A 53,416-nucleotide genomic window follows, 5' to 3' on the forward strand; every position below is an offset into this window, starting at 1 on the left:
GTTAAAAAGAAAAAGGAGGCTTATGTTCGGATGAGATTGGAGGGCTCAGATAGTGCACTAGAAAGCTTTAGATTGGCTAGGAGGGAGTTGAAGAGTGAGTTGAGAAGGGCTAAAAGAGGACATGAGAAGACTTTGGCTGATAGGATTAAGGAGAATCCTAAGGCGTTCTATAGGTATGTCAAGAACAGAAGGTTGGTCAGGGCAAGATTAGGGCCAGTTACAGACAGCAGGGGGAAGTTGTGTGTGGAACCGGAGGAGATTGGAGAAGTATTGAACCAATATTTCTCTTCGGTGTTCACGCAGGGGGACATGAATATAGCTGAGGAGGACATTGGGTTGCAGGGGTGTAAAATAGACAGTATTACGGTTGATAAAGGGGATGTGCTGGAAATTCTTGAGGGGCTGAAAATAGATAAGTCCCCTGGTCCGGATGGGATCTACCCTAGGATTCTCTGGGAGGCTAGAGAGGTGATTGCAGAGCCTCTGGCTCAGATCTTCAGGTCGTCATTGGTCTCTGGTGTAGTCCCGGAGGATTGGAGGATAGCGAATGTTGTCCCATTGTTTAAGAAGGGGAACAGAGACTTTGCCGGGAATTATAGACCGGTGAGTCTTACTTCTGTTGTGGGCAAGGTTTTAGAAAAAATTATTAGGGATAGGATTTATAGTTATTTGGAGTGTAATGAATTGATTAGAAATAGTCAGCATGGTTTTGTAGCGGGTAGGTTGTGCCTTACTAACCTTATTGAGTTTTTTGAGAAGGTGACCAAAGAGGTGGATGGGGGCAAGGCAGTTGACGTGGTATACATGGATTTTAGTAAGGCGTTCGATAAGGTTCACCATGGTAGGCTTCGGCAGAAAATGCAGATGTATGGGATTGTGGGTAATCTAGGAAGTTGGATCAGGAATTGGCTATCAGATAGGAGACAGAGGGTGGTGGTGGATGGTAAATATTCATCATGGAGTACAGTTACGAGTGGTGTGCCTCAGGGATCTGTTTTGGGGCCACTGTTGTTTGTAATTTTTATTAATGATCTGGATGAGGGTATAGTTGGGTGGATTAGTAAATTTGCTGATGACACCAAAGTTGGAGGTTAGATTGTGAGGAAGGGTGTCATAGTCTGCAGGGAGACTTAGATAGGTTGCAGAGCTGGGCCGAGAGGTGGCGGATGGAATTTAATGCGGAGAAGTGTGAGGTAATTCACTTTGGTAGGAGCAACAGATGTGTCGAGTATAGGGCTAACGGGAGGACTTTGAATAGTGTGGATGAACAGAGGGATCTAGGTGTGTGTGTACATAGATCCCTGAAAGTTGGGAATCAAGTAGATAAGGTTGTTAAGAAGGCGTACGGTGTCTTGGCGTTTATTGGTAGGGGGATTGAATTTAGGAGTCGCAGTGTAATGTTGCAACTGTACACTACTCTAGTGCGGCCGCACTTGGAGTACTGTGTGCAGTTCTGGTCCCCGCATTACAAGAAGGATGTGGAGGCGTTGGAGAGGGTGCAGAGGAGGTTTACTAGGATGTTGCCTGGTATGGTGGGGAGGTCCTATGAGGAGAGACTGAGGGATTTAGGGTTGTTTTCGTTGGAAAGAAGGCGGCTAAGAGGGGATCTTATTGAAACATATAAGATGATTAGAGGTTTAGATAGGGTGGATAGTGATAGCCTTTTTCCTCAGATGGAGAAAGCTAGCACGAGGGGGCATGGCTTTAAATTAAGGGGGGGTAGCTACAGGACGGATGTCAGGGGTAGGTTCTTTACCCAGCGGGTGGTGAGGGATTGGAATGCCCTGCCTGCTGCAGTTGTAAATGCGTCTAGTTTGGGGGCGTTTAAGAGATCTCTGGATAGGTTTATGGACGAAAAGGGATTGGTATAGGCTAGTGGGTCATTGTTTTTGTAACTGGTCGGCGCAACATCGTGGGCCGAAGGGCCTGTTCTGCGCTGTAATGTTCTATGTTCTATGTTCTATGAACAAATCTCCCTGCTGACTCTCCCATCCTTGCAATACGTTACCTTATAGTTTACCTTTGCAGGTGCTCTTATTTATTTAAAGATACTTATTTATGTTTTTAAAATTATCTTAAGTGTGCAATAGATGATTAATTTATACTAGAAATCCCAACTTGAAAGGAATCACAGCTGCTGGGCCATCAAGAAAGGAAAGCTGATAGAAACCAAATTGTTATATAGGTAGTGTCTCTCAAACCTTCAGCATCAAGGTCTTTGTTGGATTTCAGGTCCACCGTTTCAGTGGGAGGTACGGGCCAAGATGAATAGGGTGAGATCAAGGGTTGCACGGGGTGTGGTACTCCAGTGCCAATGCACTGCCTAGCCAAATTGCCCAGGTAAGAATTTTTAGATTCTGCTCAATTGAAATTGATGCAAGGCACATTCTAAAAATGTCCACTTTCAGACAACTCCAGTTTTTTGACAGTCAGGTTTGAGACACTGGTTGGAATTTTACCGGCCCACCTGCAATGGGAATTGCAGTGGGCGAAAGGTGGAGCATGGGAAGATCTGTTGATCTCAGGCAGGACTTATGGTTTTGGGACGAGTGAGGCTGAAAAATCCTGCCCACTGTACCTGTAATAATGATTTCACTAAACTATCTTTATGTATTGCTTTGTAATTCTTTTTATTATCCTATAGGTGGCAGGTTCTCAAGACTAAAGCAAGATGAAAGTGAAATTCTGATCAGTTTGCACCCAAATATCTGAAGAACAGAATATTGTAGCAGCTGTATGGACCATGTGATCACAGAAGTGCCATCGTGGGCAATATCCCCTTCGTATTTATATATATACATGGATCTGTGCACTGCACTTTTTACAGAAATGTGTTACATCCCAGAGGTCTCATTTGTATATGCATGTTGATGGTGCAAGTAGAAGCAAGGTGTGCTGTTGTGAAATGTACTTATAAAATTTAACTTTCAACTCTATTATCAGAAACATCTTTTAAACATGAGCAAATAAATGATTTGGCAATTATGCTAAATCCTGGAATTTGGGTGGCTGCCAGTTTTTTGTGGACATTTTTAAAAGCAAAGGGAATCTTCAATAGACCAAAGGAGTAGAATAATAAGTTACTAACAGCAAACTCCAATTATGATGACGTGTTTTATAGTCATGCAGAATAACGTACATGGAGAAAAAATGGTCACTATGCAACAAAATTGTAGACAATGTTTTTACTGGATTTATCATGTCACTAAACGGCTTCCTGTTGGGAAATGTGATTACAGTCTTATTTTTGAGCTTGTATTTGTACCGAGGCAAGTGGTTTTAACTGCTTCTAAACTCAATCCTATACTGATAGATATACTATCTTTGTTCAAACTGTGCTTTCCCCATGATCAGACGGTGCAGAGGGACCTCGGGGTCCTTGTGCATGAGTCGCAAAAACCCAGCTTGCAGGTGCAGCAGGTGGTCAGGAAGGCGAATGGGATGCTGGCCTTCATAGCGAGGGGGATTGAATATAAAAGTAGGGAGGTCTTGCTGCAGCTGTATAGGGCATTCGTGAGGCCGCAGCTGGAGTATTGTGTGCAGTTTTGGGCGCCGCACCTGCGCAAAGATAGATATACCCAGTAGCCAATTGATATTTCAGACAGGCTCTGCGTAATCACTGTAATTCAAAAACTCATCTCATTCTCTCACTGGGTCCTCTGCTACTGATCCAAATGCAAAAATATTACAAGGGCAGAATTTTAACTTTGTTTAATGTAAACATTGTGAATTTTCTTCATCCCGCTTTCCAATTGAGAAAACATCACAAGTGGCTGTGGGGTAGAAATTGACACTAGGAATCCATTACACACAATCATTGGAATATAATATTGGAAAGTTTCTACCACAGGTTCCTAATCCAAAATACCATTTTTATCTTGAGATGGTAAATTGAAAATCACCCATCCCCTATGAGCTCCAATCCAGTGGACAGTCTGTATTCATGATCCTGAGCCAATACATTAATCCTGTTCAAACTGTGCTTTCCTCATGATCAGACGGTGCAGAGGGACCTCGGGGTCCTTGTGCATGAGTCGCAAAAACCCAGCTTGCAGGTGCAGCAGGTGGTCAGGAAGGCGAATGGGATACTGGCCTTCATAGCGAGGGGGATTGAATATAAAAGTAGGGAGGTCTTGCTGCAGCTGTATAGGGCATTCGTGAGGCTGCAGCTGGAGTACTGTGTGCAGTTTTGGGCGCCGCACCTGCGCAAAGATATTTTGGCCTTGGAGGGAGTGCAGAGGAGGTTTACATAAGAACATAAGAACATAAGAAATAGGAGCAGGAGTAGGCCATCTGGCCCTTCGAGCCTGCCCCGCCATTCAATAAGATCATGGCTGATCTGTCGTGGCTCAGTTCCACTTTCCCGCCCTCTCCCCATAACCCTTAATCCCCTCTCTTATCAAAAACCCATCAACCCGCTTCTTAAAAATATTTAGCGAGGCAGCCTCCACCACTTCAACGGGCAGAGAATTCCAGAGATTCACCACCCTTTGAGTGAAGAAGTTCCTCCTCAACTCCGTTCTGAACCGCCCCCCCTTTATCTTGAGGCTGTGCCCCCTAGTCCTACTGTCTTTTTTGAGCGGGAAGAGTCTTTCCACCTCTATCCTATCCATCCCATTCATCATCTTATACGTCTCAATGAGATCTCCCCTCATTCTTCTAAACTCTAACGAGTACAAGCCTAGTTTATTCAGCCTCTCCTCATAGCTCAACCCCCTCAACTCCGGCTGATACTAGGCTGATACCGGAGTTGAGGGGGTTGAGCTATGAGGAGAGGCTGAATAAACTAGGCTTGTACTCGTTACAGTTTAGAAGAATGAGGGGAGATCTCATTGAGACGTATAAGATGATGAATGGGATGGATAGGATAGAGGTGGAGAGACTCTTCCCACTCAAAAAAGACAGTAGGACTAGGGGGCACAGCCTCAAGATAAAGGGGGGACGGTTTAGAACGGAGTTGAGGAGGAACTTCTTCACTCAAAGAGTGGTGAATCTCTGGAATTCTCTGCCCGTTGAAGTGGTGGAGGCTGCCTCGCTAAATATTTTTAAGAAGCGGGTTGATGGGTTTTTGATAAGAGAGGGGATTAAGGGTTATGGGGAGAGGGCGGGAAAGTGGAACTGAGCCACGACAGATCAGCCATGATCTTATTGAATGGCGGGGCAGGCTCGAAGGGCTAGATGGCCTACTCCTGCTCCTATTTCTTATGTTCTTATGTTCTAATACTTTCTTTAGTACTCTGATTATCCCACTTTCTGCTGCTATCTGTTTTGAACAAAAGAACATCAGCATACAAATACATTTTCCTTTTCTGGAAAAAAACTCAGCATAAACCAGGGAGTGTCTCTGAAAATAAACAGCCTGCGTTCCCTGCAATTTCAATTTTACTATTCCTTATCATATGCTAGCCTCAATGTAGGGCTGCTTTTTTCTGGGGGCCTCACAATTGGCTAAGTATGCACTCTTTGGGCTCTGTTGCTGCAACCAAGGAGGGAAGCTTGGCCCAAAATGAGGACAGAAAATGCTGGAAAATCTCAGGAGGTCTGACAGCATCTGTGGAGAGAGAGTTGAGCCAATGGGCACAATTTTTCCAATAAAAACTAAGTGCCCAATGTCTGGGAAAACAGGAGATTTTCCCACCTGTTTTTTGGGCGAGTTTAGTGAAATGAATTTATGGTACTGTGTACAACACAGAGGCCATCAGGCAATTCTTGTCAGTGTTGGGGGAGAGCCTTATCACACGCAAGAAGCCGGCACCAGACTGCTGAGGAGGCCACTGCGCATGTGCTGATCTCCCATTTTACTGGCAGGTTGGTCGACATGCCTTCCCCCTCACCTACCAGCCTCCTGATTGTGAGCCCCAACCAACCCCCGATGGCTAGCCCCAGCCTCTGAATGCTTGCCCCACCACTCCATGCAGGGTTCCCTCCTTCCCAGCCCTTCTACCCCCCCAATTGTCTGGCTCCACCCCTGTCTGACCCCAGTCCCATGAGGCCCCACCCCCTTGTCACTGCCCTGTGACCGCTGGGCACTGCCAATGTGCCAGGTTGGCAGTGCTAGAGTGCCCAATGGGCAGTGCCAGAATGCCAGGCTGGCACTGCCCAAGGGGCACACCCCCACCCCAGGCCTCCTGAGGGCATCAATGACCTCCAATCACATCAGCAAGGCCATCATGCCTGGCCCCCATTGCTGGAGACCATAAGTGATCTCCACTGGTGTGGACATCCTCCGGCGGTGTTGGAAGCATTAATGAGCTTGGACGATATTGATCGTAGTGGTTTTTAAGCTAATCTACAAGTTCATTGAAAGTCTTTGATTCAGGGATACTGGGTAAGTCAGCCTTTTTTATTATGCTGAACATCAGTGTCTCATATGATGGCAGTAAGGTACTTACAGTCATTCATCTCCCTCAATATTATTTGCCCTGAAGAAGTAGCATGTGCACTCTATGGGTGGTATTTTCTTGCCCACCACTGACCATACAAAGGTCCGCTGACCTCAGCAGAACTTTCTGGCACTGGGCAAGTGCGGCCGGAAAACCCCGCCCTACGCATTGAGCCCAGTCTTCTCTATTTGTGTTATAAGGTTTGGGTTTTTTTTAATCAGAGAGGAAATGCTGCTTTCTGCTCGATGATAAGTGTTACCAGGAGTAGAAGAAGAAAAGAAAGTCTTGTACACCTTTGTGCCAATGTAATAACCTTGCCAGGGCAAGTTCTCCAGTACAACGCTGTATATTAAAACAAAGGAGGAGCCATATCTGTGGTTTACAACAAATCAAGGTCTGTGCTCTTGGACCTACATAACCCATGGTCCCAGCGGGTTTTAAAGTTCTGCCTCTTGTTTCTCATTGGGTGACCTCCCACTTGCTCAATAAGGAACTCATATTCCACAAAGCCCACAGGGAGATATATTAGTGATGACCCATGTCCTTCATGACTACTATAACGCTAGGTCATTGCAGGGAATAGTTAGAAGTCAACAATATTGCTATGGGTCTGCTGCTATATATAGGTCAGACAGCAGAATTCCTTCCTGGAAGACATTAGTGAAGCAAATAGGTTTTTATGACAACCCAAAATTATCTGGTCCCCATTACTGACACTGGCTTTTATTTATTTAATTAACTGAATTTAAATTCTTGAGCTGCTGAGATGGGATTTGAAATCTGGACCATTTGTCCAGATTTATGGGTTTCCAGTCCAGTAACACAATCACACTACTGTTCCCATTGGAGTTCTTTTGCCATAACTTACATGAGGCAGAAACCTAGTACTTATTGCTTTCATCCCAAATTTTGTTACCTTATGAGTGATCTGTATGTTCTTTGTCCTTTCAGGCCATTTAAAATTCAGCCCCAGTATGAACTGAGAGAGAGAGAGAGTAACATTGGCACTGGTTTAAGTTCTTATCACATTTAGCAGAGGAGGTACAAAGATGGTCAAAAATACTTGAGTAATTCTACACTGTTTAGTTATAGCAGCATAGTATTAACAAAAAAAAAACAAATTTCACCAGACAGGCTCAGAATGAGAAATTTCCATACTTCATAAGTTGCATTATGTTTCAAATAGTATGATTGAGATAGAACAGAGACATTCTGGAGAGTGTTCTCTATATGCAGCTGATTTGCAAGCTAGTTTTGTTATAGACCATATTTGTTACTTCACAAGCCACATACTCTTTCATTAGTAAGCCATTACATTCTGGACCGTCTTGTAGTTCATGCTGTTAACCACCCTGCAAAAAAAAATGAATGAGAAATCTTAGTTCTGCAAGAGTTTCCCATAAAGCATACAAATAATGAATAACATTTCAAGGCAAAGCTTCTTATACTTAACTCTTGTTTTGATGGACCCACTTTGATTAAATTAACTGGTATGTTTGGTGGTTTAAACTATTCACCAGCCATGATGAATTATTCTCTATATTTCTTCCCAAGCCATTTTAAGAGATGTGAAAGAACAGCACCTCCGTCCTCACATTTGCACCCCGTATGTTGCATGTGTGTGTTTTTCTATTTGTACCTCATTATTTTGCGTGGGAATTTATAGCATAGGAACAGCTCATTTGACCAGCTGTTTCTCTGCATCTTACATGGAATATGCAGTGTGTAATCAGACCATTTGGTCCAAGCAGACCTTGTAGCATTCAAGTCTATTCCTATATTCCCCTCCTCACTCTGTCAGTGTAATCCTCTATTCCTTTTTCTCATGCGTGCATCAATAACATTCTCCTCAATTGATCATTGTGGTAGTGAGTTCCACATTCTCACCACTCTCTGTGTGAAGGAGTTTCTTCTGAATTCTCTATTTGATAACTTAAAATTGATAGCTTCTAATTGTGCTCTTCTCCACAATGGAAAGACTCTGGGTGGAATTTTACCATCCCCAGCCAGTGGGTTTGAAGGCAAGGAGGATTGTCAAATATAGCGTGTGGATTGCCAATCCCCTACCTGCCTGCCCCAACCTATCTCCCAATTTCACTGGAACAAAACCCTGTAACTAGTGAGCATTGGAAGATTGTGGCCAGTACCTGCACAGGTTCAAACTTTCCTCAGAATCCTCACATGAGGGTGACACTGTGGCACTGCTACCTCACAGTGTCAGGGATCCGGGTTCAATTCCTGGCTTGAGTAACTGTGTGGAATCTGCATGTTCCTCCTGTGTCTGTGTGGGTTCCCTCTGGGTGTTCCAGTTTCATCCCACAGTCCAAAGCAAGTGCTGGTCAGGTGGATTGGCTATGCTAAATTCTCCCTCAGTGTACCTGAACAGGTGCCACAATGTGGTGACTAGGGGATTTTCACAGTAACTTCATTGTACTGTTAATGTCAGCCTACTTGTGACAATAATAAGTAAATAAAATATCATTCAGTCCAGGAAGTTGTTGCATTGTTTGCCCTACCTTTCCTCCTCCTGGGAATGCACCTTGACTTTGCATACAACATGCCCCACTTAAAGGCATGTGATTGTTCAATTTGTGTTTGTCTGCCAATATTTGATTCCAAATTGACCCAGGAGATACCTGTTCTAACCCCATTGAAATTGTCCATCCAGTTTGCTCTACATTACTCCTTGTCTTTTTTCATTGCTGATATAAACATTATGATACAATGGTCTCTCTTTCCTAAATTGTCCCTTACTGACGCTGGTCTACTTGACCCATCTCATTCCCCAGAACCAATTCTAGCAATGCCTTCTTCTTTATTGGGCCAGAAGCATACAGCTCAAAAAGATCCATTGAGCACAGATCAGAAACTCTTCCCCCTCTCTGTCTTTTATATTATTATTATTCCGATCTATATTAGAGATAATGAAGTCTCGCAATATCACCACTCTACAATTCTCTGTAACTTCCCTGAAATTTGCTCCTTGATAATATTCTTACCACGTGCTGGCCTTCAGAATATACCCAGGAAATGTAGTGACACATTTGACGGGATTTTCTGCCCTCCTCCTGCCCCCATTTCTCAGCAGCAGGATCATCTGGTCCCACCACTCTCAGTGGAATTTCCCACTGGATCCACCCTGCCCCCCATTGCCAGGAAACCCGTAGCAGGGATGCACTATCAGTGGGACCAGAATATCCAGCCAGTGTGAGCAGCCAGAGAATCTCATCCATTGACTGTTTCTTAAACAAGGGATAGGCCATTGTAATCCAAAGCCAACTCTTGACACAACTTCCTGAATTAGTCTGGATGAAAGCATTGTTGACAGCATTTTCACACACATGGTTACACATAATCTGTACATACAAGGCAAGGAGTGGGTGTGTTGCTATAGCAGGTCACAAAGCTACGTAGGTGCTATCAATTACACCTTGGAAAAGCCACAAATGATTTAAAGCTGGATTGCCCTACCCACTGTTGTCTTAATGGTGCTGAATTCTCCAGCTGGTCAGTAAAGTGTCCCACTAATCTGGCCAACGCGTTCCTTTATTGCACTCTACTGGTGTTAGAGTTTACTTTGTAGCTGCCTAAAATGTGTGTGCCATAAAGTTGAATGCATTCGTCACTTTGACAGTCACAAGAAAGTCAGTACAGACAGATGACTGTGACTGCAGATCTTCATCCAATAACTGGTACTTATATCTCTTTGGTGAACTTCCTGCTTTTTATACATGTCTAAGGTCTCCATATAATTTAACTGACCGTCCGGGCGGTATTTCTACAAGGTTTGATCCCTTTACAACCAAATCTCTTCTGCAAAAAGTCAGCAAGACCTAGTAATTTGTTTTAGAATCACAGAATCCCTCCAGCGCAGAAAGCGGCCATTCGGCTAATTGAGTCCGCATCAACAACAACCCCACCCAGGCCCTATCACTGTAACCCCGCATATTTATCTCCCTGATACTACAGGGCAATTTAGTATGGCCAATCAACCTAACCCACACATCTTTGGAATGTGTGTGAAAACCGGAGGAAACCCATGCAGGCACAGGGAGAATGTGCAAATTCCACACAGTCACTTGAGGCCAGAATTGAATCTGGGTCCCTGGAGCTGTGAAGCAGCAGTGCTAACCACTATGTCACCATGCTGTTCTAATACCCTTTTTGAAAAAATCAACCGGCTAACATCTCCCCTAATCTTACTCTCAGGCAAGTTAAACACCTCTGGTCTTCAATTGAAATAATTTATCAATGCAACACAGTCTAGTTCATCAATTATTTTGTATACCTCTATCTGATAACTCCAAAGTATATGCATTTCCAAAGTAAAAACCCCAAGCTTTCCAAGCCAGTTTGAGGTTGTTAAAGTTGGAAATAATTCGTGTCGCATTTCTCTGAGACTCTATTTCATTCACCTTCCAAACCCTTCAAATTCACCTTTGCCATCAAGAAGAACAAGGGCATGAGATCCACACCACTCACTACCTAAAATCTCCCTTCTGACCTTCACAGTCACTGGTTCAATATCCTGGCACTCCCTTCCTAACAGCACTATTGGGGTACGGATGGAATGCATCCCAGGGTACTGAAAGAAATGGCAGAAGTAATAGCAGATGCGTTAGTAGTAATTTATCAAAGTTCGCTGGACTCTGGGGAAGTGCCGGCTGATTGGAAAACAGCTAATGTGACACCGCTGTTTAAAAAACGAAGTAAACAAAGGGCAGGTAACTACAGGCCGGTTAGCTTAACGTCCGTAGTTGGAAAAATGCTGGTATCCATCATTAACAAAGAAATAGCAGGACATCTGGAAAAGAATGGTTTGATCAAGCAGACACAGCATGGATTCATGAAGGGAAAGCGTATTGATGAATTTACTGATTTTTATGAAAATGTAATGAGTGTGGTTGACAGAGGGGAACTGGTGGATGTGGTGTTTTTAGGTTTCCGGAAGTTGTTCGATAAGGTGCCTCACAAAAAGTTGCTGCAGAAGATAAAGGTACACGGAGTTGGGGGTAAAGTGTTAGCGTGGATTAAGGATTGGCTATCTAACAGGAAGCAGAGTGTTGGAATAAATGGATGCTTTTCTGGTTGGCAGTTGGTGACTAGTGGCATACAGCAGGGATCGGTGCTGGGGCCTCAACTGTTTACCATTTACAGAGACGATCTGGAGGAGGGGACCGAGTGTAGGGTAACAAAGTTTGTGGATGACACAAAGATGAGTGGGAAAGTAAATTGCGTGGAGGACCCGGAAAGTCTGCAGAGAGATTTGGGTAAGCTGAGTGAGTGGGTAAGGATCTGGCAGATGGAGTACAACGTTAGTAACTGTGAGGTTATCCACTTTGGAAGGAATAACAGTAAAATGGACTATTATTTAAATGGTGATAAATTACAACATGCTACTGTGCAGAGGGACCTGGGGGTCCTTGTGCATGAATTGTAAAAACTCAGTTTGCAGGTGTAGCAGGTGATCAAGAAGGCAAATGGAATGTCAGCCGTTATTGTGAGGGGGGTGGAGTATAAAAGCAGGGAGGTCTTGCTGCAATTGTACAAGGTATTGGTGAGGCCACAACTAGAGTACTGTGTGTAATTTTGGTCCCCTTATTTGTGAAAGGATATATTGACATTGGAGGGAGTGCAGAGAAGGTTCACCAGGTTAATACTGGAGATGAGGGGGTTAGCTCATGGGGAGAGATTGAGTAGACTGGGCCTGTACTTGTTGGAGTTTAGAAGGCTGAAGGGTGATCTTATAGAGACATATAAGATAATGAAGGGGATAGATAGGGTAGAGGCAGAGAGATTCTTTCCACTTAGAAAGGAAACAAGAACTAGAGGACACAGCCTCAAAATAAGGGGGAATCAGTTTAGAACAGAGTTGAGGAGGAACTTCTCCCAGAGGGTAGTGAATCTCCAGAACTCTCTGCCCATTGAAGTGGTGGAGGCTACCTCATTGAACATGTTTAAGTCACAGGTAGATAGATTCCTGATCAATAAGGGAATTAAGTGTTATGGGGAGCAGTCGGGTAAGTGGAACTCAACCACTTTCAGATCAGCCATGTCTCATTGAATGGCGCGGCAGGCTCAAGGGGCTAGATGGCCTACTCCTGCTCCTATTTCTTCTGTTCTTATGTACCTACACCACATGGTCTGCAATTGTTTAAGGATCTGGCTCACCACCAGCTTCTTAAGGTCAATCAGAAATGGACAGTAAGTGAAAGCTATGTAGAGATCAAAGCTATTATTTTCTATCAGTGCCGCAAGTTGGCTTATATTAACACTGCAATGAAGTTATTGTGAAAATCTCCAAGTTGCAATACTCTGGTGCCTATTTGGGTACACTGAGGGAGAATTTAGCATGAACAATGCACCAACCAGCATGTCTTTCAGACTGTGGGAGGAAACCAGAGGAAACCCTTGCAGACTCTGCGCACACAGACAGGGACCCGAGGCCAGAATCAGACCTGGGTCCCTAGTGCTGTGAGGCAGTAGTGCTAACCACTGTGCCATGGTGCCAGCCAAACACAATATTCTCAGTGTGACCTGACCAAAAGTCTTGAACAAACACAATCTGTGTATAAGCTGGTCAATAGGATTTCTTATTAGCATTACCAAAACTTGTAGGTTTTGCTGCTGATGAGATTCCTCAAAGTGATACTAATAACTGGAAATCACGTGGACCTGGATTTCACGCTCCGCGCCAGCAGGTTTTCATGCAGGTGAGAGGGGGCAAATGGCATGAATGGGCTTCTACTGGATTCCTGCCCACCCTGACTTTTCAGTGATTTTACAAAGATGTAGGCGAGGCGTCAAATAGGCTTGGCCTGCCCTTTCCCCAATAAGATGTGACCAATTATTGACAATTTAAGGGCCTTTTCCTGCCTAGCCTCAATTTTTATACCAGTGGGAGGACTTCCCAGGTGTGGAGGAAGAATGTTTAGGCCATAGGTGGGAAGTCCATTAAAGCTCTCTTCTAACTTCAGACAACCCCCCTGCTTTAAAGTCTGGTGGCCACAAGACCATCTCTACCTCCAGACTCTCCCCGACATCATAAACCCCAAATATCCCCCACATATCCTCTGGATTTTCCTACCTTCCCTGGCCCGAAATCCCAAAAACTCATCTTTATGTGCATTTGTGGGACTTAAGCTTAGTCATCTTCACGGACTTCCACTTGTGTCCACTGCAGTTTCTGCCATCGCAGGGACTAGTGAGCTACAGCTGATCAGACTGGCCAGCTGCTCTCTAAGGCGAGACTTCCTCCTGAGTGAGAGGCGGAAGTCCTGCATTCAGGATGGGATTTACCCTAGGATTCTCTGGGAGGCTAGAGAGGTGATTGCAGAGCCTCTGGCTCTGATCTTCAGGTCATCGTTGGTCTCTGGTATAGTACTGGAAGATTGGAGGACAGCGAATGTTGTCCCATTGTTTAAGAAGGGGAACAGAGACTTCCCCGGGAATTATAGACCGGTGAGTCTTACTTCTGTTGTGGGCAAGGTTTTAGAAAGAATTATTAGGGATAGGATTTATAGTTATTTGGAGAGTAATGAATTGATTAGAGACAGTCAGCATGGTTTTGTAGCAGGTAGGTCGTGCCTTACTAACCTTATTGAGTTCTTTGAGAAAGTGACCAAAGAGGTGGATAGGGGTAAGGCAGTTGACGTGGTATATATGGATTTTAGTAAGGCGTTTGATAAGGTTCACCATGGTAGGCTTCTGCAGAAAATGCAGATGTATGGGATTGGGGGTAATCTAGGTACTTGGATCAGGAATTGGCTGGCAGATAGGAGACAGAGGGTGGTGGTTGATGGTGAATATTCGTCATGGAGTTCGGTTACGAGCGGTGTGCCTCAGGGATCTGTTTTGGGGCCACTGCTGTTTGTAATTTTTATTAATGATCTGGATGAGGGTATAGTTGGGTGGATTAGTAAGTTTGCTGATGACACCAAAGTCGGTGGTGTGGTAGATTGTGAGGAAGGGTGTCATAGTTTGCAGGGTGACTTAGACAGGTTGTAGAGCTGGGCCGCGAGGTGGCGGATGGAGTTTAATGCGGAGAAGTGTGAGGTAATTCATTTCGGTAGGAGTAACAGATGTGTTCAGTATAGGGCTAACGGGAGGACTTTGAATAGTGTGGAGGAGCAGAGGGATCTAGGTGTATGTGTACATAGATCCCTGAAGGTTGGGAATCATGTAGATAAGGTAGTTAAGAAGGCATACGGTGTCTTGGCGTTTATTGGTAGGGGGATTGAATTTAGGAGTCGCAGCGTCATGTTGCAACTGTACACAACTCTGGTGCGGCCGCACTTGGAGTACTGTGTGCAGTTCTGGTCCCCACATTACAGGAAGGACATGGAGGCTTTGGAGAGGGTGCAGAGGAGGTTTACCAGGATGTTGCCTGGTATGGAGGGGAGGTCCTATGAGGAGAGACTGAGGGATTTGGGGTTGTTTTCGCTGGAAAGAAGGAGGCTAAGAGGGGATCTTATTGAAACATATAAGATGATTAGAGGTTTAGATAGGGTGGATAGTGATAGCCTTTTTCCTCGGATGGAGAATGCTAGCACGAGGGGGCATGGCTTTAAATTAAGGGGTGGTAGTTATAGGACGGATGTCAGGGGTAGGTTCTTTACCCAGAGGGTGGTGAGGGATTGGAATGCCCTGCCTGCTGCGGTTGTAAATGCGCCTAGTTTGGGGGCGTTTAAGAGATCCGTGGATAGGTTTATGGATGGAAAGGGTTTGGTTTAGGTTAGAGGGTCAGTGTTTTTTTTTAAAAAAGTTGGTCGGCGCAACATCGTGGGCCGAAGGGCCTGTTCTGTGCTGTAATGTTCTATGTTCTATGCATTCAGGCAATTAACACTGACTGGAGTGTGAAACCGCTAAGAGGCAGATAAGGTGGGATTTTATGGCCGTGTTCAACACAAAACCATAAAATCCCACCCGAGGTCAACAGACCTTTCCACAGTCTGCCCCACATCTGCTCCGATTCCTGTGGCAGGCAGAATGGTAAAATTCTCCCCATCCTGTCGGTGTGGATGTATTCCCCACTGACTCTGGGGATGGCAAGGTGAGAAATCTCGGCATCCAAAATAGCCTGGCCATGGTTATTATTTTTCTTAGTTAATTCACAGGCTGTAAGTATTGCTGGCTAAGCCAGTATTTATTGCCCATCCCTAATTGCCCTTGGTGGTGAGCTGCTTTCTTGAACCGCAGCAGTCCCTGAGGTGTAGTTACATCCACATTGCAGTTAGGAGGAATAGGGAGAGACAGCAGTTGAACATGTGGCTACAGGGATGGTGCAGGAGGGAGTGATTCAAATACCTGGATAATTGGGGGTCATTCTGGGGTAGGTGGGACCTCAAAAATGGGATGGTCTACACCTTAACCAGAAGGGTACCAATATCCTGGGGGGGAAATTCGCTCATGCTCTTCGGGAAGCTTTAAACTAATTCAGCAGGGGAATGGGAACCTGAATTGTAGCTCCAGTGTGCAGGAGGTTGAGAGTAGTGAGGTCATGAATAAAGTTTCAAGGTTGCAGGAGTGTACTAGCAGGCAGGAAGTTGGTTCGAAGTGTGTCCACTTCAATGCCAGGAGCATCCAGAATAAGGTGGGTGAACTTGCAGCATGGGTTGGTACCTGGGACTTTGATGTTGTGGCCATTTCGGAGACATGGATAGAGTAGGGACAGGAATGGCTGTTGCAGGTCCCAGGGTTTAGATGTTTCAGTAAGATCAGGAAAGGTGGTAAAAGAGGTGGAGGTGTGGCATTGTTAGTCAGGGACAGTATTATGGTGGCAGAAAGGACGTTTGATAAGGACTCATCTACTGAGGTAGTATAGGCTGAGGTTAGAAACAAGAAAGGAGAGGTCTTCCTGTTGGGAGTTCCCTATAGGCCTCCGAAAAGTTCCAGAGATGTAGAGGAAAGGATTGCAAAGATGACTCTGGTTAGGAGCGAAAGTAACAGCGTAGTTGTTATGGGGGACTTTAACTTTACAAATATTGATAGAAAAGCTGTAGTTCGAGTACTTTAGGTGGGTCAGTTTTTGTCCAATGTGTGCAGGAGGGTTTCCTGACACAGTATGTAGATAGGCCAACAAGAGGCGAGGCCATATTGGATTTGGTACTGGGTAATGAACCAGGCCAGGTGTTAGGCTTGGAGCTGGGTGAACACTTTGGTGATAGTGACCACAATTCAGTTACGTTTACTTTAGCGATGGAAAGGGATCGGTATATATCACAGGGCAAGAGTTATAGCTGGGGGAAAGGAAATCATGATACGAACAGGCAAGATTTAGGATGCATAGGATGTGGAAGGAAACTGGAGGGGATGGGCACATTTGAAATGTGAAGCTTGTTCATGGAACAGCTACTGCGTGTCCTTGATAAGCATGTACCTGTCAGGTGGGGAGGAAGTGGTCGAGCGAGGGAACTGTGGTTTACTAAAGAAGCTGAATCTCTTGTGAAGAGAAAGAAGGAGACTTATGTCAAGATGAGACATGAAGGCTCAGTTAGGGCAATTGAGAGTTACAAGTTAGCCAGAAAGCACCTAAAGAGAGAGCTAAGGACAGCCAGAAGAGGACATGAGAAATCTTTAGCAGATAGGATCAAGGAAAACCCTAAAGCTTTCTATAGGAATGTCAAGAATAAAAGAATGACTAGGGTAAGATTAGAGCCAGTCAAGGACAGTAGTGGGAAGTTGTGCATGGAGTCCAAAGAGATAGGAGAGGCGCTAAATGAATATTTTTCATCAGTTTTCACACAGGAAAAAGATAACGTTATTGAGGATAATACTGAGATACTGGCTATTAGACTAGACGGGATTGAGGTTCATAAGGAGGAGGCATTAGCAATTCTGGAAAGTATGAAAATAAATAAGTCCCCTGGGCTGGATGGTAATTTTCCTAGGATTCTCTGGGAGGCTAGGGACGAGATTGCAGAGCCTTTGGCTTTGATCTTTAGGTCGTCATTGTCTACAGGAATAGTGCCAGAAGACTGGAGGATAGCAAATGTTGTCCCCTTGTTCAAGAAGGGGAGTAGAGACAACCCTGGTAATTATAGACCAGTGGGCCTTACTTCTGTTGTGGGCAAAGTTTTGGAAAGGATTATAAGGGATAGGATTTATAATCATCGAGAAAGGAATAATGTGATTAGGGATAGTCGATACGGTTTTGTGAAGAGTAGGTCGTACCTCACAAACCTTATTGAGTTCTTTGAGAAGGTGGCCAAAGAGGTGTTTGAGGGTAAAACAGTTGGTGTGGTATATGTGGATGTCACTAAAGCGTTTGATAAGGTTCCCCACAGTAAGCTATTGTAGAAGATACAGAGGCATGGGATTGAGGGTGATTTAGCGGTTTGGATCAGAAATTGGCTAGCTGTAAGAAGACAGAGGGTGGTGGTTGATGGGAAATGTTCATCCTGAAGTTCAGTTACTAGTGGTGTACCGCAAGGATCTGTTTTGAAGCCACTGCTGTTTGTCATTTTTATAAATTACCTGGATGAGGGCATAGAAGGATGGGTTAGTAAATTTACGAATGGCACTAAAGTCGGTGGGGTTGTGGACAGCGTGGAAAGATGTTGCAGGTTACAGAGGGACATAGATAAGCTGCAGAGCTGGGCTGAGCAGTGGCAAATGGAGTTTAATGCGGAGAAGTGTGAAGTGATTCACTTTGGAAGGAATACAGAGTGCTAGGCTAATGTAAGTTACCTGGTAATGTGGATGAGCAGAGAGATCTCGGTGTCCATGTGCATAGATCCCTGAAAGTCGGCACCCAGGTTGACAGGGTTGTTAAGAAGGCATATGGGGCGTTAGCTTTTGTTGGTAGAGGGATTGAGTTTCGGAGCCATGAGGTCATGTTGCAGTTGTACAAAACTGTGGTGCAGCCGCATTTGGAGTATTGCATACAGTTCTGGTCACTGCATCATAGGAAGGATGTGGAAGCATTGGAAAGGGTGCAGAGGAGACTTAACAGGATGTTGCCTGGTATGGTGGGAAGGTTTATGAGGAAAGGCTGAGGGACTTGAGGCTGTTTTCATTAGAGAGAAGAAGGTTAAGAGGTGACTTAATAGAGGCATATAAGATGATCAGAGGATTAGATAGGATGGACAGTAAGAGCCTTTTCCCTTGGATGAAATTGGCTAACACGAGGGGACACAGCTTTAAATTGAGGGGTGATAGATATAGGACAGATGTCAGAGGTAGGTTTTTTACTCAGAGAGTAGTAAGGGTGTGGAATGCCCTGCCTGCAACAGTAGTGGACTTGCCAACATTAAGGGCATTTAAATGGTCATTGGATAAACATATGGATGATATTGGAACAGAGTAGGTTAGATGGGCTTTAGATTGGTTTCACAGCTCGACGCAACTTCGAGGGCTGAAGGGCCTGTACTGTGCTGTAATATTCTATGTTCTATGTTTAGGAAGGGAGTTCTAGGATTTTGACCCAGCTACAATGAAGGAACGGTGACACCCAAAGCAAGGTGATGAGTGACTTGGTGGGGATCCTGCAGGTGGTGATGTTCTTACAGCTCATTATTTATCTGACACATACACAATTGACCAAAGAGTGACATTGTTTACCTGCGGATATTTGTTGCAAGGATACTTTGAACTGGCCGGCTCTTAAGTCCGGCATTGGGTCGGAAAACTAGACCAGTTGTCGGAACCTCTTTCACTTCTTTCTTTAGGGTACTGAAATGGGCTGGATAAGTATCAAATGCACCTGCTTTCATTCCACCTTGCTGAAACAATGGGAGAAAGAACATGAAGGAACTCAGTATTTACTTTACTGAGACAGGAGAATAATAATGAAGACATTATTAAAGATGGAATAGTAAATTGAAGGTGAAATTGTCAACAGGGATTAGTAACCTTTGTTATAAAGACCATCAAACAATCAGAAGTAATTGTGCATTAATGTAACAACCACATTACATTATTGTTACGGTATCCTGTCTGAGCCACACAGCAAGGAAATATAACAGGTGGATGAAATCAACTGGCTTCATTGGATTAGCTCCCTGGAAATTTAAACCAAAATATTTTTGGTACCTTTGCACAAAACACTCATTAAACACAGGACCTTTGTATGGAATTAACAGTTCACAGATAAAAATAAATTAAAACTGCACAGATAAATAAGTAGTACCTTTTTCAAGCACAGATCTACAATATGCCTAAAACTTGTTCAGGGCATGTGTTTCCTGTCATAAATTTTGGACACACTTTTTCATCAACATTTCCCTTTGTATTCACAAGAGAGACATTGTAACGTTATCAGGTGCATAGTCCATGACCACCCATTTTAGTACAACAAGGTGGAAAGTTCAAAATTATCTGTTCAATTTTCTATGCCAGTTATCATGTTACAGCTGCATACTTAGGCCATTATTCGACAATGTGACATGGTTTTCACAGTCAAGTTCTCAAACTTTGTCCAACATTTTATTTCTAACTGATCTTTCCCATTAATCAAATTTTCTCAGGTATATTAAGTTTGGATTTACAAATTTAAATTCACTCTCTTGTACAACCACTGAACACATAACCTGCTGCTTTACAGATTGTACATAGAATTTGATTCTTGAGGTCTACTGTTATAATTTCTATCTTTGCCCTTTTTGCAAGGTCACTTTGAATTCTGAAAGCACTTGTCTATTTATTTAAAATAAAAACAGAAAATGTTGGATAAATTCAGCTGGTTAGGCAACATCTGTGCAGAGATTCATGGTGTCATAGAGGTTTACAACATGGAAACAGGCCCTTCGGACCAACTTGTCCATGCCACCCCTTTCTTCACCACTAAGCTAGTCTGAATTGCCCATGTTTGGCCCATATCCCTCTATACCCAGCTTACCCATGTAACTGTCTAAACGCTTTTTAAAAGACAAAATTGTACCTGCCTCTACTACCACCTCTTTTGTTCCAGACACTCACCACCCTCTGAATGAAAAAATTGCCCCTCTGGACCTCATTAATTTATAGAAATCAGTCCTAAGCCTCCTGTGCTCCAGAGCAAAAAGTCCCAGTCTACCCAGCCTTGCCTTATAACTGAAACCATCAAGTCCCAGTAGCATCTTAGTAAATCTTTCCTACACTTCTTCTAGTTTAATAATATCCTTTCTATAATAATGATGAGAACTGTACACAGTATTCCAAGTGTGGCCTTACCAATGTCTTGTACAACTTCAACAAGACCTCCCAACTCCTATATTCAATGTTCTGACCAATGAAACCAAGCATGCTGAATGCCACCTTCACCACTCTGTCCACCTGTGACTCCACTTTCAAGGAGCTATGAACCTGTACCCCTAGATCTCTTTATTCTATAACCCTCCCCAACATCTTACCATTAACTGATTAAGTTCTACCCTGGCTTGATCTACCAAAATGCATCACCTCGCATTTAACTAAATTAACCTTCATTTGCCATTCGTCAGCCCACTGGCTCAATTGATCAAGATCCTGTTGCAATCCTAGATAATCTTCTTCACTATCCACTATGTCACCTATCTTGGTGTCATCTGCAAACTTACTAACCATACCTCCAAAATTCTCATCCAACTCATGAATATAAGTGACAAATAACAGTGGACCCAGCACCGATCCCTAAGGCACACCACTGGTCACAGGTATCCAGTTTGAAAACAACGCCCTACACCAACTCTCTGTCTTCTGTCATCAACACAGTAAAAAGTCTGACAACACCAGGTTTTAGTCCAACCTATTTATTTGATAATATACTCACAAGCTTTCGAGGGGACTGCCTCTTCGTCTGACGAAGAGGCAGTCCCCTCGAAAGCTTGTGAGTATATTATCAAATAAATAGGTTGGACTAAAACCTGGTGTTGTCAGACTTTTTACTGTGTTTATGCCAGTCCAACGCCGGCATACCCACATTCTGTCATCAAGCCAGTTTTGTATCTTATCCTGGATCCTGTGAGATTTAACCTTATGCAACAACCTACCATGTTGGTACCTTGTCAAAAGGCCTTGCTAAAGTCCATGTAGACAACATCTGCCTTCATCTACCTTCTTAGTTACCCTTTCAAAAAAAGAGTTCATGTTCTGAATCCATACGGTCACTCAATAGAGGATCATATGGACTCTCCAAAGTCCTTGAATATCTTGACACCTCACTAGCCTGCGTACATTTTCCCTACAACTTCCTGTTGGACGTTCTCCCAGCAGATTTCTGTCCTTGTCATATCACAATGATCCTGACCAAAGCTGTAAAATCACATACGTACCAATTTTCCAGGAGAAGGAGGCTTGAAAGGCGTTTCTATTTTTTTGACTGGTGGAGCCCGCTTTACTGGAGGTAAAATCCTTTCAGTCCGATATGGGTTACTATCAAAGTATTCCTTTGGGTAAAGGTTCAACCGAAATGGTCCGTCGAGGATTTGACCTTTCTGTAAAAGTATCACAGTTTATAGAAATGGAACTGAAGAGTTAACATTCAGCTCCAACATGAGTGCAGAGAGTTCAGTGAAATGAAAGCAGTTGAAGTGCTTTAAAATAGATTTTATTAAGTGGGTAAGGCTTTGAACCTTGTAATTGAATGTTGTGATATGGGGCGGGGTAGGTGGGGCAGAATCATGTCATGGCCAGACAGCATTCCCAAAGAGGGAAACAGCAGCAATGATGTATGGCAATGTTAGAAAGGAGGTGGCAGTAGTAAAAGACTGAAAAATGGATTCTTATGGGAGCATCAGGCTTCAAGACAGGTATCACAATCTCCTAGGTAGATGATGATGTCGACAAGTGCCACAGTACCACCTATTTTAGAGGGATGAAGGTCAGGGCTTTAAGGATGAGGAAGCAGCTGAAGCCATTGGTTTTCAAACTAAGACTGAACCAGAAGTTAATGATATGATGAAAATTAATCTGCCTTCAATTACAAAGAATCACAGTCTATTAGTTGGTTGAAATGTTTTATCAGCGGAGGTGAATAGGTGACAGTCACGTGGCCATTCTGCCCAATTTTACGTTCTGTCAACCCACCCCCAGTTTTAGGGAGAGACATAAAATTCTGAACACTGATTCTTTTCCATTTGTAGGTTCTCCTGTCACATCATTCAGAATGGTTATTTTCAGAAGTTTGCAGTTTTCCAGCCACTTTTCCTGCTTTTGATTTTTATAGTTCTTTTCAGTTCTGATTTTGCTAATGTTTTTATCAATGCATCAGTCAACAGGTACTGGGTTTCCTCTGTGTGCTTTGGTTTCCTGCCACAGTCTGAAAGATGTGCTGGTTAGGTGCATTGACCCAAACAGATGCTAGCGTGTGATGAACAGGGGAATTTCACAGTAACTTCACTGCATTGTTAATGTTAGCCTTACTTGTGACTAACAAATAAACCTTATTTTTACCATTATGGGTGGCACAGTGGTTCGGCACTACTGTCTAATAGTGCCTGGGACCCAGGTTCGATTCTGGCCTTGGGTCACTGTCTGTGTGGAGTTTTTGCATGTTCTTACTGTACCTGCATGGGTTTCCTCTGGGTGATCCAGTTTCCTCCACAAAGTTGGACAGGTTAGGTGGATTGGCCATGCTAAATTGCCCCTCAATGTCCAAAGATGTATAGGTTACTTTGATTAGTCATACTAAATATGCGGGGTTACAGGAATAGGGGGGGGATGCTCGTTTGGAGAGTCAGTTCAGATTCAATGGACCAGATAGCCTCTTTCTGCGCTGTAGGTTCAATGGTGGAAGTTTTTTAAATCATTTGTGGGACATGGGTGTCGCTGCCTGGCCAGCATTCACTGCCCATCCCTAGTTGCCCTTGAGAAGCGGTGGTGAGCTTCCTTCTTGAATCGCTGCAGCCTATGTTCTATGTGTTGGCCTCCAATGCCATTAGGGAAGGAATTCCAAGATTTTGACCCAGCAACTGCGAAGGAATGGTGATATATTTCCAAGTCATTATGTGAGTGGCTTGGAAGGGAATTTGCAGGTGATGAAGTTCCCATTTATCTGCTGCCCTTCTTCTAGATTGCAGTGGTAGGGGGTTTGGAAGGTGTTGTCTAAGGAACTTTGGTGAATTGCTGCAGTGCGTGTTGTAAATAGTACACACCGCTGCTTCTGAGCATCGGTGGTGGAGCGGATTGAATGTTTGTAGAGGTGGTGCCAATCAAGCAAACTGCTTTATCCTGGATGGTGACAAGCTTCTTGAGTGTTGGAGCTGTATCCTGGCAAGTGGGGAGTATTCCATCACATTCCATCACACTCCTGACTTATGCCTTGTAGATGGTGGGTAAGCTCCGAAGAGCCAGGAGGTGAGTTATTCGCCACAGTATTCCTAGCCTCTGACCTGCTCTTGTAGCCACTGTGTTTATGGGGTGAGTCCAATTAAGTTTCTGATCAATGGTAATGCCAAGGATATAGACAGTGGGGGATTCAGTGATGGTTAAACCATTGAATATTAAGGGGTGGTGGTTAAAGTGTCTCTTATTGGTGCTGGTCATTGCCTGGCATTTGTGTGGTGCGAATGTTATTTGCCACTTGTCAGCCTGAGCCTGGATATTGTCCAGATCTTGTTACATTTAAACATGCTTCAGTGTCTGAAGAGTTGCGGATGGTGCTGAACATTGTGCAATCATTGGCGAACATCTGACCTTATGATGGAGGGAAGACCATTAATGAAGCCGCTGAAAATTCTTGGGTCGAGGATACTACTCTGAGGGACTCCTTCAGAGATGCCCTGGAGCTGAGATGACTGACCCTTCACAACCACAACCATCTTTCTATGTGTCAGGTATGACTCCAACCAGTGGAGAGTTTGTCCCTGATACCCATTGATTCCAGTTTTGCTAGGGCTCCTTGATACCGTACTCAGTTGAATGCAACCTCGGTGTCAAGAGCTGTCACTCTCACCACACCTCTGGAATTCAGCTCTTTTGTCCATGTTTGAACCAAGGATGTAATGAGCTCAGAGGCTGAGTGACCCTGGTGAAACCCAAACTTGGCGTCACTGAGCAGGTTATTGGTGAGCAGGTGCTGCTTGATAGGACTGTCGATGACCTCTTCCATCACTTTACTGATGATCGAGAGTAGACTGATTGGGCAGTAATTGGCTGGGTTTGGTTTCTCCTGCTTTTTGTCTACAGCACATACCTGGGCAATTTTCCAGATTGTTGGCTAGATGCCAGTGTTGTAACTGTATTGGAAGAAGTTGGTTAGGGGAGCGGCAAGTTCTGGAGCACAAGTCTTCAGTACTATTGCCGGAATGTTATCAGGATCCATTGCCTTTGCAGTATCCAGTGGATCCAACTGTTTCTTGATATCAAAGAACAAAGAACAAAAACAGCCCGGGAAACAGGCCCTTTGGCCCAACGAGCCCGCGCCGCCATTTTAATATTACCAGTCCCCCCTCCACCTGTGACCCCTACTTATTGTTTTTATGGCAATCCACATTGAGGGAAACTAATTTAGGGACAATTTATTACTTCCAATCAGCCTAATAGCACATCTTTGGGGTGTGGGAGGAAACCAGAGCACCTGGAGAAAACCCACACAAGCACGGGGAGAATGCGCAAGCTCCCACAGACACTGGCCCAAATCCATGTGTCTGCACAGCAAACAGTGATAGTCACTGAGCTGTCATGTTGCCCAGCATCTGGTCCAGTTTAAGCACACACTAACGACATGAAGCACTAGGCCAATCTCGAACATTCAAGAGCAGCCCAAGTACGACCCATCGCGTATATGCCCCTCGTTGGACAACAAGGCGGACCGACTTAAAACCTGTGAATTAAAAGAGAAAAAACATTATTATCATACCATATCCTTTTACATTACCAGGGACGTCCCACTGCTAATGAGCTTTATTTAAAACAATCTCCTATATCCTCCCATCTCCAACCCACTCATGTGCCTGTCTAATTTACTCTTAAACAACTCCAGCGTGCCTGCCTCCACCACCTTACTTGGCAGAGCATTCCATACCCCCACTACCCTCTGTGTGAAAAACCTCCCTCCAATATCTGTGTTATACCTCTCCCCCCTCACCTTAAGCCCGTGGCCCCTCGTACTGTGTGTCTCTAACATAGGAAATAGCTTACCTCTGTTTACTCTATCTATACCCTTCATAATCTTATATACCTCTATTAGATCCCCCCTCAGTCACCGTCTTTCAAGGGAAGACAGCCCCAATTTGCTCAATCTTTCCTCATGACCCAGTCCTTCCATACCAGACAACATCCTGGTAAACCTCCTCTGCACTCTCTCCAGAGTCTCCACGTCCTTCCGGTAGTAAGGCGACCAGAACTGGACGCTGTATTCTAAATGCGGCCTAACCAATGCTCTATACAACTGCAACATTAGACTCCAGCTGTTATATTCTATACCCCTTCCTATAAAGGCTAACATACCATAGGCTTTCTTCACAACCTTCTCCACTTGTACTGCCACCTTCAATGACTTGTGCACTTGCACCCCCAGGTCTCGCTGCGTTTCTATACTCCTTATGGGCTTACCCTTTATCATATAACTCCCCCCTACATTATTCCAGCCAAAATGCATCACCTCACATTTATCCGGATTAAACTCCATTTGCCATATATCTGCCCAATATACCAGCCTATCTATATCCCGTTGTATTGCCAGACTCTGCTCCTCACTGCCTGCCAATCCAGCCATCTTGGTGTCCTCAGCAAATTTGCTGATCACACCACTTACTCCCTCTTCCAAGTCATTTATATACACTACAAAGAGAAGAGGTCCCAGTACTGAGCCCTGCGGCACACCACTAGTGACAGAACTCCAGCTAGAAAAGGACCCCTCCACTACTACTCTGTCTCCTCTTACCAAGCCAGTTCTCCACCCATCCAGATACCTGGCCTCGTATCCCATGAGCCTTAATCTTTTCTACCAACCTACCATGAGGGACTTTGTCAAACGCCTTACTGAAATCCATATAGACGACATCAACGGCTCGTCCTTTGTCGACCGTTTTTGTCACCTCCTCAAAAAATTCTGCCAGATTCGTAAGGCAAGACTTCCCCTTTACAAAGCCATGCTGTGTATCCTTAATTAGATCGCAAAGCTCTAAATGCTCATACATCCTATCCCTAAGAATCCTCTCCATCAACTTGCCTACCACTGAAGTCAAACTCACCGGCCTATAGTTACCTGGGTTATCCCTCCCACCCTTTTTAAACAACGGTACCACATTTTCTATCCTCCAGTCCTCTGGGACCTCACCTGTGTCCAAAGAAGAGACAAAGATTTGCGTCAGAGGCCCAGCAATTTCATCTCTCGCCTCCCTAAGCAGCCTAGGATAAATGCCATCAGGTCTCGGAGATTTATCAGTTTTAATGCTACCTAAAAGCCCTAACACTTCTTCCCTTGTAACCGATAGTTCCTTCAATTGGTCTACAGCTCCCTCGATGACCGTACCAGATATCAAGCCCCTCTCCTTTGTGAATACCGACGCAAAGTATTCATTCAGGATCTCCCCCATTCCCTCAGACTCTAAGCACAATTCCCCTCGTCTGTCCCTGAGGGGACCGATCTTTCCCCTAGCCACCCTTTTGCTCCTAACATAGGAGTAAAATGCCTTTGGATTTTCCTTAATCCTACCTGCCAAAGCCATTTCATGACCCGTTTTTGCCCTCCTAACTCCCCTTTTGTGATCCTTCCTACTCTCTCTGTACTCCTCCAACACTGTCTCCATTCCCAGTTGCTCAGACCTGACATACGCCCCCCGTTTCTTCCTGACCAGGTCCTCTATATCTCTAGTAATCCATGGCTCTCTAATCCTACCTTTCCCATCCTTCCTCTTAACCGGCACATGCCTTTCCTGAACCCATTGCAGTTTTCCCTTGAAAGACTCCCACATGCCTAACGTGGACTTGCCCTCCAACAGCCTCTCCCAGTCTGCATCCCTAAGCTCCTGCTTAATCCGGCTGTATCTAGCCCTCCCCTAATTTAGCACCCTCCCCTTATGACAGCACTCATCTTTTTCCATTCGTATCCTAAAGTAGACAGAGTTGTGGTCACTATTAGCCACATGTTCACCTACCGCAACCTCAACCACCTGACCCGGCTCATTGCCCAGAACTCAATCCAGTATAGCCCCCTCCCTAGTCGGGCTATCTACATACTGCTCCAAGGACCCTTCCAATACACATCTTACGAATTCCTCCCCGTCTGAACCCCCAGCTCTAGGCACCTTCCAATCCCACCCCAGGGAGATTAAAATCTCCCACTACAACAACCCTGTTCTTCCTACACTTATCCAAAACGTCTCTACATACACCCTCTTCACTGCCCGCGGGCTGTCGGGTGGCTTGTAATACACCCCTAGCATAGTAATGGCTCCCTTCTTATTCCTCAACTCCACCCACAGAGACTCAATTTCCAACCCCTCTATGTTATCCTCCCTCTGCACCGCTGTGATGTGCTCCCTAACTAAGAGCGCCACTCCCCCTCCTCTTTTCAACCCTCCCCTGTCATGCCTAAAACACTTATACCCAGGAATATTTAGCTGCCAGTCCTGCTCTTCCTTTAACCATGTCTCTGTCACTGCCACCACATCTAAATTCCTCACGAGCATCAAGGCCTTAAGTTCATCCGTCTTACCCGTCACACTCCTCACACTAAAACAGATGCACTGAGGACCCTCAGGCCCACTCGGATCCTCCTTCTCCTGGGAGATTTTCCTCTCATCTAGACTTACCCTGTCACCCAACTCACTCCCACTCCCAGTGCCTACTGAGCTATCTGTCTCCTCCCCACACCCCCCTCCATATTAGTTTCAACCCTGCTGAAACACTCCAGCTAACCTCCCAGCTAAAATATGTGTACCCTTCCCATTTAAATGTTCCCCATCCCACTTGTACAAGTGCCCTTCCCTCACAAGTGAAGTAAATCGAATTGGCTGGAGACTGGCATCTGGGATGTTGGGGACCATTGGAGGAGACCAAGATGGATCATCCACTTGGCATTTCTGGCTGAAGATTGCTGCGAATACTTCAGTCTTATCTTTTGCACTGATGTGCGGGGCTCCTCCATCATTGAGGATGGGGATATTTGTGGAGCCTCCTCAAAGAACAATGAACAAAGAAAATTACAGCAGAGGAACAGGCCCTTTGGCCCTCCAAGCCTGCAATGACCATGCTGCCCAACTTAACTAAAACCCCCTATCCTTCCAGGGACCATATCCCTCGATTCCCATCTCATTCATGTACTCGTCAAGATGCCCTTTAAAAGTCGCTACCATATCCGCTTCCACTACCTCCCCCGGCAACAAGTTCCAGGCACCCACCACTCTCTGTCTAAAAATCTGCCTCGTACATCTCTTTTAAATCTTGCCCCTCACACTTTAAACTATGCCCCCTAGTAATTGACTTTTCCACCCTGGGAAAAAGCTTCTGACTATCTGCTCTATCCATGCCTCTCATAATCTTATAGGCTTCTATCAGATCTCCCCTCAACCTCTGTCGCTCCAGTGAGAACAAAATTCTCCAACCTCTCCTCATAAGTAATGCCCTCCATACAAGGCAACATCCTAGTAAATCTTTTCTATACTCTCACTAAGGCCTCCACGTCCTTCTGGTAGTGTGGCGACCTGAATTGAACACTATATTCTAAGTGCAGCCTAGCTAAGGTTCTATAAAGCATCAACATGACTTGACAATGTTTAAACTCAATACCCCAGCCAATGAAGGCAAGCATGCCGTAGGCCTTCTTGACTACCTTCTCCACCTGCATTGCCACTTTCAGTGACCTGCGTACCTGTACATCCAGATCCCTTTGCCTACCAATACTCTTAAGAGTTCTACCGTTTACTGTGTATTTCCTATCTGTATTAGATCTTCCAAAATGCATTACCTCACATTTGTCCAGACATCTCTCTGTCTAAATCTCCAATTGATCTATATCCTGCTAAATCCTCTGATGGTCCTCATCCCTATCCGCAAAACCATCAACCTCTGTGTCGTCTGCAATCTTACTAATCAATCCAATTACATTTTCCTCCAAATTATTTATATATATTACAAACAGCAAAGGTCCAGCACTGATCTGATAATGAAGAGGATGGATAGGGTAGAGGTAGAGAGATTCTTCCCGCTTAGAAAGGATAGCAGGACTAGAGGACACAGCCTCAAGATAAGGGGGGGCAATTTAGATCAGCGTTGAGGAGGAACTTCTTCACTCAAAGGGTGGTGAATCTCTGGAATTCTCTGCCCGTTGAAGTGGTGGAGGCTACCTCACTAAATATATTTAAGTCACGGGTAGATAGGTTTTTGATAGACAGGCGAATTAAGGGTTATGGGGAGAAAGTGGAACTGATCCACTTCAGATCAGCCATGATCTCATTGAATGGCGGGGTAGGCTCAAAGGGCTAGATGGCCTACTCCTGCTCCTATTTCTTATGTTCTTAGGTTCTTATGATCTCTGAGGAACACCACTTGTCACAGCTCTCCATTCAGAAAAGCACCCTCCCACTGCTACCTAATTTCTTTAACTGAGTCAATTTTGTATCCACCTTGCCAGCTCACCTCTGATCCCATGAGACTTGACCTGCTGCACCAGCCTGCCATGAGGGACCCTGTCAGAGGCCTTACTGAAGTCCATGTAGACAATGTCCACTACCCTACCCTCATGAATTATTTTCGTCACTTCTTCGAAAAACTTGATCAAGTTTGTGAGACACGACCTCCCCTTCACAAAACCATGTTGCCTTTCATTAATACATCCACTTATTCCCAAGTGGGAATAAATCCTGTCTCAAAGAATCCTCTCCAATAATTTCCCTACCACTGATGTAAGCTCACCAGCCTGTAATTACCTGGATTATTCTTACTACCCTTCTTAAACAAAGGAACAACATTGACTATTCTCCAATCCTCTGGGACCTCCCCTATAGACAGTGAACACCTTCAGTGAGTTGTTTAATTATCCATCACCATTCTTGGCTGGATGTGGAAGGATTGCAGAGCTTAGATCTGATCTGTTAGTTGTGGGATTAGTTAGCTCTGTCTTCCACTTTGCCGTTTTTACCATTTGGCATGCAAGTAGGCCTGTTTGGTAGCTTCACCAGGTTGACACTTCATTTTTAGGTATGCCTAGTGCTGCTCCTCGCACGCCCTCCTGCACTCTCCATTGAATCAGGATTGATCCCCTGGCTTGATGGTAATGGTTGAGTGGGGGATATGCCAAGCCCTGAGGTTGAAGATTGTACTGGAGTACAATTCTGCTGCTGTTGATGGCTCCAGCACGCCATGGATGCCCAGTTCAAAATCTGACCCTTATAGCACGGTGATAGTGTCACACAACACGATGAAGATTATTCTCAATGGGAAGGTGGGACTTTGTCTCCACAAGAACTGTGCGTTGTCACTCTTACTGATGTTGTCATGGACAGATGCAACTGTAGCCAGCAGATTGGTAGGGATAAGGTCAAATATGATATTTCCTCATGTTGGTTCCTTCACCACCTGCTGCAGGCCCAGTCTAGCAGTTAGAGCCTTTAGGATCCGACCAGCTTGATCAGTAGTGCTGCTGCCCAGTCACTCTTGGTGGTGGACATTGAAATCCCCAAACCAGATTACATTTTGTGCTCTTGCCACCCTCAGTGCTTCCTCCTCCAAGTGCTGTTCAACATAGATGAATACTGACTCATCAGCCAAAGGAGAACTGTACGTGATAACCAGTAAGAGGTTTCCTTGCCCATATTTAACTTGAAACCATGAGATTTCATGGGGTCCAGAATCAATGTTAAGGACTCCCAGGGCAACTCTTTCCCAACTGTATATCACTGTGCCATATCTGCTGGCTCTGTCCTGCCGCTGGGACAGGACATATCCAGGATGGTAATGGTAGTGTCTGGGGTGTTATTTGTAAGGTATGATTCTGTGAGAATGACTATGTCAGACTGTTGCTAAACTAGTTTGTGAGACAGCTCTCCCAATTTTGGCACTAGCCCCCAGATGTTAGTAAGGAGGACTTTGCATCATTGATAGGGCTGTGTGTTTTGCCATTTTCCTTTCTGGTGCCTTGGTCGATGCCAGGTGGTCCATCCGAATTCATTTTTTTGTTGAGACTTTGTAGCGATTGTTACAATTGAGTGGCCTGCTAGGCCTTCCAGAGAGCAGTTAAGAGTCAACCACATTGCTGTGGAGTCACATGTAGGCCAGGCCAGGTAAGGCAGATTTTTTTCCCTGAAGGACATTAGTGAACCAGCTGGGTTTTTCTGACGATCAAACAATGGTTTTATGATCATTAGTAGACTCGTAATTCCAGATATTTTTATTGAATTCAAATTGCTATATCTGCTGTGGTGGGAACATTATCTAGCTTTCTGGATTAATAGTCAAGTGATAATATCACTAGGCCACTGCCTCCCCAGGTGAAGTGTGATAACAAGAAATGGCAGTGACAGCAGGAAGAGTGCACCATGTGATGAACCTTGTGATTTGGGAAAACGCCTGTAATCCTTTGTTTTGTGAAGGTTCGCATTAAATCCAAAGTGAAATGAAGAGAGAATTCTGTAAAGAGGGATAATTAGTTTTCCAGCTATGAAGTCACCATGAGGAATGAAACTTTAGCTGAGGTTGCTATGGGGATAGAAATTTAACAACAAAGCTAATCAAAGTAACTGGAATATTGAATTACTACGGCTGTAAGGCAGCTGAGGTGGCATGTCATTCCACCACCAGCAGAGGAGACCAAAGGTGCGGCTCTCAGTAGCTGAGCAGCAGTGTGGGGAGCATGTGCCTTTTGGAGGCCAGGGGAAATTGGTGTGGTGAGTGTACAGTCTGAGGGATTCGGATCTACCACCTGGATGATGTAAAACAACCAAATTTCCACTGGGGAAATACATACCTCACCAACAGAGAGAAGCATAAGGGGGATGGATATAAATGTTTGTGATGCTACCATTTATTCCAGGCAGAGCTGTACTGTACCGCATCTCTTTCAGATACTGGCACTGGAGATGACACTGGATTTCTTTTTCCACTTCACCATCTGTTTCAAGCCCACAAAACTGTCCCCAGTGACCGTGATGCCTCATGTTCCTATTGCAGGGTCAATGCCATAGACTCAAGGTGGGCAGGAGCCCCTTTCTGCAAAAATCGCAATGTCAGAATTTCAGTACCAGAGACTTGGTAGTTGGCTGCCTGGTTGTGAATTCTAGAATAATAAAGGAACAAGCTTTGGCAGGCTGGATAGTTTTCTGTTATCCTTTTTAAAATTTTAAGTCACTTAGATGAAGTAGATTGATGGTCAAAGCCACTAATGAAATGATCTATTGATAAGATACAATTTAGTGAGTATATTCTGGTTAACACAACATGCACATATTAACCTAGTCCCATTTATTTCAATGTGAAAGTGCAACTCAAAGTACTGCTTTGAAAGTTTCAGCCTTTATCAGTAGCTCTACGTAAAAATACTTTAGTTACTGTTGCACACAGCCATACCTTTGTTTGTTTTACAATGTAAGCATCTGGAGAATGCTCGTATGATGGACCTATGGTAAGATGAGTATACCTGCACAAAGATTTCAAAAATGTTCCAGTTAAATCATAGAATCAGAGAATCCCTACCATGTAGAAGAAGGCCATTTGGCCCATCAAGTCTGTACTAACTCTCTCACAGAGCATCTTATCCAGATCCTATCTCTATAACCTCACATATTTACCCCACTAGTCCCTCTAATCTATACTTCTTGAGATGCTAAGGGGCAATTTAGCATGGTTAATTAACCTAACCTGCATATCTTTGGACTGTGGGAGGAAAATGGAGCACCCAGAGGAATTCCACATAGACACAGGGAGAATTGCAGACTCCGCACAGGCAGTGACTGAGGCTGGGATTGAAACTGGGTCCCTGGCTCTGTGAGGCAGCAGTATGCCACCAACATACCTTATTTTCAATTATTCCATAAGGATCTAAAGATTGACTCTGTTTGAAGTTTTAGGCCCTGATGGAGGTGAGCGCAAAGTGGGTAGACATAAAATTTCACACCAGAACCCAGCATGCCAGATCCCTGGCTTCACCCCACCCTCATACCATTTTCCCTGTGAGATTAGGATACAGCACAGCCTGCAAGTGTCAAATAGCCAATTCAACTAATAAAAGCCCATTAAAGCTTATGGTTGGATGCCAACTGGGATTTCCCATTTGGCCTCCTTGTCCTAAGAGGAGGTGGGGAACAGAGCTTTCTGAAGGTGGTCTCTCAATTTGGGTGTCTAAGAGATCTTCCTGGCTGTCTGGCTTCATGTAGGGGTGCCCTGCAGATGGTGAACAGACTACTAATTCTATTTTGTATCTTAAGTTTAAAAAGGGAGGAGAGAGGCTGCCTCCTTCTTGGGTCATGATAACTCACTAGCTAAAACCAACCTGCTGCTGCGCCTGAGCTTAATTGCTTAGCCCAACAACTTTGAGACTCTGCTTGTTATCCTTAACAGGAAGGCAAGCCTACTATCTGACCACTGATTAGCCAATTCAGTAAAAAAATCACAGATGAATGACAGTTTCTTAGACATTGCAGATTTTTGACCCTCTATTGAGTTTGAGGCTGTGTCCAAAATCCTATGAGAAAAGTTAAAAAATTTTTAATTTAATAGTGTCAAAAGTAGGCTTACATTTACGTTCAATGAAGTTGCTGTGAAAGTCCCCTTGTTACCACACCCTGGTGCTTGTTTGGGTACACTGAGGGAAAATTTAGCATGGCCAATGCACCTCATCAGCACGTCTTTCAGACTGTGGGGGAAAACTGGAGCACCCAGAGGAAACCCAGACAGACACAGGGAGAACGTGCAAACTCTGCACAGGTCTTTGTCAAGGTACTGCGTGGTAGGTCGCTGCATAAGGTTAAATCTCACGGGATCCAGGGTGGGATATCTAAATGGACACAAAATTGGCTTCTTGACAGAAACCAGGGGGTGGTTCTAGAGGGTTGTTTTTCAAACCGGAGGCCTGTGACTGTGGTGTGTCTCAGGGATCAGTGCTGGGTCCACTATTACTTGTCATTTATATGAATGATTTGGATAACAGAGGGGGCATGGTTAATAAGTTTACAGATGATACCAAGATTGGTGGCATAGTGGACAGTGAAGAAAGTTATCTCCAATTGCAACGGGATCTTGATCAATTGGGCCAGTAGGCTGACAAATGGCAGATGGAGTTTAATTTAGACAAATGCGAGGTGATGCATTTTGGTAGATCAAACCAGGGCAGGACTTACTCAGTTAATGGTAGGGCGCTGGGGAGAGTTACAGAACAAAGAGATCAAGGGGTACATGTTCATAGCTCCTTGAAAGTGGAGTCACAGCCAGACAGAGTGGTGAAGAAGGCATTCGGCATGCTTGGTTTTACAGTAGGAACATTGAATACAGGAATTGGAACGTCTTGTTCAAGTTGTACAAGACATTGGTAAGGCCACACTTGGAATATTGTGTGTAGTTCTGGTCACCCAATTATAGAAAGATTATTATTAAACTATAAAGAGTGCAGAAAAGATTTACTATGATGCTACCGGGACTTGATGATTTGAGTTATAAGGAGATGCTGGATAGACTGGGACTTTTTTCTCTGGAGCATAGGAGGCTGGGAGGTGATCTTATACGATTCTATAAAATAATGAGAGGCACAGATCATCTAGATAGTCAATATCTTTCCCCAAAGGTAGGGGAGTCTAAAACTAGAGGGCATAGATTTAAGGTGGGAGGGGAGAGATACAAAAGTGTTCAGGGGGCCAATTTTTTCACACAGTGTCTAGAACAAACTGCCTGAGGTACTAGTAGAGGTGGGTACAATTTTGTCTTTTAGAAAGCATTTAGATAGTTACATGGATAAGATGGGGATCAAAAGATATGGGCCAAAAGTGGGCAATTGGGATTAGGTTAGGGGCTTTAAGAAAAAACGGTGGCATGGGTAAGATAGGCCAAAGGGCCTGATTGCATGCTGTAAACCTCTATGACTCTATGACAGTGACCCAAGCCGGGAACAAACCTGGATCCCTGGCGCTGTGACGCCAAAGTACTAACCACTTTGCCACCCTGTAAAACCTTGCTCTCTAGCCTTCCTATAATGAGATAAGCATCACTTAGTGTCATGTCTGTATATTTCTCAACAACAACTTATTTTTATGTAGCAACTTTAACATAATGAATGAAACATCCCAAAAAATGCTTCACAGGAACATCAGAAATCAAAATTGAGCATTGAGCCACATTGGGAGACATCAGGTCGCATGACAAAAAGCTTGGTCAAAAAGATATGTTTTCAGGAGTGTTTTAAAGGAGAAAAGTGAGGTAGTGAGATAAAGAGATGCAGGGAGTTCCAAAGCTTAAGGCCTAGACAACTGAAGACATGGCCACCAATGGTGCAGCAATTAAAATTGGGATGCTTAAAAATCAGAAGTGAAGGAACTCAGATATCTTGGTGGGTTTGGAGGAGATTATAGAGATAGGGAGGGGGCAAGGCCATGCATGGATTTAGAAAAAAGGATATGAATTTTAAAATAAAAATATTGCTTAACTGGGAGCCAGTGTAGGCCAGCGAGCGTGTGGCGAGAGGGGGTGCAGGGGGAATAGGGAACAGGCAGCACAATTTTGGATGGCCTCAAGTTTACAGAAGTTAGAATTTGGGAGACTAGCAGGGAGTGCATTGGAATAGTTGAGTTTAGAGGTAACAGTGGCATGATTGGGGGTTTCAGCAGGAAATGAGCTGAGACACGGGGAAGATTGGACAATGCTACAGAGGTGGAAATAAGTAAACTTAGTGAAGGCGGGAAACACATTCTCAAAACTGTAGTAGCATAAAAAGTGCTACAATTGGCCTTCACCTCCTTGAGGGAGTGAAGGGAAAATGGTTACCATATGGGTTACCATTCCTGATTACCATTTGATAACGTCTGCTGAACAGTGCAAATGGATGGACATCAGAAAGACAAAGTATAGCTTGGCTGTTCTCCTTCACCTTCCATGGTGAAATAGCTTCCTTGTGGTACTGTATCACAGCATAAGGCAGCGCCTGGTGGAGAGAAGGCAAGAAAGGTGGGGAAGAAGGAAGACAAATCTGTAACTAAGCTAATTGCTAAATGTTTTTGATCAGTTGGCTTAATATATTTTGGGATGCTTAGATAGGGATATGCCAACACATTTCAATCACTACAAGATATTAACTTACCCATAGCCCGTTCCTTTTTTCCCAGGGCTGGTGTAAAAGTTTTTATTTTCTGGAACAAATGGTGGCTTTGGCTTTGCCAACCCACTGAAAGCTTTGACTGAACCACCGATTGTTCCATAGTAACTGCCCAATCCAGACCTGAAGAAATACAAAGACAATGTTGAAAATATTTTATTAAATTAAAAGAAGCTTATAACTTTGCCAATAATGTGGTAATCCTGAGGATTGGGAGTGTTTTAGAAACCACTGAAGAGCAAAAATGTTGATAAAAAGGGGAAAAAAATAACTTATGAGAGTAAACTAGCCAGGAATATAAAAACCGATATAAAAACCGATTGGAAGAATCTTTACCAGTATATGAAAAGGAAGAATTCTTCTCAAGATGCAGATACAAGAGAGATTATCAAAAGGAATGAGAAAGTGGCAGAGATAGTAACAGATGTTTTAGGCAGGGGATTTTGGCACCCTAATGGAAGGAAGTGGGCACAAAGATTCACGCTGTCAGCCAGAATTTTGGTTTGATGCGCTTGGAAAACAAATATAGTTTTAAGAAACTTACGTCTGTACTGGTATATATTTGAAATAAGGTGGAGTTTTAAGTCAGTTTAACTTAAAGTGTGTAAGGTAGGGTAAACCTTCCTTAGATCCTTTGTCCTTAGATTCAAGGACAAAGCTGTTTGTAAGTGTGGGGATTGGCTCAGTTCCAACTGTGCTTCTAATGTGCTTCGACAGGGTTACAGTGTGAAGAACAAATAAAAACTCGCAGAAACATGTGGTCATTGCTTAGCAACTGGAGTGCTTTTAAGGTAGAATGGCTTTTTGAATTTAGTTTTAGCTGAATTTATTTGCTGTTGGAAAGAGGACACCGGGGAGTGAACAACTCTCAACTCTGCCAGAAGGCTGGACAGGACAAGGGCATTGCAAAAGGCAGACTTCCCAAAGAACTAGATAAAGTTCAGACAACCAGGGAATTGGGGCAGAAAAGGAAGACTGAAGTTAAGGAAACAGAGACCAAGAAGTTAAATAAGGTATTGTTCAGAGAAATTCAAGGGAAAAGCAGATAAAGTGCTCAAATTGACGAGATAGCTGTAGAAACTAGATTTAAAGTGTAAAAGCAGACTTCAAAGGCAAATTAAAAGTTTGATGCCTGGGAATCAATAGGTAAAACAATTATGAACAATTTATGCAACAACCAAGACAAAGAAATCCTAATGGGGGAGATATAAAAACTGGATACTAAGTTCTTTGTTAAAAGTAAAGCAGAAGCTCTCTTCAAAAGGGTATTTTGGAAAACCTGAAGTAGATTTGTAATGTAAACTGCTGATGCAAAGCATTGTTGTTTAAAGTAATTTGAAAATGTGCCTTTTTGAAAGTGGAATTTCAAGTCCTCTTCTTAAGTGTTCTACTTTTTATGAGCAACACTCTAGTGTTCTCAATAGTTTACATTTTCCCTTCTTAAGGTGAAAGTTGATTATCTGAAGTCTGCATTATTATTTCCTTGGAACAGTATAATTCTTCTGTGCTGTCGTTCAAGCTAGCATCTATAATTTTGCTTCTGCTAATTGATTTTGAGAGTCCTTATGTTCTTTAGTGAGAACTTTTACTTTTTCTTGCCATTCTCGGTTTTTGATTTTCATCTCTCATATCTCCTTGAAAGTATAACATAGCTTCAAAATTTTCTTCCAGATGTCCAACCACTTTCTTAAGCTCTTTTTCTTGTACCCTTGTGACACCTCAAAAATTTGCTTGTTCAGAGCCTGAACAGTTTGGTTCATTGATGATTTTAATGTCTCATGTGCCCTTCAAGGGTATTTACTCATCCTGAATCTTGAGTTTAAAATCTCCCAATTCAGTTCTAAGATGAATATTTTCCAACCTTTTTAACTTTCCTTTTGCAGGGTTTGTGTTTTATTGGATAACTTTCTTTTATTCATGCCAGGCATTCGCTCCATTCTGTCAACTTTTGCTGCAGTTCAGGATTTCCATAGGTAATTTTTGAGACTTTTGGAAAGTTCCCTGCCTTTCTGGTGCCTCATGTTGTTTACCTGAGTATTGTTTTTTCCCCTTCGCCAGGGGATTGTCTGTGCCTCTATTCAAGCTATCTACCCTAAAAGGCTTTTAATATTTCATCAAATCTAGTTAAGGATTTATCAGTACACTGGATTAGAACTACACCATCAAAACAATCACCGAACCAGTAAAAAAAATTCTGGACTTGTTCTGACTTTCACTTAGAGCTGATACATTCTGGATGTTTAAAAAATTCTCAAATTCAGGATACCAAATTTTCCATTAGGTTTGGCCCTTGAATTAATCCAAATTGATCTGGTATGTAGGAATTTTGATCCATAGTTATATGTTTTAATTTAGAAATAAGGTGGCACCACTGTTCCTTTGAAGACAAAGGGTTTAATTGTGCTTGCCAGTGGGCTCCTGCTTAATGGCATTCATACACAGCCTTGATCAATGGTCTCTCAGACTGACCGACTGCAGATCTCTGTTTCAGTGCCGTGCTACAGGGTTGTAAAAGATTTGAATTGTGGCCCCCAGTGGTTTCCAAACCTGATCCAATAGCCATAATTCTTCTGAATTAATTTTATGTTTTGTTTTTCAGACAAAATTCAGGCATGATTCATGCTCCAACTTGGGAAGCTGGCTTTTTGTCAGACTGTGTTCTTAAATTGTAATTTCCAACCACTAAATATTTAAAAGTTGCTGCATCCTGAAATATAAAAGTTTCAGCTCACCCCTGCTAGGTCTAATGATTCTTGTTCCAATCCCAGCTGATGTTATTACGTTACAAGTCAGATCCCAACACAAAATCTTGCTTGATACATTCCAACTATCAAAGATGAATTTAATTTATTTTAGAAACTTGGAAGATATGTTACTGAACAAATTCATAGAAATCTGTTGATAAAGTTTTAACAGAAAGAATAAAACATTTATTAAACAAGAGAAATAAGCTATGGCAGATAAAAATGTTAGAAAGATCTTAGTTCAAACATTGATTCAAATATTCACTATTCCTTCACCCCAGACAAACAAATTCATTAAGATAACACAACTTACCATAATAGATATAAGAAAGTAAGAAATAGGAGCAGAAGTAAGCCATCTAGCCCTTCGAGCCTGCCCCTCCATTCAATAAGATCACGGCTGATCTGAAGTGGATCAGTTCCACTTTCCCGCTTTCTCCCCATAACCCTTAATTCCCTTGTCTATCAGAAACCTATCTACCCGTGACTTAAATATATTCAGCGAGGTAGCTTCCATCACTTCAACGGGCAGAGAATTCCAGAGATTCACCACCCTTTGAGTGAAGAAGTTCCTCCTCAACTCCGATCTAAACATGGATAGAACAGGGACAGGAATGGTTGTTGCAGGTTCCCGGGTTCAAATGCTTCTGTCGGAGTAGAGAAGGAGGTAGAAGGGGGGAGGAGTAGCATTATTAGTCAAGGACTGTAATCACAGTGACAGAAAAGAAATTTGATGAGGACTTGTCTGTTGAGGTAGTATGGGCTGAGATTAGAAATAGGAGAGGGGAGGTCACCCTGGTGGGAGTCTTTTATAGACCTCCTAAAAGTTCTAGAGAGGTAGAGGAAAGGATTGCAGAGACGATCCTGGACAGGAGTGAAAGTAATAGGGTAATTGTTATGGGGGACTTTAACTTTACTAATATTGATTGGAATAGCTATAGCTCTAGCTCGTCAGAGGGGTCAGTTTTTACACAAAGCATGCAGGAAGGTTTTTTGACTCAGTATGTAGATAGGCCAACTAGAGGTGAGGCTATATTGGATTTGGTGCTGGGAAATGAGCCAGACCAGGTGTTAGACTTGGAAGTTGGTGAACATTTTGGTGATAGTGACCACAATTCGGTTACGTTCACCTTAGTGATGGAAAGGGATAGGCATGAACCTCGGGGCAGTAGTTATAGCTGGGGTAAGGGTAATTATGAGGCTATTAGGAGAGAATTAGGGAGCATAGGTTGGACTAGGAAACTACAGGGGCTTGAAACATCCGAAATGTGGAGTTTATTCAAGGAGCAGCTACTGCGAGTCCTTGATAAGTATGTCCCTGTCAGGCAAGGAGGAAATGGTCGAGCGAGGGAACCGTGGTGCACTAAAAAAGTTGATTCGCTGGTTAAAAGGAAAAAGGAGGCTTATGTCAGGATGAGGCTTGAGGGCTCAGGTAGTGCACTGGAAAGCTATAGATTAGCCGGAAGGGAGTTGAAGAGGGAGTTAAGAAGAGCTAAAAGAGGACACGAGAAGACTTTGGCTGATAGGATTAAGGAGAATCCTAAGGCTTTCTTTAGATATGTTAAGAATAGAAGATTGGTTAGGGCAAGATTAGGGCCAGTCAGAGACAGCAGTGGGAAGTTATGTGTGGAACCGGAAGAGATTGGAGAGGCACTGAACAAATATTTCTCTTCGGTATTCACGCAGGGAGACGTAAATGTAGTTGTGGAGAACACTGGGTTACAGGGTTGTAAACTGGATAGTATTGCAGTAGATAAGGAGGATGTGCTAGATATTCTTGAGGGTTTGAAAATAGATAAGTCCCCTGGGCCGGACGGGATTTACCCTAGGATTCTCTGGGAGGCAAGAGAGGCGATTGCAGAGCCTCTGGCTCTGATCTTCAGGTCGTCGTTGGTCACAGGTATAGCGCCAGAAGACTGGAGAATAGCGAATGTTGTCCCATTGTTTAAGAAGGGGAATAGAGACTTCCCCGGGAGTTATAGACCGGTGAGTCTTACTTCTGTTGTGGGCAAAGTATTAGAAAAAATTATTAGGGATAGGATTTATAGTTATTTAGAGAGTAATGAATTGATTGAAGATAGTCAGCACGGTTTTGTGAAGGGTAGGTCATGCCTTACTAACCTTATTGAGTTTTTTGAAAAAGTGACCAAAGAGGTGGATGGGGGTAAGGCAGTTGACGTGGTATATATGGACTTTAGTAAGGCGTTTGATAAGGTTCACCATGGAAGGCTTCTGCAGAAAACGCAGATGTATGGGATTGAGGGTGATTTAGTTAATTGGATCAGGAATTGGCTAGCTGATAGAAGACAGAGGGTGGTGGTTGATGGAAAGTATTCGTCATGGAGTTTGGTTACAAGTGGTGTGCCTCAGCGATCTGTTTTGGGGCCACTGCTGTTTGTAATTTTTATAAATGATCTGGATGAGAGTATAGAAGGATGAATTAGTAAATTTGCTGACGACACTAAAGTCGGAGGATTGGTAGATAGTGAAGAGGGGTATCATAGTTTACAGAGAGACTTGGACAAGTTGCAGAGCTGGGCCGAGAGGTGGCGGATGGAGTTTAATGCGGAAAAGTGTGAGGTAATTCACTTTGGCAGGAATAACAGATGTGTAGAGTATAGGGCTAACGGTAGGACTCTGAATAGTGTTGACGAACAGACGGATCTAGGTGTATATGTGCATAGATCCCTGAAAGTTGGAAATCAAGTCGATAAGGTTGTTAGGAACGCATACGGTGTCTTGGTGTTTATTGGTAGGGGGATTGAATTTAGGAGCCGCAACGTCATGTTGCAACTGTACAAAACTCTGGTGCGGCCGCACTTGGAGTATTGTGTACAGTTCTGGTCCCCACATTATAGGAAGGATGTGGAGGCATTGGAGAGGGTGCAGAGGAGGTTTACCAGGATGTTGCCTGGTATGGAGGGAAGGTCCTAAGAGGAGAGACTGAGGGATTTGGGGTTGTTTTCGTTGGAAAGTAGGCGGCTAAGAGGAGACCTTATTGAAACATACAAGATGATTAGAGGTTTTTGTCTTTTAACTTTAACTTTTGTCTTTTTATTCCGCAGATGGAGGTCCACCTTGTTGTCAAACGAGGGGCATGCACACGGTGGGTCGTGCGTGGGCTGCTCTTGGAGGTTCCGGGAGTGGCCTAGTACTTCGTGTCGGTGTGTGTGCTTGATCCTGGACCGGTAGACAGGCGCCGCAACAGCTCGGTGACTAGCACTGCTAGCTGTGCAGATACATGGATTTGGACCTGTGTCTGTGGGAGTTTGCGCATTCTCCCTGTGGATGTGTGGGTTTCCTCCCACACCCCAAAGATGTGCTCTTAGGCTGATTGGTTTTACCAAATTGACACTATTCTCCCCTGAATCTGGCTAAGTCAGGGGTTCTATTTGTAGATACGCAGGGTAGAATAGGTGTAGGGTGATGCGGCGGCGCGGGCTTGTTGGGCCGAAGGGCCTGTTTCCCGTGCTGGGTTGTTCTTTGTTCTTTGTTTAGATAGGGTGGACAGTGATAGCCTTTTTCCTCGGATGGAGAAAGCTAGCATGAGGGAACATAGCTTTAAATTAAGGGGTGGTAGTTATAGGACGGATGTCGGAGGTAGGTTCTTTACCCAAAGGGTGGTGAGGGATTGGAATGCCCTGCCTGCTGCAGTTGTAGGTGCGCCTAGTTTGGGGGCGTTTAAGAGGTCCGTGGATAGGTTTATGGATGAAAAGGGATTGGTTTAGGTTAGAGGGTCATTGCTTTTCTCTTAATTGGTCGGCGCAACATTGTTCTGTGCTGTAATGTTCTATGTTCTATGTTTTAAACTGCACCCCCCCCCCCCCCCCCCCCCCCTTATCTTGAGGCTATGTCCTCTAGTCCTGATATCCTTTCTAAGCGGGAAGAATCTCTCTACCTCTACCCTATCCATCTCCTTCATTATCTTATACGTCTCTATAAGATCCCCCCCTCATCCTTCTAAACTCCAACTAGTACAGACCCAGTCTATTTAGTCTCTCTTCATAGTCCAACCCCCTCATCTCCGGTATCAGCCTAGTGAACCTCCTCTGCACTCTCTCCAAGGCTAATATATCCTTCCGCAAGTGCGGCGACCAAAACTGCACACAGTACTCCAGCTGTGGCCTCACCAGTACCCTGTACAATTGCAGCAAGACCTCCCTACTTTTATATTCTATCCCCCTCGCTATAAAAGCCAACATTCCATTTGCCTTCTTGATCACCTGCTGCATCTGCAGACTGGGTTTTTGCGACTCATGCACAAGGACCCCCAGGTCTCTCTGCACCGTAGCATGCTGCAGCTTTTTGCCTTTAAAATAATAATCCCTCCTACTATTATTTCTGCCAAAGTGGATAACCTCACACTTGCTAACATCATACTCCATCTGCCAGGTCCTCGCCCACTCGCTCAGCCTATCCAGATCTCTCTGCAGACTTTCCACACTCTCCACGCAATTTGCTTTTCCACTCACCTTCGTGTTATCAGCAAATTTCATCACCCTACACTCAGCCCCCTCCTCCAGATCACCTACATAAATGGTAAACAGTTGAGGCCCCAGCACCGATCCCTGCGGCACTCCACTAGTCACCAACCGCCAACCAGAATGGCACCCATTGATACCAACTCTTTGCTTCCTATTAGACGGCCAATCCTCTATCCACGCTAACACCTTACCCCCAACTCCATGCACCCTAACCTTCTGTAGCAACCTTTTGTGAGGCACCTTATCAAATGCCTTTTGGAAATCTAAAAAATACCACATCCACCGGTTCCCCTCTGTCTACCGCTACTCTATCTGTCTTACACTCTAATATTCAGGTTAAGTATGTGCTACATGAACCAGCTAGCCAACTGTAGTTAGAAACACTGCATTCCAAAGTAAATGACAGATATGACCAATGCGGATTCTATCAGTTTTTCAGCATCCCACCCAGCGCTTGTCATACCCCGACCCAACCAATCTTACTAATATATTGTCTTTCTCTGGAGGGTTTCTAATCATTTGAAGACTTTACCTTGGAATTCTCTCCAAACTTCACTCCTACTCGGGTGGCTTCAACAAGAATCCACCTCCAGCGTTTCAATCTCGTTTTCTGAGATTCCTTCCTTCTGGATCTCAGACTATACTTAACCCATCTTCCAAGCAGACTTTCAGATCTTTGGCCATGCCAGGCAGAACACAATTGCTCCAAGGGAACTGGTGTCTTTACAGCCTGCAGTACTGAATCAGCAACCTTTGCCTATCCTCTTGGATCTTCACTGTTTATTTTGAGCCCAAATTCATTTCAAATGTAGTCCTCACAGTTCTCTTTCTTTAATGTGGAGTCTATCACTCTGCTTCTTTGTCTCAACTTTACTGAACAGAATCTGTTCCTGCTCTCTTCCTTTATCCCTTACATGGGACCTTGTTCTGGGTCTTGTTTCTGGCCCACTCGCTGGGCTTGAGATCGTCTTCCTTGTTTTAGACCTTCTCCTTGTCCGCCTCCCAGCATCCTGCTGGCTCCTCTCAAATGGCACTCCTATTCAGATTTGCTGTTACGTTCTGTTTCACTTCTGTGCACATGTGCAAGACCAGCTCTGACCTAAATATGAGAAAAGCCACTAACAGTGTTTGTTGGCCCTCTTCCTGGTTTGCACATGCTTGAAAACAATAAACTGTGTATATGTGGCCAGTCCCAGCCAATTCATGTGTAGAAATCCTGCGGCCTGTGGGACCTGGAGATTCCAAACTCCCAATCTAAACTCAAGGTAAACATTGAATTCATTATTTTCTGCACTCTGGGAATTGAAGCTGAATCTCAGCTGAACCTCCAGGTCTGTTGCTGCAGTAAGGAGTTGAAAATTTCTGTCTTCAGCTTTCACACTTTGGAGCTTTTCCCTGCCGATTTTCTTCTCTACAGCTGCTTCTTGAGCCTTTCTTCTCAAAGAATGCTTCTTTGAATTTCCCTTTAGCCTTGCAGGATTTTAGTTTTTCACTGTATTTTCATGAGGTTTTGAGTTTTTCATTCACTGTCACTATGTGGTAGGGTATTGGATACCGATTGTCAGGTCTTAATGAAGTCTTCATAGTCTTAGCTACATTGTTGACTGTATGTAGTTATTAAATACAAGAACTATGTACATGTATACAGTTAAAAGGTTCAAACTAGGAGCTGTCTCCGTGCTTATGTGTGACTATGGCTCTGCTCAACACTGAACTGACCCCTAAACATGAATCATATGTTCTCTTAAAATCACTGTGTGGACAATAGTGTACTTAGTATCACATTAACCCTATATGTGCATTACCCTTGTAGTATAGCAAATAATTGGCCAATTGGGGAATACCAATGCCAGGTGACTGTTTCCCACAGTGCAGGATTGTGACCTCCATTTGAATTTGTCACAAGTGTCCTCACCCAAAACCTAACGGAGCTTTGGTGAGTACCAGTGTGGATGGTACACACTTGCTACTGTCCGTTGGTGGTGCAGGAAATAAATGTTTGTGGAAGGATGCCAATCAAGTGGTTGTTTTGTCCTAGATGGTGTCAAGCTTCTTTAGTGTTATTGCAAGTACATTCAACTAGACTAGTGGAGAGTATTCATCACACTCCTCCTGACTTATGTCTTGTACATTGTGGACAGGCTTTGGGGAGTCAAGAGGTGAGTTACTCACTGCAGAATTCTGAGCCTCTGGCCTGCTCTGATAGCCAGAGTATTTATGTGGCTAGTCCAGTTAAGTTACTGGTCAACGGTTCCCCCAAGATGTTGATATTGGGGGATTCAGCGATTGGAATGCCCTTGAATGTCAAGGGGTGATTGGTTAGGTCCTCTCTAATTGGAGACAGTCATTGCTTGGCACTTGTGTGGCACTAGTGTTAATTGCCACTTGTCAGCACAGCCTGGATTTGGAGATGGAAGGCAGGATTTTCCAGCCACGCTCACCCCAAAACCGGAAAATCCTGCCCGAGATCAATGGACTTTTGCATGTTCCTGTCTCACCTACTACGATTCCCATGGTGGGATGGGAAAATTCAGCCGGACTATTACATATTTGAGGAGTTGCAAATGGTGGTCAACATTGTGCAATGATCAGCAAAAATCCCCACTTCTGACCTTCAGAAAGAAGTAAACTTATTGGCGAAACAGCTGAAGATGATTGCACGCAGGACACTACCCTGAGGAACTTCTGTGGTGACATCCTGGGACAACCACAATCATCTGCCCTTGTGTCAGTTATGACCCCAACCAATAGGGAGTTTCTCCCGAGCCTCATTAACTCCAGTTTTGCTAGGGTTCCTTGATGCAGTCAAGGGCAATCACTCTGACTCACCTCTGTAGTTCAGCTCTTTTGTCCAAGGTTGTAATGAGACAGGAGCTGAGTGAGCTGAGAAGCCAAACTGAGCATCAGTGAGCAGGTTATTGTTAAGCAAGTGCTGCTTGATTGCACCCTTCTATCACTTAACTGGCGATTGAGGGTAGACTGATGGGACAGTAGTTGGTTAAGTTGGATTTGTCTTATGTTTTGTGTATAGCACATACTTGGGGAAATTTTCACAATGCTGGGTAGATGCCAGTGTTGTAAATGTATAGGAACAGGTTGGCTATGGGCGAAGCAAGTTCTGGAGCACAAGTCTTCAGTACTATCGCTGGAATATTGTCAGAGTCCAGAGTCTTTGCAGTATCAAGTCCCTTCAGCCATTTCTAGATATCATGTGGAGTAAATAGTATTGACTGAAGACTGGCATCTGTAATGACGGAAGCCTCAGGTGGAGGCCAAGATGGATCATTCACTTGACACTTCTGGCTGAAGATTGTTGTGAGTGGTTCAGACTAGTCGTTTGCATTGATATGCTGGGCTCCCCCATCATTAAGGAAGGGGAAATTTGTGGAGCCTCCTCCTCCAGTGAGATATTTAACCTAAGGGACTAAAAGCCAACAAATTTCTAGGATCTGATAGCGTATATACAGAGCTAACATTCCCATTTCATACAGTTAGATAAGAACTAAAGGTCCTTCACTGTGCCCAACAAGAAGTTAGGCCAAACTTTAGACAGTATTCTAAAACTTTAGAGGACTGAAAATAAATAGCTTTTTCCATTGGCTACTACACCAATATAGTCTTTCTTAGTGAGTTAGCCAATTAGAACCAGTTTCCAACAACAGTCGCAGACAATTCTTCACTGTAACTCTTTAGCTCAGGGAATATGAAATAAGCACATCAGGGAGAAAGAATACTAAGTGGTTACTCTAGGGTTAGATATAGAGGAGTGAGAGGAGGGCATGTGGAGCATACACAATGGTATCAACCAGGTGAGTTAAATGATCTGTGTATGCAATGGAAATTCAATGGAATGACACGAAGAAGTAACATTTTGAGAGTTGGAAACTTACCACTTTTTTTCCCCTTGACTAGGAAAGAAAACGCCATTTAGGTTATTTTTAGCTGCCTGCAATTTTGCTTGTCTTCTTGTTTTAACCCGATCAGAATAGGCTTCCTTTTCAAAGATCCGCGTAAATTCACGATCAAAATATCCTGCCTGAGTAGCTGCCTTCAGTTTTGTGCCTTCCACCAACATTTGCTTGCCTTTGTACGCCTCCTCATTGAAAGGTTCTTAAAGTGGAAAAGACAAAGCAGTAGGTTCAATCTATTAATTATCGGTGCATGAAAAAGCATTGATTATCCAGTGACCATAAAAGAGCAGATAGGGCGTGACTTTATAACCTCGCTCATCCCAAAACCATAAAACCTCACCCAAGGTCAAAAAGACCTTCCCAGTGTTTGCCCCTCACCTGCTCTGATTCCTGTGACGGGCAGGGTTGTACAATTCCGGCCATGGTGTCAAATTGAAATAGAATTCCTATTGAAACACTTCAAAATACTTGGCACAACAAATTAGTTTTAGAGCATGGAAAGTGTTCTACTGGAAAATAGAACAAAACAGTAATGAACACTGTGGACAGATTGAGATTAAGAAAAACAAACTGTTCCCCTTTCAGTCCACCAGTGCAAATCATTCTAATTTGGCTTGAACAGCTTTAAAAAAGTACCCGAATCAGGATATTGAATTTGATGATCAGCAGGCTTGAAGGGCTGAATGAGGGCTGTAAACTTAGTGGCCTTCCCATGCAAAGGGATATCTACCCTCGAGAGTTACAAGCATTTATCACAACTACTTTTAATATAATAATGCAGAATGTTCTGTGTGTTCTGAGCATATTTATAGGCAAATCCCTGGTGTACACCATGGTAATCTAGTATTGGGACAAACTGCACCCTATTGGTGCCATCATTGATTCCATTGCTAAATTCATGGGGCCTATTACACATTATACTATGCAGCTCTTGGGTGACGAAGGGCAGAGTCACTGTTTAAAGACCCTTTGGAAAAATTAATCAGTGGTGGGCCAGGACTTACTTCTCTCAGGTCTTTGGTTGCTTGCAACAGCCACCAAGTGGCTAGTAGTAGAAATATGTCATTAAAAATTAGTAAAGCTGATTTTAATACTGAGGCAGGAGGAGCAGGAGTATCCCTTCCAGCTCAATAGTATTCCTGGAGGCTGCAAACTTACTGACTTCCCATGAAAGGAGCTGTCCACCCTAGAGAATTATGAATATACAAGCATGTTGATTAGAAGCAAGAGTAGGCCATTCAGGCCCTCGAGCCTTCTCCGCCATTCAATAAAGCTACAGCTATTCTGATTCAACTCTGTTTTCCTTCCTGCCCCCTGTACCCTTTACTGCACATCAATCAAGAATCTATCTAACTCAGCCTTAAACTATTCAATGATTCCACCTCCTACACTCACAGGTCAACAGAATTCCACATACTAGCAATCCTCTGAGAGAGAAACATAATTGCCTCAAGCAAGGTAAATATGTGGGATTAGAGGGGTGGGCCTTGGTAGGATTGTTGTCGGTGCAGACTTAATAGGCTGATTGGCCTCCTTATCCAAGATTCTACGATTCTATGATGTCCATCTTAAATGGGAAACCCTTTATTATTAAACTGTGTCCCCTAATTCTAGGCTCTCCCACAAGAGGAAAAATCCTTTCAAAATCCATCTTGTCAAGTCCCCTCAGGATTTTATGCGTTTCAATAAGATCAACTTTCGCTCTGTTAAATTCTAATAAATCCAGACTCAACCAAATTGGGCCTGATTTTACCGTCAAGTTGTGCCCGTTTCCAGGCATGAAAATTTGATAAAATCGGGCGTGAGGCGAGTAGTGTGATCCGTACCCGTCTCGTGCCTGTTCCACCTCTACCAATCGCCGAAAATGTCTGCCATCTGGACCGTATCCAAAACAGGCATGACGTTAATTCTGCAAAGGTCTGATTCGGGCGCTCCAACTTCTGAGGAGGTTAGTTCAGAGCTTCCAGTGCATCTCTGACTCAGATCGGTGGGGTCGGTGGGGTGGGGGGGGTGGGGGCGGTGGGCGGGGGGGGGCGGTGCGATCAGATGGCTCTCTGCTGGGGGTTGGGGAGGGAGACAGGTCAGACGACTCTCTGATGGGGGGAGGCAGGTCAGGTTGCTCTCTGGTGGGGGGGGAAGGGAGGTGGGTCAGATAGCTCTCTGATGGGGGGAGGGAGAGGGGTCAGATTGTCTCTGGTATGGGGGGGAAGGGGACAGGGGGGTCCGCTGCCACTCTGCGTGAGATTGGTGGGGAGGAAGGAAGCGTCCGCTTCCACTCTGCGTCAAATCAGTGAGGGGGGAAGGGGGAGTAGAGGGGTCCACTGCCATTCTGCGTGCGATCGGTGAAGGGGAAGGGGGGAAGGGGATCGTGATCAGTCTCGGTCGCAGGGGGTGGGGGGATAAGGGGGTCAGTTACATTGTGGGGCTGGAGCAATATCTGTGAGGGCCGGGGAGAGGCTTTATCTGACTGGGACCAATATGGCAGGGGAGCAATTTCCTATTTTTTTTACTGCGCATGCACAGTTGAAAGGTCCAATCAGAGCTGCATCATTTCAGGTGCGATAAGCCCCGCCCACAGGCTTGTGGAGGCTTGCGATTCAGAATTGCTGATATTTCTTCAGGCAGAGTGCGTATGGGGGCATCAGAGAACAGGTCTATAAGTCGGATCTGAAACAGTCCCAGATTCAGCACATAGAATCAAAATAACAACGTGTCCAACTTTTCCTCACAGGATAACTCACACATCCCAGGAATCAATCAAGTGAATCATCACAGGATTTCTTCTAATGCTTTTTGTAAAGAGGCCAAAACTGTGCACAGTACTCCAGATATCATCTCACCAATACTCGATAAAACTGTAACAAAACATCTCTACTTTTATATTCCATTCCCTTTGTACTGAACAACATTTCATTTGCCTTTCTAATCAATTGCTGCACCTGGTACTCCCTTCAAAATGGGTCAGGCCTAATTTTTACTCTAATGTTCCATGAAGCTTCACAGAGGCACAGTTATACAATACTTTGCCACCTGCTGCAAAGACACCAGCAGCTATCATGTAGTATAAGGTTTCTAAACTTTCCCATTTATGACATTGCCGGATAAATGATGATTTACTGCCCATCCCTAGTTGCCTTTGAGAAGATGGTGATCAACTGCCTTCTTTGAACCACTGAGGACCCTGTGGTACGGGTACACCACAGTGCTGTCAGGGAGGGAATTCCAGCATTTCAACCCAGCAATAGTGTAGGAACCGCGATATATTTCTAAGTCAGGATGGTGTATGGTTTGGAGGAGAATTTCCACCTGGCGGTGATCCCTGGTATCTGCTGCCATGGATAATAATAACCAGCCATGGCCTGAAACTGTGCATCATCTTATTTCAGCTGTGCTGCAGTTTTGGCCTATGGCACGGGGCAGGATTCTCTGGCCTCTCAGCAATGTGTTTCTCACAGTGATCTGGTCCTGTTGCTGTCAGTGGGATTTCCTATCCTTTCCTGGGCGGCCTGGTGGCACAGTGGTTAGCACTGCTGCCTCACAGCGCCAGAGACCTGGGTTCAATTCCTGGCATGGGTCACTGTCTGTGAGGAGTTTGCACATTCTCCCCATGTCTGTGTGGGTTTCCTCTGGGTGCTCTGGTTTCGTCCTATAGTCTGAAAGACACGCTGGTTAGGTGCATTGACCCGGACAGGTGCTGAAGTATGTCGACTAGGGGAATTACACAGTAATTTCATTGCCGTGTTAATGTAAGCCTTACTTGTGACTAATAAATAAACTTTAACTTTCCCATTGACTCCAACCCATACCACCAGGAAACCCACAGCGGGGTTGCACCATCGGTGGGATCAGAAGATATTGATGGTGTGAACAGCTGGAATGTTCCGGTCATGGTGTAGTGGAAGTAGCAGGTTAGACATCTTCTGTGCAGACAGAAACCTTTCAAACCTATGACCTTTCTGACACATGGTCATTGATGTGAAATGTTAACTCTCTTTCTCCACGGATGTTGACTGAGCAACTGAATACTTGTAGCATTTTCTGTTTTCCTTCAGGATTTTCAGCATCAGCTGTATGATATAGTAGCTTGGTATGTGGAATATCTTCCTCAGCCTTATCTAATGTCAAGCCACTTTGACTCATTGCCGAGGGAGGTTGTGGAAGCAGATACGGTAATGACTTTTAAAGGACATTTTGACAAAGTCATGAATAGAATGGGAATAGAGTGATATGGTCCCCACAAGGATATGGGTTTTAGTTCAGTCAGGCAGCATGGTCGATGCAGGTTTGGAGAGCTAAAGGGTCTGTTGCTGTGCTTTAATTTTCTTTGTTCTAATGTACACAGTAAAGTGGAGGGCAAGTGCTAGGCTGCACTGCGACTTGTCTGCAAATTTATACCCACACCCCTGAGTTCAATTCTTTTCTACCACTGGATTCATGGTCCCGCCAGCCTTGGTAGAGGTTGCTGAGGAATTGAAATGCCTCTGGATGCTCTCCAGATGTTTTCTAAATGTGAGCCCTTCGCCTTGGGGCACACACTTTAAATTTGACTTGCACACAATTTGCCTTCCCAATCAGCAGTGTCATCCATAATCCCACACATCTTTGTAGCTGTAGTGGACAAATGTTCAAATTAGCCCACTGAACTGACAATTCATAGAAACTAGAAGCAGGAGTGGGTCATTCCTGATGGCTGCAACCTTGATTGTGATAAATTGTATCACAGTCACGCAATCTAACAGTTCATCTGGAAACTGATTAAAACTGTTTGTTGCCAAAGGGCTATGCTTATATAAAAACAACACGCCAGTTGGCAGTAAAAACTGGTTCCTTGATTCTGAAAGATGACTCTATCCGCATCAGTTGTTAACTTACTCGGCATCGCATCAACATACGGATCTTGAACGGTGGTATAACTCATCTCCTGGAAGAGGCCGACCCTCTCCATATCTGTCTTTCCCGAATCCCCAGGCATGGTGAGGTTTAGGTGTAAAAATCGAGACCGTCACCGAGAGTTAACGACAGCGGCTGGGTGGGAGAAGCTTTTACCCTGGGAGGCTCACAACGCAGCAAGTCCTGAAGGGGAGGAAGAAAAAGCCGTTGATTGAAGGTGCTTAACAATTCTTCATTGTCTTTAGCAACGTTTCTGTCACATGCTACAAATGCATTGGTTAGGGGTTGTTTCCCTTTCAAAGACTTTTTAATCACTTTCTATCTGCCCGGAAAGCTTACAGCCAAGTTCACACCGCGCACTTCCGCTCCACTTCGCCAGTGTTTATGGAACCTCATCACCTTGGAGATGTGTAACCAACTTTACAACAGCTCGCGCCTGTGTGTGTGCGCTGAAACAGGACAGGATATTCTAATATAGTATTATGGTTTTACACTGTATTGTTACTTAAAACGAATTAATTTGTGAATTAATTTTATTATTGGCGTGAATACAGATTTATACATCCCGTATTAAAATATATACAGAAAATGTGGCATCCCTTTGGTATTGTTTGTCTGTTGTATCCTCTGCTTTGTCACGTTTATTGGGAGGGAGACGGGCATTAAAGGCGTTTGCCACCGGGCAACAAGAGCCCTATGGCAGTGATGGACAGAAAAATACCTGTTCTTCCACCAGGTAGGTTCACAGCGTTGTGATGTTATAGACTCCGGAGATGCCCTTACTCTCCTGGGTGCTTATTGGGTTCCTGGGTTTATTTATTTAACGAATGCAAAGTCCCTAAGCCAAGCAGTTTCTTCTGGTCCTGCG

General features: G+C 44.1%; 1 protein-coding gene across 1 annotated transcript; it reads right to left on the reverse strand.

Moving 5' to 3' along the window:
- Positions 1 to 6,018: 6,018 nt before the first annotated feature.
- On the reverse strand, positions 6,019 to 52,943 carry cfap96 (cilia and flagella associated protein 96). The gene is made up of 8 exons (XM_080189395.1): positions 52,888 to 52,943; positions 52,531 to 52,731; positions 47,638 to 47,857; positions 36,505 to 36,642; positions 32,790 to 32,859; positions 21,614 to 21,775; positions 18,945 to 19,105; positions 6,019 to 7,735 (listed from the first exon to the last, which is right to left on the reverse strand). The coding sequence occupies exons 2-8, from the start codon at positions 52,628 to 52,630 to the stop codon at positions 7,684 to 7,686; spliced, it is 903 nt and encodes a 300-aa protein (XP_080045521.1). The 5' UTR covers positions 52,631 to 52,731; positions 52,888 to 52,943; the 3' UTR covers positions 6,019 to 7,683.
- Positions 52,944 to 53,416: the final 473 nt, after the last annotated feature.

This window comes from Carcharhinus amblyrhynchos, chromosome 5, assembly GCF_965287045.1.
Source record: "Carcharhinus amblyrhynchos chromosome 5, sCarAmb.v2.hapA, whole genome shotgun sequence".
In the NCBI taxonomy this organism is placed as follows: Eukaryota; Metazoa; Chordata; class Chondrichthyes; order Carcharhiniformes; family Carcharhinidae; genus Carcharhinus; species Carcharhinus amblyrhynchos.

Coding starts and splice junctions, on each gene's coding strand:
- cfap96 (XM_080189395.1), bottom strand. CDS start 52,630: ATGCCTGGGGATTCGGGAAAGACAGATATGGAGAGGGTCGGCCTCTTC. Junction 36,643..47,637: donor AGTCAAGGGGAAAAAAAGTG/GTAAGTTTCCAA, acceptor GTATTTCTTCAG/GTCTGGATTGGGCAGTTACT. Junction 32,860..36,504: donor AAAAAAGGAACGGGCTATGG/GTAAGTTAATAT, acceptor ATCTTTGTGCAG/GTATACTCATCTTACCATAG.